Source organism: Nicotiana sylvestris, chromosome 11, assembly GCF_000393655.2.
Source record: "Nicotiana sylvestris chromosome 11, ASM39365v2, whole genome shotgun sequence".
In the NCBI taxonomy this organism is placed as follows: Eukaryota; Viridiplantae; Streptophyta; class Magnoliopsida; order Solanales; family Solanaceae; genus Nicotiana; species Nicotiana sylvestris.
In genome coordinates, this window is record NC_091067.1 from 71,961,646 (window position 1) to 72,033,734 (window position 72,089).

Genomic DNA, 72,089 nt, shown 5'->3' on the forward strand with positions numbered 1-72,089 from the left:
TCCGCCATTTGAGTTCGTCAAATTTCTTTAATTTGCGTTGCTGCTATTACAGAATAATTTTGCTTACTATCCTAGGAGGAATTAATTCAAATACTTTGCGCAACAGTAAGAGAATTAAATTCCTTAAGGACACACAAAAATATTATCGGCTTGGAATATTCTTGCATCATTGTTATAACCTTCTATTTTTTTTGTTTATGAAGATAGTTTTACTAACAGATAATAATTTAAAAGCATTTTGAAGATGTAAAAAGAAGCTACATATGCATATACATGTGCTTATACATAGGAAATTGTAGCAAATTGGACTTCAGCTTCCCGGGGGGACGCAAGGGAGAGGGACAACCATCAAGTTCCATCGAATCATATTATGCATATTAATAAACTAACTAACATATATAGTGGCTTTGGTGAACGATGGTAGGTTAAGGTCTTGTCCTCGGGGTGTCTGCGTGGGGGGTGGGGTGCGGAGGGTAAAAGGGCTAAGGGATCTACTAGGCCGAGAGTGGGGTTTTGGAACATAGGAACTTTGACTTGAAAATCTGTAGAGTTAGCGAAGATTCTCGAGAAAAGGAAGATTAATATAGCTTGTGTACATGAGACTAGGTGGGTAGAAGATAAAATGGGGATGTGGGCAGTTTCAAACTTTGGTATTCTAGGAGGGTGGGGGGCAGGAACGAGGTAGGTGTCTTAGTTGATAAGGACCTCCGTGAACTAGTTGTGGAGGTTAGGAGGGTAAATGACAGGCTGATGACTATTAAGCTAGTTGTTGAAGGTTTTACTTTGAACATAATCAGTGCGTACGCAACCCAAGCAGGCTTGGATGAGGAAGTCAAGAGGTGTTTCTGAGAGGATTTGGATGAGATGGTGCATGGTATCCCGCATACCGAGAAGCTTTTCATAGGAGAAGATTTCAAAGGCCTCATTGGAGCGACGTCTGGGGGGTATGATGATGTGCATGATGGCTTTGGTTTTGGAGATAGAAACGGAGAAGGAACATCTCTACTGGACTTTGCTAGAGCATTTGATTTGGTGATAGCAAACTCGAGTTTCCCGAAGCAGAGAGAGTACTTGGTCACCTTCCGGAGTTCGATGACCGAGACTCAAATTGATTATTTACTCTGCAGGAAGTCGGATAGAGGTCTTTGCACGAATTGCAAGGTCATCCCGAGTGAGAACCGCTCGACCCTTCATAGGCTCCTAGTCATAACCTTGAGATCATGAGGAAGAGGGCGATGTAAAGCCAACATAGGATAAAGTGGGGAGCCTTGATGGAAGCTAAAACGCAAGAGTTGGGGTCAAGCTGGTGACTATGAGGGCTTGGAGGAGTAATAGGGACTCAAGCGCTATGTGGATCATGACTGCACAGTGCATTAGGGAAGCCGCGAGAGAGGTATTAGGGGTCTCAAAGGGTTACTCTGGTAGTCACAAGGGAGACTGGTGGTGGAATGGAGAGGTACAAGGAAAAGTGGAAACCAAGAAAGCAGCGTATCTGAAGCTAGTGGAAAGTGTAGACGAGGAGGAGAAGAGGGTGAATAGGGAGCATTATAAGTTGGCTAAGAAAGAGGCAAAGCTAGCAGCTACGGCGGCCAAGACTGCAGCCTTTAGTCGTTTGTATGAGAAACTCGAGGGACGAGGTGGGGATAAGAAGTTGTTCAGGTTAGCTAAGGCGCGAGAAAAGAAGGCGCAGGACTTGGATCAAGTGAAGTGCATCAAGGACGAAGAAGGTAGAGTTTTGTTGGATGATGGGCTTATCCGTCGGAGATGGCAGACCTATTTCCACAGTCTCTTGAACGAGGAGGGGGATACGAGTATTGTACTGGGTGATTTGGAACTCTCCGAGAGTCATTGTGACATTGGTTATTATAGGTGGATTAGAGTTGATGAAGTTGAGGGGGCTATGCGTAAGATGAGCAGGGGCAAAGCGACCGAGCCGGATAAAATTTTGGAGGCGTTTTGGAAGAGTACGGGCAAGGTAGACTTGGAGTGGGTCTCTAGGTTATTTAATGTCATTTTTAGTATGAAGAAGATGCCCAAATAGTGGAGGTGGAGCATGATGGTTCGTGTATACGAGAACAAGGGTGATATCCAAAATTGCAATAACTATCGGGGTATCAAGTTGCTTAGCCATACTATGAAAGTCTGGGAGAGAGTGGTAGAGCTAAGGGTAAGAATGAGTGTGTATATTTCCGAGAACCAGTTTGGGTTTATGTCGGGACGTTCGACTACAGAAGCCATCCACTTTGTTAGGAGGTTGATGGAGCAGTATAGGGAGAGAAAAAGGGACTTGCATATGGTGTTCATCGACTTACAAAAGGCGTATGATAAAGTCCCGAGGGAGGTCTTGTGGAGACGTTTGGAGGATAGAGGTGTACCTGCTGTCTACGTTAGGATGATTAAGGACATGTATGATGGAGTAACGACCCGAGTAAGGACGGTGGGTGGGGACTCAGACCATTTTTCGGTTATAATGGGGTTGCATCAGGGGTCGGCACTCAGTCCTTTTTTGTTTGATCTGGTGATGGACGTACTGATGCTCCACATCCAAGGGGAGGTGCCATGGTGCATGATATTTCGTAGCACCCTGGAAAATTTCAAAATACTTAAGCGCCATTAAGAAAATTGATGTGTGCTAATTACATTATTTTATGTGCAGACGAGGACTATTAATATGGTGTATATTAATTTAATATGATAATAAGTGTACGAGGTGTATTTGAAGTGATATAGGGCATAATGAGAGCCCCTGGGATAAGTCAAGATGGAAATTTTATGATAGACTAAAGTTCCAAACGAGAATGGACAAGACATAACTTTGGACGAGTATATCTAGACATACATAAGGAGTTATATGGTGAACAACCTATCAAATTAAATATTTTCGAGTCTAGTTTCTAAAACTTCAAACCGTTTGTCATTTGGACATTTCTACAAGGAGTTATGGATGTTTTAGTAAAAGGTACGTGGTACAACCTGCATAGCGCAAGGTACAACTTGCTGAAGCACCAAATTGAGTTAGGGATTTTATTGAGTTAGGGATTGGTTCTTTCATGGTGGATCCGACCTTGGGGACAACTTAAGAATACAAGGTGAGTTTTTATGGATATTTTAAGTTAACAACATCCTATTAACACTAATATTAATATCATTCAATCTTTGAAATCCCTAGAAATCTTTCAAGTTGTTCAATAACACCAAATTTTCCAAACATTGGATTTTTGAGAAAAAGCTTCAAGAAGGTAAGCCTAATGCTTGGATAGTGTTATAATATTTGTTTCAAGGTAAGCCTAATGCTTCAAACTCATTTCTTATGAGTCGGTGACAGTAGTTATAATATTTGTTTCAAGTTGTTAAGGTTGGATAATTGAATTCACAAACCCTAGTTCATGGCATGGATAGTGTTTTTGAGAAAATGGGAAAGATGAAGAGTGTTCTTAGAAATTAAATTAAAGTATGCGATGAACTTATGGAATCATTTCCTAGCTAAATTGAAAGTGTTCAACTAAGTAATCACCAAAAATATTTTGGAAATGTTGGTTAATAAAGACGATGAGTAGTAATTTGGCGGTATTGAAGAATTAATGCAGTATCATTGATGACTTCAAATGGGTATTAATTGAGAAGAGTACAGTTGAATATGCTAGTAAGTGAACTTATTTGGCAATTTGAGTTGTTGGAGGCTTGTAGTCAATTTATGGGCAATAAATGGATATTGGTCAATATTTTAGATCATATTTTGATATAATTGAGATATCTTATTGTAGATATCGACTAGTCGGTGATGCTTGAGAATTTTAATCAAGGTTGGAACGATGAAAGAGGATTGAACGTGTCACGCCCCAAACCTGAAGAGGCGTGGCCAACACCTGGTGCCATACTCGGTCCGGGGGTACCACTCTGTAACTGTGAACTCTGGAGGGGTAACCCTCAACTTGGGCCGATAAGGCCATACTCTGAATCATCTGAAAATAACGTCTCTATCATATGTGGGGTAAACATACCCAAAATCTGATATATATAACTGTGCAGGCCGACGAAGCCGTCATGAACATCTAATGATATACAAAATAAACAGGACTCGTCTACAAGCCTCTAGAGATAACTGAACTGTACCATGGTCGGGATAGGGCCTCGACCTACCCATCGAACTTGTATATATAAAGTGGACTCCAAGGTCTAGACCTGGTAACTCCGAGGAAGTGGAGCTTACCAACCAAGCTGATGTTTGACTCTATTTGTTGGGAGGTCTATCCAACTGTCAATGAGGACCTGCAAGCATGAAATGCAGCGTCTCCGACAAAAGGGACGTCAATACGAAATAATGTACCGAGTATGTAAGGCAACAGAATAACTGAAAGCTGAAACTGAACTGATAATATAATAACTGAAGGTAACTGAGAGTCAAAGATAATCTGAAGATATGCTTACCTGCTAATACTGACTCAACTCTCTCAATATAGTAAGTAAAATAGATGTCCGGCCTTATAAGGCTCGGTATGTGTAACTGCTCTACCGTAGTAGGCTCGCTCATAGGCGCTTGGCCATACTAATCTCTGTATCTCGGCCATTCTGGGCTCGTTTATAGGTGCTCAGCTATAGTAGGCTCGGTATATAAGTGACCATCTGATTAGAGGTTGCACAATAGGGGCCTGCCCAACGATTATAGCTCGATGGTGGTGAAAATACTGTAATACTGTATATATATAGACTCTCTGCTCTCTTGGATAATAGAAGACAAAACTAAACTGAATATGAAGTCCCGTTAAGGGAGAATGCTGTAACTTATGAGACTAGAAAAATGTACATAAATTCAGGAATATGAACTTCTCTTTATGTCTCGTTATCAAACACATGTAGTTACTAGATCATGCCAAAATGAAAGAAAGGTTTAGCCTTAACATATCTTAGTATCGTTGAGTCCTTAATAGATTCCAAGCAACTCTTCAAACAACCCAACTTAGTCTACCATAGAATAAGGAGATTCAAAATCAGTGCTGAGTAAAGGCTAAGTCCGCAACTTAAACTAGTAGCTCGTTTATGTAAATTTGGGCAGCATCTCCCCTGTAACAAGGCTCTACTCCAATACCATATACCAACAACAACAAGAACACAATAATAACAACATGTATGCATTATTTTCCAACCTTATCTCCATCACAATATATCACAAAACAGCCCCCACACCATAATCACTTCATACATAAAACGACAACAAAAGTAGTGTCACACAACCAAAAAATGTAACGACGAATGACCAGCCCACCATTATGTCATTATGTGGTGTTTCTCCACACATTTTATACTCCAAAACTCCATAAAACATCAGCAAAATAGACATCCCAAAATCAACATGAAACAGCTCACAAAATAGTCCACTACAAATCGAATAACTCGAACTCACGGCTTTCGATCACCGTCTCGTGAGTTCTAACTATTAGGAAATGAATTTATCAAACTTAGTTGATTTTTAAAGCTTAAATACAGAAATTAGATGTTTTCTTAACTATGAAGTACCTTCCAAAACTCAAACTACAAAGAAAAAGAGAGGCAAATAGTGATACTTACATCGTAGGGATCGTTCTAGTGTTATCGCTTCTTGATTTCATACCCAAGATGTTAATCCTCTTTGAAACCCTTGAAGAGAGATTAAGTTAAGTTTAGGGGTGTTCTATTGTTGTGTTCCATGGATAAATGAAGATAAAAAACGACATAGGGATTATATATCAACTTTGGAAAAGTCAAAGAGGTGCTAGCTTGGCATCCTCTCATTGGCCCATCTTCAGATGCTTATATCTTGTTATCCAGATGTCGTATGAACTAACGGTTAAGAGCGTTGGAAACTACATTCCAAGACCTTCGATTTGGTATATAATATTTTGCAAAAAAAGCTCATATAGAATACGAAATGTATTGTTCAAAAAGCTTCAGTGACACACCTACTTGTCACCTATGCAGTCCGCAGAGTCTTGCGAAACAACAAAAATATCTTTACTACAATGTCGTATCGACGAATGATTTAGTGCGTTAGAAAATAGACTCATATATCTTTAATCTTGTAGGTATATAATCCCCTAATTCTAAGTATATTGGGAGAAAAGATCAGCTATATTTGACCTAATTTTAGCATATTTATGAATGTTACTTGTGATGATCTTTGCCAACTTTTGTTTCACAACTCGCTTGACTTTAAAACATAACACAAGACTATCATATGACAAAAATAACTCATAACATAACCTCCTTATCATTTTGAGCACCCTAGTCTTACCCTAAAAGTATGTTTAATAACATTCCCAACTTGTGGACTTTCGACGAAACTTATTTTCTTCAATTGGTTTAGCTTATAAGCCTTTCAACCCTCTTGGTATTTGCAGTCCATGATCTTAAATATTTGTAACCTCCAAGTTAACATGATTAAATTACTTTATGTAATTTCAAAGATGATCTCATTTCTAAGCTTACATCAATTGACTGACGACGTACTCTCACATATGAAACTACAGGGTGTAACATCATTCCCCCCTTTGGAACATTCATCCTCGAATGTTGACTGATGTGCTTATCAGTTCCATAACCTATATCTCTTACGAATAATTTAGTACTGTCCTTGACATCTAGGTAATTGTTCTGTGAATAATTCCGAAGGCCAGGGCATTCCCCCCTTTAGGCCTCTTTCTCACACCATGACTTATTGTCAGAATTCTTCCAATCTTGTAACTGTTGCGACCTTCTATCATGCAACATGTATGACTTTGTCCTTGTATGTGCTCCTATATGACTCTTCTGTCCTTTTTCCTCCAGCTTTTAGCCAATCTCTAGGCCTCACGTTGGTAACATATACAGAATTATGACAAGTTGTTCCTCCCAGTATATATAAGTGTACTGAAGTTCTGCGCTCAACATTTTGTCGAACATACGACTATTGCTATATCTTGTTTCGTATCCTTATATATCTATCCTTATGGCTTTACTACATCTAGGTAGATTATACTATACCATAACACTTACTTCGGTTTGTTGTTACCGTGGTTTTCTCCCCAACTCCAGGTTACACTCTCGCTGCTTATCCTATATGTATAAATCTAAGTCCTTTATTTATTCCTCATTACTGTTCATCTTAAGAATGACGGCCTAATCTCATCTCATACTTTGGAACTTTTTATCCGCCTATTGTTGATTCACCTTATGTTTATCTATAATCTACCACTAATAACTTGAAACCTCTTACGTAATACATTGTCATTAGGGCTCACTTCGCATCTGGGAACATCTGAAGTCATTTGCCTGATCCCCTTAGGGATGATACAATACTTCATTAACCATATTTCATAGCATCCCAACGTGATTCACCTTATGGGGGTATTTCAATCCTGTACAATTCATGAAATCCCTTTTCTTTGAATAATTACTCAATCGAAAGCCTAAATATCATCCTCTTAACCTTTATCACAATTACACTCTTATTCTACTACAAGGGCAGTATTCTTTCTTTTCTAAATGCTCCTAGTCTTAAACCTCTCCGAGTTCATTCAAGGTGTACTGAGTTTTTTTTACAACTTACAGAAACCTTCAGCTCTGTTGTTTTGATGTGTTTAATCCTGAGGGCTTACCTATTATCGCCACCTTCTCACTTACCTTTTCTTATCCTTACTCCCGTCTACTTAAAACCTTGTTGCTCTACCATACTTTAGCTTGCGACCTACACATATCTATTTATACTACTCGCAAACTTCTTTTAACTTGATAGCACCACCGATTTTCTTATGTTATTCTGGAACCTCAAGTGAGACATCACACTGTCTCTAACTCTTCTTTACTCTCTTAACTAGACCTCTCGATAACTAAAAACTATTGGGTGGAAGATATGATACTAACGACACCACTATAATTTCTGGATTCTGAATCACGGCGCTTCTAGCCCTCTATTTGAAGTCTTGACTATTCACAACCATATGCACTTGAGTGTCTCGTACCTCCTTTACTTTTACCTTTCTTACTTTTAAATCTCACATCGTATCTTCTGTGGCTTTCATAACCTCCCTTCCACATTGGTGGAATTCACATCCATACCTTAAAGTTCTACTATAATACTTGCACCTCTGAAGCATATACAATCCAGTGGGAGCTTCATACTTACTCCTTATGAGGCTGGCACTTTTCTAACTGGATATATCGTAGAGCCGTTATAGAATATTGCTGCTGCACTATCTCTTTTATATTGTTTCAGAACTTATAAACACACAAGAACGCCCTAATGATGGTGCATAGGCTATGTGCCTGTTGGCATCACCAGTGGAGAAATGGAAAATATGGTGGGACAAGTGTTGGAGACACACAAGATTACTTTCCACGAGATGAGTTGCCACCGTAAGGTTTGAGCCATAACAAAGCATTGTGCATCATCATGCAGTAGGAAAACAAATTCATTGCTCGAGTCTTGATTGATGGGGGTTCTAGCCTGAACATATGCCCTTTGACCACCCTGAAGAGATTGGGTATAGGCATACCTGAAATACAATTAGGAAAAGTGAACTTGAAGGCATTTGATAGGTCCCAAAGATCAACAATCGGAGAAATTGACATGAGTTTGAAGATAGGCCCGACCATGTTCTATGTCAAGTTCCAAGTACTAGATATCATTGCTACCTACAACCTACTATTGGGACGACCGTGGATACACATGGCTAGGGTAGTTGTTTCTACTTTACATCAGGCCGTGAAGTTCGTGTGTAACCATCAGGAGGTGGTAATTCACGGAGATGGAAACAATCTCATTTATACCAACCAAACCGTAGTAGTAGTTAAAAACAGAAGGAAGTTAGGAGGAGAGGCATTCTACAGTATCGAATAGATAAATACAATCGATAATGGAAGATAGTGGAGCAATAAAGTGTTAAGCATGTTGCTTTGGTTAGGGTTTGAGTCGGGCCAAGGTCTTTGGCCCCAAGCTTCAAGGGATAACAAAATCAATACGACCGCGTACTCATGACACCACTTTTGGTCTCAGGTAAAAATATACTGTGCAAGAATATGAGGATTGGTCACCACTATGGCATGATTTCTATTATCCGATACCTATAACCATACCACCGTTGTACGAGACATTCCGCAAGGCCGATGTGATTTGGGGTTCTGAGAAGTTGAGATCTTAGCTGGCATAAGCAACCTATTTCTGAATGAAGAAGATATGGATTGAGAAGTGATCTTGGGGGAGGAGGAGGAAGATCTTACCATCTAGATGGTAGGGGACAGAGTTGTTCTCAGGAATTGGACCACTACACCATCCCGGGCTCGTCGAGCACCTGTGTAGCTTTGGCAGACTAACATAATTTTACTTTAAATTATTTTCTAGCATTTAATACATTCAGTATTCTATTTTGAAATAAATACTCGAGATATCGAGTCGTGTTTGTTTGAGATTTTGAGTTTTAAATTAATGCATTATTTCTTTTCATTTATTTATATTTTTATCTCTTTGCATTCTTTTCAGCATAACTATTTCCTATCCTGTTGAATCTATGACTGTGACATGTAATGAGACAACACAACCCAATGATAGTGATTCAAAGGAATGGAAAAATGACGTAATACTTGAGGAAATTGTTAGGGAGATAGAGGATTTTGAAAACAAACTAAAGTCCAACCTGGAAGAAACTGAGGCAGTGAGTTTGGCAAATTCCGAAATAGTCAAAGAGACTCGCATTAGTATTCACCTATCACTATTAGACAAGAGTACATCAAATTTATGAAAAAATACGAGGATATTTTTGCATGGTCCTATGACGACATGAGAGGGTTGAGCACATCCATAGTGGCCCATAAGATACCTACCAACCTTATGTGTCTATCAGTGAAACAAAAGCTCAGGAAATTTAAGCTAGATATGAGTTTATAGATAAAGGAAGAAGTTACCAACCATATCAAAGCTATATTCCTCCGGGTGGTCGAGTATCCGACTTTGTTAGCTAATATCGACCCGTACTAAACAGATCAAAGCTAAATTCCTTCAGGTGGTTGACTACCAAAATTTGAACAGAGCAAGCCCTAAGGATGATTTTCCACTACCAAACATACACATCTTGATCGACAATTGTGCCAAGCATGAACTCCAATCCTTTGTCGATTACTTTGCAGGATACCACCAGATCTGGATTGATGAAGAAGTAGTAGAGAAAATGGCCTTCATCACACCGTGGGAGGTGTATTGCTATAAAATAATGTCGTTTGGTTTGAAGAATGCCGGGGAAACCTATATAAGGTCCATGACCACTTTCTTACACGATATGATACACAAGGAAATAAAGTTATACAAGGATGATGTCATCATCAAATCCAAGAAGAGCTTGGATCACATAGGGAATTTGAGAAAGTTTTGCGACCGCCTACGGAAGTACAACTTGAAGTTGAACCCTGCAAAGTGTGCTTTTGGGGTCCCTGCTAGGAAGTTATTGGTTTCATCTTCAGCCGCTGAGACATTAAGATAGACTCGTCAAAGATCAAAGCCATTCAAGATTTTCCACCGCTAAAAAACAAGAAGGACATAATGAGATTCTTGGGTCATCTCAAATACATCAGCCGTTTCATAGCATAGTCAACGGTAATATGTGAACCAATCTTCAAGATGTTGAGAAAGGATGCGACATCAAGTTGGACTGATAAGTGTGAAAAGTCCTTCAACAAAATCAAGGAGTATTTATCCAAACCTCTTATGATGGCAGCACCACAGCCCGAGAGACCTTTATTGTTGTATCTGTCCGTGTGGGACAGAGCCTTTGGATGCATCTTAGGACAACATGATGAGACTGGAAGGAAAGAGCAAGCAATATACTATCTAAGTAAGAAGTTCATACCTTACAAAGCTCGGATTCACTGTTGGAATATACCTATTGTGCTCTGACATGGCTAGCCCAGAAGTTGAGGCATTATTTTTATGCATACACCACATACCTTATATCAAGAATGGATCCCTTAAAGTATATTATCCAGAAACCTATGCCTACTAGCAAGTTGGCAAAGTCACAAATATTGCTAAGTGAGTTTGACATTGTCTATGTGACTTAGAAGGCAGTCAAAGGGAAAGCATTGACTGATCACCTGGAAGAGAACCCTATAGGCGGAGAATACGAACCATTAAAAATGTATTTTCCCGATGAGGAAGTGTTTTTCATAGGAGAAGATATCGTCGAAGCATATGATGGCTAGAGATTATTCTTCGACGGAGTCGCAAACTTCAAGGGAATAGGCATTGGAGTTGTCCTAGTATCAGAAAATGGACAACGTTATCCAGTATCCACCAAGATCAGGTTCCCATGCACCAACAATATGGCTGAATACGAGGCTTGCACTTTAGGACTTAGATTGGCCATCAACATGAACATTCAGGAATTACTGGTAATCGGAGATTTAGACTTACAAATACACCAGGTATTCGGAGAATGGGCCACCAAGAATAGCAAAATAATGTCGTCCTACACTGTGTGTACGATTTGATCAAAAGGTTCACAAAGATAGAATTCAAACATGTTCCCCGAATTCAGAATGAGTTCACAGATACATTGGGCACCTTATCTTTCATGATACAACATCCAAACAAGAATTATATCGACCCCATCCCAATAAAGATCTACAAGTAGCCTGCCTACTGTGCTTATGTTGAAAAAGAATCTGATAAGAATCCATAGTTTCATGATATCAGGGAATATCTGAAAAGGGGAGAGTACCTGGAAGGTGCTACACATACTCAAAAGCACACATTACAGAGGTTAGCTAACCATTTCTTTCAGAGTGGGGGAGTTCTATACATAAGAACTCCCAACTTAGGATTACTAAGATGTATCGATGCCAAGAAAGCATCCAGCCTACTCGAAGAGATACATGTCGAGACATGCAGACCTCACATGAATGGTTTTGTTCTAACCAAGAATATACTAAGGGCGGGATATTTTTGGATGACCATGGAAACCTATTGCATCAAGTAGGTACAAAAGTGTCACCATTGTCAGGTACACGCTGATATGATACGAGTACCACGCGATAAACTCAATGTGACGAATTCTCTCTAGCTTTTCGCTGCCTGGGGCATGTATATCATCGGCCCAATCGAGCCCACTACCTATAACGGACACGGATTCATCTTAGTGGCCATTGATTACTTCACAAAATGGGTCGAGGTTGCATCCTACAAAGCCGTGACAAAGAAGGTCGTATGGATTTTGCTCAAGACCGTATTGTTTGCCAATTCGGGGTACCCAAGTCAATCATTATTGATAATGCCTCCAACCTCAATAGTGACCTGATGAAATCCATATGTGAACCTTCAAGATCAAATACTGAAATTCTACCGCAGATAGGCCACAAATGAATGGAGGCGTAGAAGCCGCCAACAAAAACATTAAGAACATACTAAGAAAGATGGTGGAAAACTACAAATAGTGGCACAAAAAGTTACTATTCTCTCTGTTGGATACCAAACCATGTTCCGAACGTCAACAGGGGCAACTCCCTATCTATTGATCTATGGTACTGAAGTTGTTATACTCACCGAGGTGGAAATTCCTTTCCTGCAAATCATATTGAAGGCCGAGCTTAGTGATGCAGAACGAGTACAAAGTTGATATGATCAGGTAGCTGTCATTGATGATAAAAGGATAAAAATAGTGTGTCATGGTCAACTTTACCACAACAGAATGACAAGGGCTTTCAACAAGAAGGTCGGACCAAGGCAATTCATACCAGGACAACTGGTTCTGTAGTGGATTTTTCCACATCAGGATGAAGCCAAGGATAAATTCTCACCTAATTGGCCAGGTCCTTACATGGTTCAGTGAGTGCTGACAGGAGGAGCGCTCATACTAGCATAAATGAATGGAAAGATATGGCCAAGACCCATCAATTCGGACGTCGTCAAGAGATACTGTATTTGAGATTATATTTTGCTTTCTTCTTAATGTAATATGAACTACGCTTGACTAATTACCATTTAAAATGGGATATGTAGGTAGCCTTATGGGTTCGGTCTTATTATAATAAAATCCACATTCCCGTCTATCGTTAGAAACTGGGACAAGACTTTGAGCTTCGTCAAATTTAATGTCATCACATCAAGGATAGCCGTAAGGATATTGCCAAAAGTATTCGTCAGAACTGGGGCAGAATTTTGAGGGAGTCCTCAAAATTCCAAGATAAGGACATTGCAATAGCTAGAGAGTGTATCACCACCCATGATTCGACAAAACTATTTGTCTTATGCATTCTAACATATTTTGAAAAACTAATTGATCGCAAATGCATATTTTTTTTAAAACTCCATTTTGTAATAGCCAAATTCTATCCAAGCCAGCTCAAGCACAATAACATCAAGCCAAAAACAAGGAAGAAACGAGGGATCAAAAGCACGAGCCAACCTTTCCCCCAACTTACAACTGTCTTTTAGATGCAAGTATAATAGATATGACCTTATTAGAAGTGTCACACCTCCTTTTTCTAACTGAAGGGGTATAGGGGAGTTTTTCTAATTAAAGTGATAATAATCGAAACGGGATTATTTATTTAAGTTCAGAGTCGCCACTTGGGATAAGTTATGGTGTCCCAAGTCACCAGTTTAAAATCTCGAATTGATGAAGTTTGACTCTATTTTATAGTCCGTGAAACACAGAAATTCGGGTAAGGAATTATGTTAACTTGGGAGAAGGTGTTAGGCATTTTTGGGTTCCGTGATTTTAGCACGGTCGCTTAACTATTATTATTGGCCTAATTATTTGATTAATTATATATTTTATACCTATTGCATTTTTAACCTTTGACCGCTTTTAATTATTTATGGAATTATTCTGGAACAAGTTACGATTGTCGTACACTTGTTTGTTTGGTACACATTGTGAATTGTGTCACAGGAACCGTGCCCACGATATACAACATGTTTAATTTATTAACATTATTAGAATTTATGGCTGGGTCACATGAAATGTGCACCCGTATTTAGAAATTATGTATCACAACTACGTCACGGGAACCGTACCCGTAGCTATGATGATTTATCATTAATTGTGCCTTAAGAAAACTACGAAAATTCATGTTTAAACTAAGTTTAAATTCAATATAAAGAGATACTAACTGTAAGTATGCATTGGAAGATAAGCTCAGCCTTTAATTATTTGAGAAGGACTGGGCCAACAGTAGGCCCATTACATTATCTAAAAGAAGATTGTCAAGAAAAATATGGCTGGTGCGGACTGGGCTCGAAATTGAGCCCAAGAATGAAGACAAGGGAACAAGCGAGCCTGGTTTTGACTTGGCAACTTTGATTGGGCCAATACCAGGTGTCGCACCTCCTTTTTACATACCTGAGAGGGTGCAAGGGAGTTTTCTCCAATTAAAGGACAGTCGAAACGGGATTTGTTTGTTTGTTTCAGAGTTGCCACCTGGGAATTTTTAGGCGTCCCAAGTCACCGGTTTTAATCCCTGAATCGAGGAGAATATGACTCTGTCTATTTAACAGTATGCGCACCAGAAATCCGGATAAGGAATTCTGTTAACCCGGGAGAAGGTGTTAGGCATTCCCGAGTTCCGTGGTTCTAGCACGGTCGCTCAACTGTTATATTCGGCTTGATTATTTTGATTTGTAAAATACATTTTTATTGCATGATTTTATTGTTACCGCTTCTATTTATATTTAAAGACCCTTCTTTGAATCGAATCACGCGTACGTATATTCGTGTTATAAATTATATTTTTTTAAAAACATGCGGAGTTGTGTCACGCGCACGTGTACACGATAATATAGATAATATATTTATTAAAATAATTATTTTCGAAATTGTGCTTAAATAAAATAAAAAACATTCGCCCTTTTTGTATAATTAAGTAGTGAACCTCACATCTCGGGGTTTTATGAAATTAATAATGATATTCTCCGAGGAATCCCTTTTATTAAATATTCGATCGAAGTTGCGCGAACGCATAATCCGAATTGCTTTTAGAAATATAATCAGGTTACGCGAACGTATCCCTAATCACAAAAATATTCTTGATAAGGTTCTCTACAAATTGTTATTACGTGTTGACCGCGAGCCTTATTTTACACATATGAATCATATATCTCAAATTTTAAAGAATTAATGGCGTGAAGAAGAAAACAGACAATATGTATCTAAAACTAACATTTTTTGTGGATACAACATTTGGATGTCCATAAATCGAATGGTGTATAAAATTGGGAAAGAACTTAAAATGATAAACAAATTAATAGTTTCTGCAGAATCTTCATTGTTTCATTTAAGGCGAACTCTTCTTCTATATATCTTTTACATAAAATGCCACGATTTGTTTATAAATCCCATGTCCTTCTCATGTATTTGTTTTAGTCCAAAGTTATAATTATTTAGTTGATTTTTGATTACGAAGATTGAGTTTGAGATAAATAAACCAATTCTTATTCTCTGCCTATGCGAATATTTGCAAACACTAACTCTATATTTTGTAAAAAAAATCATCGACATTATTTCATACATTAAAAGAAATGAGTTGATTTAACTACGCCATTTGTTATTAATAAAGAGAATTAATCTACCAATTGATTTAATAAGACGACATCATCTAGCCTTAAACAAAATTGGATATTTGACAAAATAAGCTAGTAATGTAATTTCTGGGTATTTCCGTACTATTCTTTACTTAGCTAACAATATCACAAGATTTAATTAATGGCCAATTTTCTGCAATGTTCCCTATCAATTCAAACAGTAAATGTCATCACTAGTCCTCAAAACATATAAGATTATCGTGGAATTTACTACTCCAGAAGGTTAATTAGTTAACAGTTTATCATGTCAAGTATAATACTATACTAACCAATTAAAACAAAACTGAAACTTAAACTAATAAAATTTAAATGAGTAGAAGACATCCTTATAACCAAACTTCATTTACTTGCCATGTTGAAGCTTTTCATGACATGAATTTACAGATATGTACCTGATATTGGAAGCAAAAGAAAATGATGATGAGAATCAGCAGCAATAATAACAGTACAATAGCAACAACTGCCCAGCAACAGTAACAACCCAGTAACAGACCGGTGGAGTAGTAATCCCAAAAACAAAAGCTTTAAGCTTTAAATGAAACAACAACCATTAATACTAATTTCAAACAAAGAAAGAAAGCAGTAGATTTTTTTTTAGTTTTATTTTTATTTTGAAAGCTTAAATATTTTTCGGAATTTTTCTCTCTTCTATTCTCTGTCCGTTTTTTCTCTCTATCTGTGTGTGTATTTTTTTCGTATCTCTCTCTATTTCTGTTCTCCATGTCTTGTGTTCAAGACTTCTTCTTATAACCCATCCCATAAACCTTTCAATTAATTAAAATCCATACTTTTTCTCTACCCAACCCATTATCTTTCCACTCATCCCCATTACATTAAATAAACATATCACACCACCCCATTATATTTTGTCCCCCATGCTTCATTTAAAATAATGCAAGATTCCCCCTTTAAATTAAATCTTGTCCCCCCTTTATATTAAACAACTATATCACAACCCACCCCATTTCATTTTGTCCCCCATGCTTCAAATAAACAATTTCAAAATGTACAATTCCTAAACTACCCCTCACGACCTTACTGAAATTACCAAACTACCCCTGAACGTACTACAAATTTACCAAACTACCCATCAGCTATAACACATCAATTAATCAAACTTAACCAAAATATAGACAATATGATCAATTTCTAACAATGTTCAAACAACAATATGAACACGGATGAACATCATAACAACAATATCACATGAACACGATTTTAACAATATTTCAACAACAAATCACATGAACACAAATTGAACAACAAATAACAACTAAAATTTGATTGAACAAATTTTTAGCAACAAACAATCCTATTTTCGGATTCAACAACTACAACAAACAAGTATATTTAGATTTCTAACTTCAATCATATTGAACTTAAAATCAACTACTCTAACAACATTACAACAACAATTCCTATATTAAACTTTATGAGACAAATTCAAGAAATAATCACAAATGGTAAACAAGAAATCAAGCTATACAAATTTCGGATTCAAGAACAATCAAACAAAGTATGAACATGAATTAAATCTATTTTAAACAACAAACATGATGGATTTAAACGATTAAACCAACATATTTCTCTAAACACAACTAAATTCTTTTAGACAAATAACAAGATCGACGAATAAACAATTATGAACTTAAGCTTAAACTTAACAATATTAACAACTTCTAACAATACATAAACACATGAAACAAATTGAAGAAATAGTTAATTAAATTTCAATTTGAATCTAACAAAACATCAAACTAACAAATACTTACTTAAACAATAATACAAACATGAAATAAACATGAAAACAACTAATTAAACTTCTATTTTGAAATCTGAAAATTAATTTAACAAACAACATGAACACACTAGAAAATTATTTCAAAGATGAACAACGAACAAAACAAGGATTAAATCATTTAACGATTTTGGATCCGGAAAATATCAAACAAAATATGGACAAAAATAAAACTCAAAAACAACTAACCGGAGATGAATCAACGAAGAACTTCGATTGTAAACAAATCTGTCCAAGCCTCGACCAAAGCTCGAACGAACACGGACAACTTGAACAAAGCTTGAATAAACGGGGTTTGTTCGGTGATAATAGTAGCTGGACGCAGCAGCGGAAAGCAACGTCCATGGCGGGCAGCAGCAGCGATCGTACAGTAGACGCCGCGAAGTTGTTGGAGAAGAAAGCAGCAACAGCTGCGTGGGCAATAGCAACGAGAACGGAAGGGGATGCTCAACCTTGCATCAATGAAGCAGTAGCATCAGCTACTGCTGGACGTCGGAGCTTTTGACTGAGGCAGAAGCTCGTTGGTGATGATGCTGCCATGGAAAAATTAAAGCTTGAGCAGCTGGGGAGGTGGAGGAGGCGTCCATGAATGCTGGACGAAGAAGAAGAAATAACGAAGGTGTTCGGCGAAGGGGTCATCGCTTGGTTTGAAGGAGACGGAGGCAACGGGGTCGTAGCAGCCATGAACGGCTGCTACGTGCACTGTGTGTGTGCAGTGAGGGTGAGGAGTATGGAGGGGCAGCCATTGATGGGTGCTTGAGGAAGCTTGAGGAAGAAGAAGAAGATAGGAGGGGGGGGGGCGGATGGTTTAGCAAATTTTTAGGGTTTTCTTCATTTTTTTTGTTTTGTTTTGTAAAATGTAAGACAAAGGGGTTTGGGTCTTTTGGGTTATGGACTGGGTCGACCCAGTTCGAAATGGACTGGGTCGTAGGGAAGATTGGGCCATTTTTTGGGCCTGTGGCTTGAAATCGAAGAAGAGGCCCAATTCCGACTTTCTTTATATTTTTGCTCTCTTTTCTTCTTTTATTTTTTCTAAAACTAAATTATAAAAATACTTAAACTATTATTAAGAATTAAATTAAGTTATAAAAGCGCAAATTAACTCCCAATAACAATTAACGCACAATTAAGTAATAATTAAGCATAAAATTGTATATTTGGACATTAAATGCTAAAAATGCAAATGATGCCTATTTTTTGTAATTTTCGTTTTTTTGTAAACAAATTTAATTAGTAACAATTATAGAATTAAATCCTACATGCAAATGCGACATATTTTTGTATTTTTTTATTAATTTAACAAATAAACATGCACAGACAAATACAAATAATTATTCAAAATATCACAAAATATCACAAAATTGCACACCAAAGAAAAATCATTTTATTTTTGAAATTTTTGGGAGTAATTCTCATATAGGGCAAAAATCACGTGCTTACACCAGGCCCAACTATTTTTTTTTTTAAAAAAGAAAAGCATTTAACATTAAAACCCATTTTATTATCTGAAAGGAAAACTTAGTGAATAAAAATGCTGAAGTTAATTAGGCTCGAAATTGAGACCAAAAGTAAAAGAAGACAAGAGCATGATCACGTCGAGTCTGGTTTTGACCAAACTGTCTCAAATGGGCCAACACCAGGTCCAACTATTCTAACCAAAGAGCCTTTAATGTTAAGGCCCCAATGAGGCATGTTTCCTCTAATGCACATATGGCAAAAATATTATATAAATTCTGAAGATCAAAATACATAAACAACCATGTTATGAGCCTTACTTCACTGTCATGCTATTTGTAATAGAAATATTAATTTAAACATTAAATTGCTCAATAATCATCGTAATCTCAAATATATAACAATTTTAACAATGTTGGAATTCTAGACAGTGAGTTGAATACATTCAACAACCAAACAATGCGCTTTTGAACTTGTATAGCATACTGACCAGCATACTCTAACAACGAACTAATTTAAACATTCATACAGTAAATATTACAACTAAGTCATAGACTAAAACACCAGATCCAGAATGCTTAAACAAGGGCGAAAGGAAATGTAAAGCTAAACAACTAGAAGAGATCGTATGCAGAGAAAAGCACTGAAATTGAGCATCTTGAACATCAGTTTCAAACACATGTTTATAACTTCATTTTTTTTCAAAGGTTCTAGAAGTACCTGGATACAATAAAGAACAAAGTGAGAAATCTCTGAGAAGCAACAGAAATTAACAAGAAACTTCAATAGAAATCAACAACATACAACAACAACACCATACAACTCCAAATCTTAAACCATATTTTAATTTAGAGAACCAACAATCCCAGCAAATTTGCTCTAACTTTTCTTTAAAATCAGAAATTGGGTCCACTATAATGGAACAATAGAGATGAACTTTTAGGAGTATTTTAGGGTCTGAAAAAATCTCTGCTAATGAGTGAGGAAAGGGTTCTATATATACCCTAAGAGGGCTGTTGTGTGCTCTCCAAGTCAGGAGTTATCCCCTTTAAAAGCAGCCATCAAATAGCATCTTTTTTAATAGAATTGGACAACTGGTTGTTCCTAATTGGTTTAAGTATTTTGTACATGTTCTGGAACCCTCTAAATGGCCTTATCTCATTTTTCTATTTACCCCACCCTTCAAATGACCCCTTTAAATTACTGTTTTGATTCTTTTACCCCTCACAAGTTTCAATTAATGCTGAAGCAGTTAAAACAAAACTACTGAACGAGATAAAAAACTGACCCTAGGCTAATTAGGCATACACTGACTAAAACTAAACTAACGCTATAACTTATATCAAACGGCTAATTAATCAAATAAAATTCTAATAAAACAATGATTTGAACAGACACGGCAACTTTAAAAAACTAACTGAATTACTGACTTAACAAAAGAACTGATTTGATTTTCTTAAATACCTAAATTAATAATTAATGATTAAAAATTAAACTAACAATTAAACTAAAAATTGCTCCCAGACTACTGTCAAATTGAAAGAAAAAAACAAAAATAAACAATAAAATTGGAACAACAACAAATAGTGGAAAGCATTAAGGGGAGGGAAACCAAACCTAAAATGAAACAACGAAGACAAGAAATATACCTAATAAGGGAGGTCAAGGAAGAATGTGAGGCAGATCTATGGATGGATTTTGAGATAATTCGGATTGACCCCAAATGATTGTTCGTGTCAAGAATAATGCATTTGGGGTGAGTTTAGAACTACACGAATGAAGAAACGCGGAGGATCTTGAACATGCAAAAACAATTGCTTTTTTTTTTGATTTTCAGATTTGAGATTTGACGGATTCAAGGGGTTGTTTGGGGAAATCATTAAGGGATTTGGGTCTGGGGGGTGGAGGTTATAGGGTGTAAATTTGGGTGGGTTTGGAGACCGGACGCCTCTGCGAAGTGATTTCCGGCGGGCGACGACTAGGGTTTATGTTATTTTAGGTGGAGAGCAAATTAGGGCAGCTAGGTTTGGCTTGTAACAGAGATGGGGTGGGTAATAGGGATCTCTAAGGTTAGGGGGGTCGTTAGGACATATATATGGGTGTGAGATGGTCAGTTCCCAACCATCCGATCAAATAAAATTAACGGCTGGGATTATAGTGTGCCAAAACGCCATCGTTTTGTTTAATGGGGCGAGCTGGACCATATGTAAAGTTGGGCTTGGTGAACTCGGGGAAGAAAAATTTGGGCCTGGAATAAATTTGTCCCAAACAAGTTTAAGACAAAATCCCTTTTCTTTATTGGACTTAATTCCCTTTGATTAATTAAACCAAAATAATTACTAACAAACTTAATTAAACTAAAATTAAATCCTAAACTAAACCTAGTAATGAAATTGACTTAATTATCTAATTCTAATACTAAAACAAAAAATTAATTGATTTAGAACTAATGAAAGAAATGTACTAATTTAAAAACTAAAGCTGCAATGGAATAATTTATATATTTTTTATTTTTATTTTGTTGATGTAATTTAATAACAATTAAACTAAAATGTAACCCTCAAACTAAGAATGCAATGCATGAAGCTGGAATATATATTTTTGGCTATTTTCTATGCTTTTAATATATGTAAAATGCAACTAAAATGCAAACAATCAAGAAAATATTCTAAGAAATTCTATAAATATTAACTACAAAAATCTATTTTGATTGTGTAGGAGTATTTTGGTCGGGCAAAAATCACGTGCTCACATCTGCCCCTCTTTGCTTGAAAACACGATAAGTTTTCGGGCAGAGATAAAGTGAGCGAATGCGAGTGATTTTTGCCCGTTTGGATACTCCGTGGGAAGCATTTTTAAAAAGTCTGACCGAATCTTGCTTCCGAAGTTGCCTACATATCCTTGGCTATAAAGTAATCAGGTCAGTGTATTTCTGGAAATTTTTGGTAGCTTGGACTACCGGGAAGCTGTGATTTCACTGTTGCTGCTGTTGCTGTTGTTACTGCTTGCTGAACTCCTTATCACACCGAAACCAAAATGAGAAGAAGCTAGGCAAATCTATGATCTATGAGTTACAAGATTCCTATCTATATGTCTTCAAACTTGATCTTGAAACTTCTGCAGTTCCGCCGTGCATCTTGAACTTCAGGCGGGTTCCTACTGTTGTCTTGGGCTTAACTCTGATATGTATTCTCTCGTTCCCCAGGTGGGTGCCTGCTACTTGACTTGATACTTGAAGTGAATTCCCTTATTCTCCAGGTGGGTACCTGCTACTTGACCTAATACTTGAATGGATTCCCTTGTTCTTCAGGTGGGCGCCTGCAGCTGATGCTGACTTAAAATTTGAAATAAATTCCCTTGTTCTCCAGGTGGGTGCCTGATGCTGACTTAAAATTTGAAATAAATTCCATTATTTTCCAGGTGGGCACCTGCAACTTAAACTTGAAATGAATTCCCTTGTTCTCTAGGTGGGCGGCTGATGCTGACTTAAAATTTGAAATAAATTCCCTTGTTTTCCAGGTGGGCGCCTGCAACTTAAACTTGAAATGAATTCCCTTGTTCTCCAGGTGGGCACCTGATGCTGACTTAAAATTTGAAATAACTTCTCTTGTTTTCCAGGTGGGAGCCTGCAACTTAAACTTGAAATGAATTCCCTTGTTCTCCAGGTGGGCGCCTGATGCTGATTTAAAATTTGAAATAAATTCCCTTATTTTCCAGGTGGGCACCTGCAACTTAAACTTGAAATGAATTCCCTTGTTCTCCGGGTGGGCGCCTGATGCTGACTTAAAATTTAAAATAAATTCCCTTGTTTTCCAGGTGGGCGCCTGCAACTTAAACTTGAAATGAATTCCCTTATTCTCTTGGTGAGCGCCTACAACTAAAACTTGAAATGACGTCCCTTGTTCTCCAGGTGGGCGCCTGCAACTTAAATTTGAAATGAATTCCCTTGTTCTCCAGGTGGGTGGGTGCCTTCTACTTGACTTGAAATGAATTCTCTTGTTTTCTAGGTGGGCGCCTGACATTACAACAAAACAGACAAAACAAAAGAAACTTTTCTACCCTAGTTTGGCACCGAGAACATCTGTGAGTGTTAATCAAATCCTGTTATCCAAAAGAACTTCTAAGAATTTAAAAGCTAAATCCCATTATTCAGGAGGGCCCCGAAAACTAAAATTAAATCTCATCTTAAGAGTGAAAACTTGAAAGCTAAATTCTACTTCCTAAACGTAAAACTTGCGCTAAATCTCATTATCTATGAGAGTCCTAAACTTAAAACTAAATCCCATTATCCAGGAGGGTCCTAAAAACTTAAAACTAAATCCCAATAACTAGGATGATCTTGACAAACTTGAAATTAAATCCTATTATCCAGGAGGGTCCTGAGAATTTTAAATTAAACTCCATTATCCAGGAAGGTCCTGAGTACTTACGGTTGAACCTATCGGGTGCACGTTTTCCTCATGAAGATTCTCGTAGAGCAAACGAAATCCTGCCCCTGTTTTAATCAAAGAAAATCTTATTAGTTTTAAAATATGGCAGTTAGTTTGTGACATTCCTGTTGAAGGTGGTGGTCTTTCCACTGCCATGCTTTTGTTCCTATTGGCTGATTTTGGACTAGCAAAGAATTGTTTGAACTTCTGATTGAACCTCAATCATAGAACCCTGAATGATCCGAGTGTCTCACACTCATCCCGTTGTTTTACATTTTTGTCCTTCCAATTTGAACCTCTATATTTCCTCAAAATTCACGAAACCACTTGACCACTTAAACTCCCACTAACACCTTATTTCTCATTTTGAATCATGCTATTTTGGTAAGCTTTGAGACACTTAGTCTCTTTTGAGTAAGCTTAAGTTGGAAAAGTCAACCGGATGTTGACTTATGTGAAAAAGGACTCGGATGTGAATTTCGATGATTCGGATAGCTTTGGGAGATGATTTGGGACATATGAGTGTGATCAGAACGTGTTTTGGAGGTCCGTAGTAGATTTAGGCTTGAATTGGCGAAGTTGGAATTTTGGCGTTTTCCGGTTGATAGGTGAGATTTTGATATATGAATCAGAATGGAATTCCGGGAGTTGCGGTAGGTCCGTCGTGTCATTTGGGATATGTGTGCAAAATTTCAAGTCATTCGGATGTGGTTTGATAAACTTTTTGATCAAAAGCGGAATTCGAAAGATTTTTGGAACCTTAGGCTTGAATTCGATGTGATTTGGTTGATTCGATATTGTTTGAGGTATTTTGAAGATTGGTATAAGTTTGGATGGTGGTGTATGACTTGTTGATGCTTTTGGTTGAGGTCCCGGGGGGCATCGTAGTGATTTCAGATGGTTGACGAAAGATTTTGAGTTGGTTTGGCAGCTGAAGATTTTCTATTGCTGTCATAACCGCACCTGCGGCTAGGGGACCATGGGTGCAGACTCACAGAAGCTGAGATGGAGCCACATATGCTACCAAGAGGGAATCAGCTGGAACCGCAGTAGCAGCTAAGGGAGCGTACCTGCGGTAGCGCAAGTGCGGGAATGTGATCGCAGAAGCGAAAATGGACCTTTAAGTGAAAACTGCAGATGTGGTGGGTTAGACCGCAGAAGCGAAAATAGGACAGCAGGTGCGGAATCCCTGGGTCGAAAGTAGATATTTCATCCTTCACGATTTTCAGCCTTTCTTCACCATTTTAAATCGATTTTGGAGCTTGTTGGGGGATTTGAAGTGGGAATCAGAGGGAACTTCATTGAGGTAAGATTTTTGATCATAAAACTCGTTTCTATGGTGTTATTTCATTGATTAGACTTGAAATTTATGGAAATTTGTGGGTAAATATTGAAGAAATTAGGGCTTGAGATTGGAGACCTTTGAGTAAGGGTTTGAGGGGTCATTTTGGTCGGATTTTGGTACTTTTGATATGGATGAACTTGTGGGAGGATAAAGAGTTTATTGATGTAATTTTTACCGAATTCCGAGACGTGGGCCCAGGGGTCGGGTTTTGGTTAATTTCGGGATTGGTGTTGTAATTTGAGTTCCTTCGAGTGGGCTTTGTTCCCTTAGCATACTTTGATGGTTATGTTCTAATTTTGGTTAGATTTGGAGCATCTAGAGGCCGATTCGAGAGGCAAGGGCATCGCGGGCTAGAGTTTGGACCAGATAGAGGTAAGTAATGATTGTAAATGCTGTCCTGAGGGTATAAAACCACGAATTTCACATCGTTGTGCTATTTTGAGGTGTCACACACGCTAGATGACGAGCGTGGAGTCGTGCGCCGTTGAGGATTGTGACTTAGTCCATCCCGCATGATTATTTAACCGCGTATTTGATTGAAAACTATTTGCTATCATCATGTTTTGGGCTGAATGCCATATTTGGGCCTCGCGCCAACTATTTTTGGACCCTTAGGGGATTTTTACTACTATTCCTCACTGTTTTGACTTTATACTATACTCAGTCATGCTATATTCTACTGTTTTCATAACCCAACCATGTTTACTCTATTTTGACATCTTAAATGATATTTTGAGCTGGGCATCATATTTTACTGAGCCCGAGTGGCTTTTTGAGATTTTTGACTGAGTAAGGTCAAGGGCCTGTGTTGTGAGGATACTATGGGATCGGGCTGCACGCCACAACAGTATTATTCTGATTTATGATTATGAGGCTGAGGGCCTGATTTGTGATATCACGAGATGGCTTGATATTGCAATTGGGCTGTAAGGGGCCCCTCCCGGAGCCTGTACACCCCCAGTGAGCGCGGGTACCCATTGTGAGATGTGATATAGCCCGAGGGGCTGATGTTATACCATGTTATTGCCCAAGGGGTTGATACGAGTGATTGTGAGATAGCCCGAGGGACTAGTTCTGTTGGTATTTTGCCCGAGGGGCCGATTTATGTTTTCTACCTTTCTCTTTATTTCCATTCACTCGTTTAACTGCTAAAAGATGTTTTAAAAAGGTTTTTTTACTGAACTAAAGTGTTTCTATGAGTTTTTACTGTCTTATTGCATTACTCTGATTTTATACTGCCTCGTTGTAGCATTTTGTTGTGTCTTACATATTTTCTTATCGCTCAGCTGCCTTTACTTTTATTACTTATTTAGTTGGCATACTCACATTACTCTTTGCACCCTGTGTACAGATTCAGGAGCCTTGGGTCACGCTAGCGAGGGCTGATTGCTTTCAACATGCTATTCGGAGTTCACTAGGTAGCTGCTCGGCGTTCGCAGCCCAGTGTTTCTCCCTCCTATCTTTACTTTCCCTTGTACTAGATTTTGTAATAGACTGTGTAGTCCTTTTCCATACTCTTATATGGATGTTTAGATGCACATGACTGATCACACCCCAATGTCGGGCTGTGTTTGTTTCCGCATTTGTTCTATTTCACTTTATTTTGGTACTTATCACTTATCAATGGCTTAATTATGAATTAAATAACTGTTAATTGCTATTGGGGGTTTGTGTCGGCTGGCCTTGTTTCACGATAGGCGCCATCACGACCGGGTCCGGATTTAGGGTCGTGACAGTTGGTATAAGCTTTGAAATCCTTTCTTGCTTGCTTAACAAGGCTAACATTGAAACATACTTAGAGAAGTAGACCCAAAAGAAAACGAAGCCAAGTGACTTCGAGAAACAAAGACAAAGTGGAAATTTTTGACAGAGATAACTATTTGAGGAAGAGTGAAAAAGAGACTTATCTGAGTGAAGCAGCTGACTCCAATGATCACTGACATGCATTTCGGATTAATCAGCCCAGACCATTCACCTAATCATATTTCATTTTGTGCCCCGTATTCATACTTCAAAACCGGGATTTTTCCATAATCAAATCTCTCTGCAAAGTCACGAGCCTCATTCAACTTGTAGTGCCCTGATGGGTTTTCACCAACAAACCTCTCTCATTTGTTCATCTCTCGACTCACTTTCGCCTTACGGTGCCCGCGAGAGTTTTCACCAATAAGACTCTATCATTTTAGTTTTCTCTCAGCTTTCCATCTCCTTATGGTGCCCGTGAGGGTTTTCACCAATAAGACTCTTTCATTTATTCATTTTTACCATGATGTGAATCATACCTCTAGCTTGCTTGACTTAGCATATTTCAAAGATTGATTGGAAGGTCTTTCTTTGGACTGGGGTACGGGCTTTTGGACGGGGTTAGAAAGAAAAGGTGGCATGCCGACTTAAAAACAATTTAAAATAATAGGGTTCAAAATTACAATTTTTGGAATCAGATTGCAAAACCACAACTTCTGCCCCAGTTTCTTCGAGTTTGGGGAATTTTGGATTTTTGTTTTGATGGGACCGAACCGTGAGGCTGCCTACATATCCTTAAAAGGAATCAGGTCGAACGTAGTTCAAGACATAAAAGTTGCTTTGTTTTTGTTACTTTTCTTTTCTTTTCTTCTTTTTTTTCTCTTTTCTTTTTCTTTTTTTCATTTTTCTCTTTCTCTTTTTCTCTTCTCTTTTTTCTCTTTCCTCTTTTTTTTTAATTTATATTTCTAGACTCTACTTCCGATTCCAAGAGAGGGGTATGAAAGAAAATATATAAGGTTCAAAAAGGGGTAACAAAGGATAAAAATGTTTAGATAGCTGAATAAAATGCCTTCGTCATTCCAATCTTCGAAACATGCCAAATACAAACAACACAATTTTAAGACAAACCAAAGAAATCATACATAATATATCTTGACTGCATTAGAATTGATAGCCATATCTACACATTTGCCTTTTATATATGTTAAATACAAAGCACCATTGGGCAACACTCTCGTTACAATGAACGGCCCCTGCCAGTTTGGGGCAAACTTGCCTTTAGCTTCAGCCTGATGTGGAAGGATGCGTTTCAATACTTGTTGACCCACTTCAAATTTCCGAGGACGCACATTCTTGTTGTATGATCTTGCCATTCTCTTCTGATACAATTGACCATGGCATACTGCCACCAGTCTTTTCTCATCAATCAGACTTAACTGCTCCAATCGAGTTTTGACCCACTCATCATCATCAATTTTAGCTTCAACAACAATTCGATGGGATGGAATATCGACTTCCGCATGTATAACTACTTCAGTCCCATATACCAGCAAATAAGGAGTTGCACCTACTGAAGTGCGAACAGTAGTGCGATAACCCAGCAAAGCAAAAGGCAGCTTTTCATGCCATTGCCTAGAACCCTGCGCCATCTTTCGAAGTATCTTCTTTATGTTCTTGTTGGCTGCCTCAACAGCTCCATTTGCCTTGGGGCGATAGGGAGTGGAATTTCGATGCATAATCTTGAACTGTTGGCATACCTCTTTCATCAGATGACTGTTGAGATTAGCCGCATTGTCCGTGATGATTACCTTAGGGATCTCGAACCGGTAGATGAGATTTGAATGGAAAATATCCACTACTACCTTCTTAGTCATAGATTTGAAAGTCACAGCTTCGACCCACTTGGTGAAGTAATCGATGGCCACCAAAATAAACCTATGTCCGTTCGATGCTGCTGGCTTAATTGGTACAATGACATCCATGCCCCAAGCAACAAAGGGCCAAGGTACAGACATTGTATGCAACTCAGATGGCGGAGAATGAATCAGATCACCGTGTACCTGGCATTGATGACATTTGCGCACAAAACTGATGCAATCTCGTTCCATGGTGAGCCAATAATACCCTGCTTGAAGAATTTTCTTTACCAAAACATATCCACTCATATGAGGCCCGCAAACTCTGGAAAGAACTTCGGCCATGATGGTCGAAGCTTGCTTAGCATCTATGCACCTCAGCAATCCAAGATTTAGAGTTCTCTTGTACAAGACTCCCCCACTCAAGAAAAATCCACTAGCCAAGAGTCGAACCGTTCTCTTTTGATCACCCGTGTCCTGTATCGGATACACCCCCATCTTGATGTATTCTCGGATATCATGGAACCAAGGCTCACCATCAAGTTCCTCCTCAACCACATTACAATAGGCATGTTGATCAAGAACTTGAATATGCAGAGGGTCGACATAGGCCTTATTCGGATGGTGTGACATTGACGCTAGAGTAGCCAAGGCATCGTCAACCTCATTATGGATCCTAGGAATATTCCTGAACTCTACTTATCTGAATCGTTGATAAAGATCATGCAAACATTGTCGATACGGTATGAGCTTCAAATCCCAAGTCTCCCATTCTCTGTGAATCTTGTGCACCAACAAATTTGAATCTCCAAAAACTAATACTTTCTAAACCCCCATGTCTACAGCTAACCTCAAACCCAGAATACATGCCTCGTACTTAGCCATGTTATTGGTACAACAGAAACGAAGCTGGGCCGCATGGTAGTGATGCCCTATTTCATAAATGAGCATAACCCCTATTCCAACACCTTTTATGTTAGAGACTCCATCAAAGAAAAGTTTTCAACTTGGCTTTTCACCATGTTCCACCTTGTCAATATGCATCATCTCTTCATCAGGAAAATAAGTCCTCAATGGCTCATACTCTTCATCCACAGGGTTCTCGACCATATGACCGGCCGATGCTTGGGCTTTCATCGCAGTTTGAGTCACATAGATAATGTCAAACTCTGTGAGCTAAATCTACCACTTTGCAAGTCTTCCTGTGGGCTTAGGCTTCTGAACAATATACTTTAGAGGATCCATGCGAGAAATGAGGTAAGTAGTGTAGGATGGCAGATAATGTTTTAACTTTTGTGCCACCCAAGTCAGGGCGCAACATGTCCTTTCAATGAGAGTATACTTAACCTCATATGAAGTGAACTTCTTACTGAGATAGTAAATGGCTTGCTCTTTCTTGCCAGTGATGTCGTGTTGACCCAACACACAACCAAATGAATTATCCAAGACTATCAAGTAGAGAATTAAAGGTCTTCTAGGCTCCAGCAGGACCAACACAGGTGGGTTTGACAAGTACCCCTTGATCTTATCAAATGCCTCATGTCACTCTTCAGTCCATTTGACCGTGGCATCTTTCTTTAACAACTTAAAGATAGGCTCACAAATTGTCGTGAGTTGAACAATAAACCTGCTGATGTAGTTTAATCACCCAAGCAAACTCATCAACTCAGTCTTATTCTTTGGCAGTGGCAATTCTTGGATGGCTTTGATCTTTAACGGATCCAACTCAATACCTCGCCGACTGACTATGAACCCCAACAGTTTCCCAGACGGAACACCAAATACACATTTTGTAGGGTTGAGCTTAAGGTTGTACCTACGGAGCCTCTGGAAAAACTTTCTCAAGTCCCCGACATGGTCGGACTGCTTTCTTGACTTTATGATCACATCATCTACATAGACCTCAATCTCCTTGTGTATCATGTCATAAAATACGGTAGTCATTGCCCTCATGTAGGTTGCCCTAGCGTTTTTCAAACCAAATGGCATTACCCGGTAGCAATATGTTCCCCAAGGCGTGACGAATGCTGTCGTTTTTTGCATATTCCTCATCCATTAAGATCTGGTGATATCCAGCATAGCAATCCACAAAAGACCCGATCTCATGCTTGGCACAGTTATCAATCAAGATGTGGATATTTGGCAATGAGAAGTTATCCTTTGGACTTGCTTTGTTGAGATTGTGGTAATCAACACACACCCTAGTCTTACCATCCTTCTTTAGCACTGGCATAACATTAGCTAACCAAGTGGGGTATCGAGTAACCCGAATGACCTTCGCGTCCAACTGTTTTAAATTTCTTCCTTGATCTTCACACTCATATCAGTCTTGAACTTCCTTAACTTCTGCTTGATGGGAGGTAATGCCGGATCAATTGGCAATTTGTGAACTACCAAGTCAGTACTCAAATCTGGCATGTCGTCATATGACCATGCAAAGATATTTTTATATTCAAACAGTGCTTTGATTATTTCTTCCTTGATTTGTGGTTCCAGGTGTACACTTATCTTGGTTTCTCTAATATTATCTGGATCCCCTAAATTGATTGTTTTGGTTTCATTCAAATTAGGCTTGAATTTCTCTTCAAAATGATTTAGTTCTTTAATAATTTCCTCAAATGCCTCCTCTTCAACATATTATGTTTCATCATCGCACTCTACTTCTTGGATTATTATTTCAGAGTTAGATTGGCTTTTAAGACTTGGCCAAAAATTCATCATGCATGTCATGTAACTGAAACCAGCATAAAAAGAACTGTACAAAGAAAGACAAAAATAACACTATCAGGGTAATGGAAAAAGGGAAATTGCATTTCATTGAAAATAAAGGATAGAAGGGTTTGTACATCAAAACAAACGAAAAATAAAAATCTAGATTACAACCCTGGAATAATCCAGATAACAGAAAGGAAAACAAAGCAAACTACCAAAACTCCTTCTGAGTAGGGAGAGGAGTAGCCTTCCAAATGTTAAGCTTCACTTTTGGCCCAATAAACTACACGTCTGCTTTGCTGGAACCCTCCCTAATTTCTACCATGTTCACTTCATCAAATAGACTGTGGAACCTTTTGATCAGCTCTTCATCAAATTTGACCACAGGCTTTGGAACTGCTAACACCGGGCGCTTCACGACCCCTAACCTGACGAAGAACCTAGAGAGGCGTGGGATAGGCTTAGGGAGCGACCTTGCCTTCCTTTTCAACTTTTTAGCCTTCTTCACATCCTCCCCTGTGGGCTTGAATCCCAGACCAAACGTACGCAGATTTTCACGTAATGACACTAGTTGCATGATACCTTGCAAAGATGCACCCAGACCCTTGCCTGGCACAAAACCATTCTTCAACATTTCATTTGCTACCATGACGGTTGCAGAAGCTATCTTTGGATCTGAATACATTCCCCTTTCGGAACCTTCTCAAGTGAAACTATTTCGGAAACTTGGTAAACCCAAGGCCCCTCATTGTCTTTGGCCTCAATAAATGAAACGGATGTATCATTGTAAGCACATAAGTTCTCATCACCATGCACAACGATTTCCTGTCTGTCCCACTCGAACTTTACCATCTGGTGCAGAGAAGACGGGACTGCTTTGGCAATATGTATCCAGGGCCTACCCAATGGAAAATTGTAAGAGATGGCCACATCTAGTACCTGAAATTCCATTGTAAATTCAACTGGTCCTATTGTCAGTTCGAGCACGATATCACCAACAGAATCTTTTCCCCTCCGTAAAAACCTCGGACACATAGTATCAATTTTCAACTTGTGCAAAGTGGAGAGAGGGCAAATGTTTGGACTGGAACCGTTGTCACCTAGCACCCTCGTGACCACAGAATCTTCGCATTTCACTGTGAGATAAAGAGCCCGATTATGTTCCTACCCTCCAAAGGCAGCTCATCATCCGAGGAGGTGATCCTGTTTTCCTCGAATATCTTCTTGGAAATCTTCTCCAAATGGTTCACTGTGATCTTATCAGGGGTGCTCGTCTGAATGTATCTATGTACGGTAAAATTGGGGGGGTCCAATTTCTCCATCATTATGATGCCCCACGAACATGCTTCTCGAGGTTCGAGACCTAGGTCGAGGCTCACTATCGAGGTCCGTCGGGGCCCAACCTCGGGGCAGTGCAGATCAACGACTATATTAGAGAAGAGGGGAGTTCTCAAGGTGCTTGGCTAAGTCTGACAGAGCCTAACAGGCTATTCTAAACCCAATTCAGGGTGTCAGGACATCATATCTAGGTGTCCCATACCGTGTCCGAGTAATAAATGTATTTTGTACTATGTTAGGATTTTTCTCCTATATAAAGAGCATTCGTACCATTTTGTAAGTTCTGTTGCTCCAGCTGCTCCATAAGAAATATAGAATAACATTCTCTTTGCTCTCTCATATACTCTCTCTCTCGATATTATTGCTTTCATTTATTATCTTTACATTTATTCATCATTTATTGCTTATCATTGGCCATAAAGAGCCTTCGTTGATTATTTTATAACTATTAGCCCTACCCTGATACCCTTGATAGCTCGTAGCCGAGCCCCGGGTTCGACCTCGAGGCTCCGAATCGACAAGCTCGAGGCCTCGAATAACTGACATGTCAGTTTGATTATAGCTCTCTCCTTAGCTTTATTTCGTCTCTAAATCTCATATACTTAGAATCAATTACTTAACAAACTAGCATAAAAATAGATCACGTATTTTTAGAGCCCCATCAACAAATTTAATTATTATTACCATTTTCACGGTCCCAACGGGACGCTAGAAGGCTGTTTTTGCACGAATAGCCACCAATGGTTTCTTTGTTAATTTTTGGTCACCTAGCAAACACAGCTCTAAAATATTCCATTTTGAAGTGTTGAAGGGCCGTATTCGCAAAAGTAGCCTTGATTTATTTGAAATTTTGCAAAATAAACCCTTTTTATCAGTTTTCAAATAAGATTCACTTTGCCTTTAAACCAATCACCCTAATCTAAATGTGCAGAATGAGCACGAGTCAAAATTTACCGATGAAGGTTGTGACTAAAATTCCGTTGGCACTTCACATGTGGTGGGAAGATTTGGGTAAACAAGGACGAGACATGGTCAATAATTGCCTGGGGGCACTCACCGGGTTATTAAAGATTAGGCCTAGGGGTGATATAATAAAAGCATTGGTGACATTCTGGGACCCATCTCACAACGTTCTGAATTTCTCGAACTTCGAACTTACACCTACCTTGGAGGAGATAATGGGCTATGCTGGGAGTACAGAGGGTTTGGGGCACAAATACCTGGTCTCCCTAAGGGCCGTCACTCCCCACAAGTTTTTGGACTTACTAAAAATAAGCAGGCAGGTCCAGTATGCAGATTTGGCAAGTGTATTTTCCACTCTACACTTCATATAATAGCGGTATGGGCATGTAAGAGGATTTGAAGACCCGAAAAGTGGAATCTATAGTAAAGGGAACCGATCGAAGTGGGAAGAGCATAGATGCTTCGCTTTCATGGTGGCATTCTTAGGTCTTCTAGTGTTTGATGGGAATATTGATTTGCGGGTAGCCGGAGTCGTCAATGTTTTGACTACCAATGTCAAGAGCACCCTTGCCCCAATGATCCTATCGGATATATTCCGAGCTCTCACAGCTTGCAAAGCCGGAGTAGATTTTTTCGAGGGGTGCAATCTATTACTACAAATAAGGATGATTGAACACCTTTGTCATCGTCCTTGATACACGAACTATGGGTCTAAAGGGAAAAACTGCATTGAGGAGTTTGGTACAAGGGTCACTAGGTTCGAGATGCCAGAAGGGGTCGGAGATTGGATATCCTGCCTTCGTTCCATAACTGCAGATCAGATAGAGTAGACGTTGGGCTAGCTTCCCGTCAATGAGATTATGTACATGCCCGCCACCGGCCCTTACTTCCTCCTAATGGGTCTTCGAAGCATCCAACCATATGCCCCATACCGGGTTTTGAGATAATTAGGAAGGTGCCAGGTAGTCCAAAGGATGAAGATCTTAGTGTTCATGCAGTTGAGGTCCGCTCTGATGGCCAATTTCATGAAGCAGTGGTTCGCCAGATCTGGAGTGAGTGCAAATATTTGATGGCGAACACCCGGGTACGTGATTTGTCCAGGGCTGAAGTCTCGTTTGGTTATCTTGATTGGTATAAAAAGAGAGTCGCAACAAGTGTTGAATTTGAAAGACCAGCCAAAAGACCCCACCTCCAAGAATTCGTTGAAGCATCACAAGAGAAATGGGCTTGGTTGACCAAAGAAAATGAATATAGGGCCACCATAAGCAAGTTAGAAGGGAAAATTAGAGACCTTAAATTTGATAGTGGATTGCAAGCCGCTGCGGATGAAGGTGAAAAGAAGAGGTTGGCCCAGGAAAATGAAGTCCTTCGAGCCCGGATCCAAAAGATAAAAATAGCAGCTGAGAACCCGGTCAGAAGCGGAAAAGATGAAAAGCTCATCCACAGCCTTAGACGGAAAGTGTGTGATTATGGGGCTGATTTGGAAAAGACTGAAGGAGAATTAGCAAAAGCCCAGGCAAAGTTGGCCAAGAATGTAGAAGAACAGGCGAGTTTCGTTCAGCAATTGAAGGAAAAGTACGACAAAGGAATCACGGGTCTGAAGAAAAAAATCAATACCCTTGAGAGTGAAATGACCAAGCAAGCAAAGAATTTCAAAGCAGAAAGCGAGCACTGCTATGCATTGATGTCGCAACTAGAAGAGGACCTGCAACAATTGCAAGAGCAAAATCATACGGCCACATAAGTTTATGAGGCCAGATCTCAATAAATTGGACGTCTTCTCCAAGAGAAGGGCGTCATCAGGGAGAGGATTAGAACAATTGCTGACTATATTGTGATGAAGTGCAATGAATGTGAGGATATGACCCAGTCCATGTTCTTCGCTGCAATGATGATTTTTGTCCGTCAGATAATAGACGACCTATATCACCTCCAAGAAAATATGGCACGTAAGCCCGCGACGAGATCGACTGATGTCCCGCGGGCCCTGGAGTAGTATTGGAGGCACTTATATATTCCTGATTTTATTTTCGAGCCTGTATTTCAGTTTCTTTTAGAGTCTGTTAGCCTACTTTGAGTCTATTTTGGTTTTTCAGTTCTTAAGTGTGTATGATGGAGTCGTTGTAATAGAGGAAAATCAGAATGTTTTTATTTACTTTGAAAACCCAAAAATGTTTCTTTCTTTTATTTCGCATTTATCTCATGAACTACGTAATGATCTGATTCATGCGACATCATGATACGTAGGCAATCCCCATAGGATTCGATCATAACCATAAAATGAAAAGAGAAGAAAAAAACTGAGTGGAAAAAAGGAATGGCAAACCGAGAGAACAAAAGCAAGTGCAAAAAATAAAAGGGGAGCGACAAGAACCAAGTGGGAAAATCAATAGTGACTAAAAAAGGACAGGAGCGAAAAAGAAAAGAAAAAGAGAGAAGAGAAAGTGCAAAGTGAAAAGAGTTAGTTAAGGCCGGGATTAAGCATGCAACCATCCAAATACACGATAGAAGCATTTAACTGTTCATGTGCATTGCATCCCAAACGTGTGATTGCCTATACGTTAAACTCTTAAACACTAACAAGTTCGTTGTTGTTATTGACCACAGAAAGGTGGTTAGTTTGTTTGGCATTCTGGCAATCCACCCATATAATACCAGGTCTAAACACAAGGTGATTATGTCTAGCAAAGAATTGGACGCGAGTGTTATTGACCCGCCGAGAGAGATGGAGGAATCTAAGTCTAGTTTGAACGAAGAAGTACATAAGCTGAAGCACCAAATGGCCAAAATGTACCAGGCATGGATTAAAGGACATCCTCCACCATCATACCCTTCCAACCCTACTTTCATCCCACCACTATCTCAATCTCAAGATCCCACCATTGTCGATCTATCCCCGTAACATGCACCAAGCTTCAACCCTTACCACCACTGTCATGGCACCACTTCCCAAACCTTCCAAGCTCCACTAGCCAAAGCAACCACATACCCTGCTCTGCCAGTTACCCCTATCTTTGTAGCACCTCCGTGAGCTACCCTCCATCGATCTTCTAGTGAGCCAACATTCCAAGCCCAAGATAACTAGTACTATGCCCCAGAGCCCACCTTTAAAGTTCCGGATCACTACTCCTACACTCCTCACTTTGAACTTCTTGTCAAAACTGAGAAGCCACCTAAAAACACGGAGAAAAAGGAGATATTTAGGAAGGTAAAGAGCTTGGAGCAGTCGCTGAGAAATATGCAAGGGTTAGGTGGCCAAGTGAGTGTGGAATATAAGGATCTGTGCTTGTTTCCCAATGTCCAGCTGCCTGCCTGATTCAAAATGCCCAAATTTGACTTATACGACGTGTATGGAGACCCCGTGGCCCAATTAAGAGGATTTTGCAGCAAAATGAGAGGTGTTGGTGGGAAAGATGAATTGTTAATGGCATATTTTAGTCAAAGTCTGAGTGCTGCAACATTGGAATGGTACACCCGCCAAGACAACAGTAGGTGGTACACTTGGGATGACTTAGCCGAGGCTTTCTCTCGGCATTTCCAGTACAACGTAGAGATTATCCCAAATCGCCTGTCCTTAACTAAGATAGAGAAAAAGCCCAGTGAGAGTTTTAGGGAGTATGGTTTCCGATGGAGAGAACAGGCAGCACGAGTCAACCCTCCAATGGAGGAAGATGAAATGGTGGAGTACTTTCTTCAGGCCTTGGAGCCTACTTACTTTGGTCATCTAATCTCGGCCATAGGTAAGTCTTTCAATGAAGTGATGAAGATGGGAGGAATGGTAGAGGAGGGACTCAAATCGAGCAAGATCATGAGTTACTCTGCCATCAAAGCAACTACACAAGTAATCCAGAATGGCACCGGGGGCGTGTTAGGGAAAAAGAAGAAAGAAGATGTTGCTATGGACGTCTCAGGATCGGGGCATGGCCCAAGGGGCTCACCTCATCATTACACCCAGCCTCAAACCTACACCCAAACTCCATATAATCCACCCCAACACTACTTCCCACCACCAGACCCTCAGTATTCAGTTAGGCCATACCAATACCATGTCCACCACGCATAGTCATATGCTCAACCCCCTCCTTACTCGCAATGGCATGCCCTAGCTCCACAAAACCCTTACCCACCTCCATAAACATATCGAAACCCTACTGGTCCCAGCTTTCGACCCAGGCCGGAGTATAAAAGGGAAAGGCAATAGCGGAAACAAATTTTCACCCCACTTGGAGAGTCTTACGCCAGTATGTTTTAGAGGTTGAGGCAATTGGACGTTTTAAGGCCGATTGAGTCAAAATTACCACATCCCCTCCGAAAAACCTGGATTATTTAGTCAGATGTGCATATTATTCTAATGCTCCGGGGCACGACACATAAAAGTGTTGGCATTTGAAGAGCACCATCCAGGAGCTTATTAATACAAACCAAATTGTGGTCCAGAGCCCGTAAGCGCCAAATATCAATCAAAATCCATTGCTAGCCCATGCTGAAACACATATGATTGAGATAGTGCATAAGGATGGGGAGCCCAAAAAGCCTTCAAAGTCTGTTATGATGATCCGTGCCAGTAAAAGTAATCTAGTGAAAACTTCAGTTGTTACAAAGGCAACATCTTCGATAGCTGAAGGGCTGACAGACAAGCTAAGCACGCCCAATGATAAGTCGCCTTTGGTAGTCGTAAAGGGGTTCCCAAATGATGTTAAAACAAAGCAAAGAAAGGCAAAAGTTGTCGTGCCAGGGGTAGTAAGTAAGCCTGTCATAATCGTGGAAGGGGCTCGCATTGCCCCTGTTATTATTAAACCTGTGACCCAGCTACTGATAGATAACACCAAGGCTGTTCCATAGAATTACAAGCGAGTGATAGTAACTTATAAAGGGAAAGAAGTGGAGGAGGAAGTTAATGAAACCCGAGGGTTGACTCGTTCGGGGAGATGCTTCTCCTCAGAGGAATTAAGGAAAGCTAAGCCACTTAAAGATAATCCAATCCTGGTGAATAAGCCAGTTGAGGAAGACACCCACAAAGATTTCTCTCTATCATTGTTGATACTGTTTACCGTGAAAATGGTAATAACAATTAAATTTGTTGATGGGGCTCAAAAATACGTGATCTATTTTTTATGCTAGTTTGTTAACCTTTTGATGCTAAGTATATGAGATTTAGAGACGAAATAAAGCTAAGGAGAGAGCTATAATCAAACCGACATGTCAGTTATTCGGGGCCTTGAGCTTGTCGATTCGGAGCCTCGAGGTCGATTCCAGGGCTCGGCTACGAGCTATCAAGGGTAATCAAGGTAGGTCTAATAGTTATAAAATAATCAACGAAGGCTCTTTATGGCCAATGATAAGAAATAAATAATGAACAAATGTGAAGATAATAAATGAAAGCAATAATATCGAGAGAGTATATGAGAGCTAAAAGAGAATGTTCTTCTATATTTCTTGTGGAGCAACTAGAGCAACAGAACTTAAAAAATGGTAGGAATGCTCTTTATATAGGAGGGTAATCCTAACATAGTAGAAAATACATTTATTACTCGGACACGGGGATGGGACAGATAGATATGATGTCCTGACGCCCTGAATTGGGTTTAGAATAGCCTGCTAGGCTCTGTCAGACTTAGCCAAGCGCCTTGGGAACTCCCCTCTTCTCTATATATTTGTTGATCTGCACTACCTCGAGGTTGGGCCACAACGGTCCTCAATAGTGAGACTCGACCTCGGTCTCGAACCTCAGGAAACATGTTTGCAGGGCATCATGATGACGGGGAAATTGGACCCCCCGATTTTACGGTACATAGATAGTCTCTGAGTTTCTTAGAGTGAAAGTGATAAGAAACGACCTTGAATTTCTTCCCCCCTCCGATTCTCTTGTAACGACATCAGTCACAAGGTGCCAAGATACGATGCATACGCAGCCCCTGAAGATTTTCGCATTGATTATGGCAGTTGGCTGACTCTTGGCCTTCCCCAATGCGCACACGGGGTTTCTATAAGTACTATCCTTCTTGTTTTCTATAACTCATTGCATTCCCAAACCCCAGAAAAGGTTCATTCTTCTTTTACTTTCGTTTTTCTTAAGGACGCAACTCTCCTTCTTTTTCCGGGAATTTCTAGAAATGGCGAAAACTTCTGCCTCCACTTCTCAGGAGGCTATGGCCTCATCCTCTTCGCCTTTATCTCAAGATGAAGTGACATTGCCTTCTCATGCGGAAGAATGTGTTCCAGGGTCTTTTGCAATGGCTTCTGATTTCTAGGTCGAGAGACCTTCTTTGAAGCCGGGGCACAGTGAGCCCGTGACTTAATATATTAGCTCAATAACAGATATCGGAAGAGTGAAAGCCGATTGTCGCTGGGGGGCGGGGCGTAGTGCTTGTGGAGATCCCTTCTTCGGAGGAGGATATTACGACACACAAAATAGGTTTCCTCAATGTGTACACTTATCCGTTTACTCTAGGGCCAGTGGGGCCATCTTCGACCTCGATCGACCCTGTGATTCTTGACTTCTACCAACGATGCCAAGTGACCCTTGGCTAGATTCATCCTTCATTCTGGCGTGTTATTTACATGATTAGGCACTACGTGAACATGATCGGGGAGGTTCCCTTCACCCTTGATCATCTAATCAGGATGTACAACCCCTGTCTCTTCCGTAAGGGTCTAATCAAACTCTGCTACCGAGCCCCGAGGTCCCTATTTGCCTGTGCCGAAGAGCTTGGAAAGGGGGGATGGATAAGTCGGTTTGTCCGAGTGAGGACTTCTGACCTGATCCCAGTGGAAAAGACAATGTTCCCTGAAAGTTAGAGTGTGGAGCGTAAGTAGACACGTTACCTTGCCTTCCCTTGATTCTCTTTGACTATGTTCTTTCAAGCACTTAATATTTTATTGTTACTGTAGCCATAGCAATTTACCCTGGCGCAGTTTCGGACCTCCAGAATTGGGTCGGTTGTCTGTACTCAATTTGCCCGTATGTTGAGCGAGTGTGGCGTGATTTATCTCAGGCCCGGTGGGAAGCTAAGGATCATGGTGAGCCTCCACCCTTGTTGTAGTCATCCTTTTCGACTTAAATCGCTACTGTCAGTGCTCCCGTTCCCGTACTTACCTCTTTCCTTTGTGTAGGTCTGGGGGAAGTCCCCTTGATGAAAGGAGCATTACCTGGCTGGGAAGGCGCTTTGATACCTGATGAAGGGAAGAAAAGACAAAGGGATCCGTTGGACGGGCCTTCTGAATCTAAGAAGATTAAGGTGGAAGAGACTAAGGCCGACCCGGCAGCTCTAACCCCGAAACGGTGGGAAACCCTTGAGTTGAGGGTGAGGAGGAAAACAGCTTCTCGACGGCACCCAAAGAAGGGACAAACCTGGCCAATCCTAGGGCCGTAGAGATGGCGGCTTTCAAGCCAGAGATTGATGCCATTGCATCCCAACTTTGCAGCGGAGAGACAATTGAATGAGTATCGGGTTCTACCCCCGAGCTGGTCGGTGGTCAGAGTTCTCCTCGATCTGAGGTGCCTTCGTTAGGTGGTTTGGAGGGGCCTAGTTCAGGGGCCCCGAATGGACAAGGGATGGTCCTGACTGACCTTGCCAGTGTCGTGGTCATGATTGATTCTCCTCAGGGAATGACCCTACATTTTAAAGGAGTGCAAGATGCCCCGTGCGAAGAATCTCCCAAAGCGGGGATGCCTGTCAAAGGCAGAGATGTACTCGAAAGGCTCCCAACCATTTTTGAGGGAGTTCCTGAGATCAATGCTTCCCTTGTCTTTGGTGAAATGAGCAGGCTTTGCGAGCGGGTAATCTTTGCTAACCTTGTTTGTCGCTCGGGCCTCGGCTGCCTTGACCACTGTCTTTCTAACTTGTCTTTTTTTGTGGCTTCAGGCCAAGGTGCTTTATAACCAGTTTTTCACCCGATATCATGTCGAAGTGACCCGTCTCGAGCATGAGAAGGCTCTCCTTAGTGAACAGGTTATCTAGTCCCCGTTTGCCTTTATCTGAATGTTTTGCCAGATTCCAGCATTTTAACATCTTGGATTTGATTTGTGTAGTTTGAGAAGGAAAGTGCCCTGCTGAGGGAGGAGCTTCGGGCTAGAGACTCTGAAGTCTCTAAACTCAAACAACTTGAGAGAGAGATAACTTCCGAGATGGATGCCCTCCAGGAGAAACTGATCTTGGTTGGGCGTCAGCTTAGTGAGGCGAGAGAGGATAATAGCAAGTACCGAGGTCTCTATTGCGAGCTGGTGGCTGCATTATCCAAGATCAAGACTGAAGTCGAGACGCTTATATCTTTGTATGGAGAAGATGCTACTGCAACAAACGCTCAAGCCGAAGGGGTATCCGAGGGGATCGAGCTGAGGTTGACTCGGGTAGTGGAACATGATCGATTAGGATCTCGGGGGCAGACATTTGGGGACATACATATGAGAGACATCATTTTGCCTGTCGAGTTCGAGAGAGTGGGGTCCCTGGAGAAGAAAGATGTTCCCTTGCTTGCTTTCGGAAGTGCGGCGAGCAGTGGCCCAGGAGGTGATAAAAAGGAAGGCGGAGCCCCCAGAGGGGAAGAGGCCATCAAAGAGGAGCCGCTGAAGGACCCGCAGTTGTCGGGGTGCAAACTTTGATGGAGACACTGAAGATATAGATTCAGTGATAGATTAAGACTCTGTTTGTTTCCCTCTTTGTATATAGTACTTTTATAGTGTGCTGTAAACAGAGATTGCGCTTTTTTCATATGTATATAAAAGAAGTTTCGCTCCTTCCTTATTCTTTTTTATCTCAAATTCGGCCAGGCGAACTGGTTTCTAAGTTAGTAGGATTCCTTAGATTTTCGATATGGCCCGTGGGCTCTTACGCACTTGGTCGATGCGACCTTTAGTATAAGCTGGCATTTGAGCTCTTATGCCTTTGTTCAACTGTTTCAGATTTTAGTCTTCGAGCCGGGTTTCGACTCGAGCTCATCTGACCCTCAGGCTTTTATGTTTGCATGGGCTGGCGACAACGGCTATTACGCCTTTGATCGAAGCAATCTTTTATATGTTTGGCCTTGAGGCTCATTAGGCTGGCGACAATGGCTCTTACGCTTTGCCCTTTGTCATATGTAGTTAACTATTTTGGGTTCAGTCTCCGGTTCGGGTTTCGACTCGAGCTTAATCAACCCTCAAGTTTTCCAATTTTTTTGGGCTGGCGACAGTGGCTCTTACGCCTTGGGCCGGAGCGACCTTTTATGTGTGTGGTCTTGAGGCTCATTAGGCTAGCGACAATGGATCTTACGATTTGCCATTAGGCATATGTAGTTAACTATTTTCGGTTCAGTCTCCGAGTCGGGTTTCGACTCGAGCTTAATCGACCCTCAAGTTTTCCAATTTGTGTGGGTTGGCGAAAATGGCTTTTACGGCTTAGGCCGGAGCGACCTTTTATGTGTGTGTCCCTAAGGCTTATTAGGTTGGCGACAATGGCTCTTACGCTTTTCCCTTAAGCATATGTAGTTAACTATTTTTGGTTCAATCTCCGAGTCGGGTTTCGACTCGAGCTCAATCGACCCTCAAGTTTTCCAATTTTCGATGCGGCTTTTTATGGGGGCTGGAGATAATGGCTCTTACGCCTTGGATCGAAGCGAACTTTATTGGCTTTATTTTCCCTTCGTTAAGGACTTTTGAAGTAATTTTTGCCTGACCCATCGTCGGTTTGGAAGGAACCTCGATTTCGAGTAACTTGCAGCGATGTTCGAGCACCTCGGGAGGTTTGGCTCAGAGGCTGAGTAGCTCGAAGCCTGTGATTTGGAGCCGACATGGTCGAATCTCTTTTGCCTATGCCGAGGGTAGCCTGTTTAACCGGTTCTTTTCAAAGTAGATTCGATGTAATGGCCTATGATTTTACAGCGACGGTCGGGCATCCTCGAGTCGCGTTAGTTTGCTGGTACAGCCGTGTGACCGGAGTCACTTATGCTTGGCCGGAGCCTTTGAGCCCCGAGTGATATAGTTTCGGCATCTATATCAAGGGTATGCCTTTTTACGGGTCTTACAAGTTCGATATATAGCCAAAACTTTGAGATTGGGTTTATGCCTTTAGTAAGGTCTTACAAGTTTTTCATGCCTTTAAGGTCTTACAGTTTTTCATGCCTTTGAGGTCTTACAGTTTTGGATACTTGGTACAAGTATTGTTCATGCCTTTCTTGAGGTCTTACAGATATCATTTCTGCCTTATGTAGGTCTTACGAGATCGAGTCTGCCCACTCAGGGTATTACAACCTCGAGTTTTTTAATAGATGGCGATTGGAGACAGTCCCCGATTTATCGAGGTTGTTCTGGCTCGGGAGCCGTTACTCATGAGCTCAGTATTGCCTCATTATAGGCTTATGTTTTTGGAGATTCCAACCCTGAGGTCATGTGATTTTGGAGATATTGGCGCCAGTCCCCGAGTGTTCGGGACACTTTTGGCCTTGGAGATGTTTCGTGATTTTGGAGATATCGGCGCCAGTCCCCAAGTGTTCGGGGCACTTTTGGCCTTGGAGATATTTCGTGGTTTTCATGTTGCCTCATTGAGGGCTTATGAGTTTGGAGTTCCGACCCTGAGGTCATGCGGGTGTCGAATTGTTGACGCTAGTCTCCGAGTATTCGGGACGTCTTTGATGGAGGAATCATTTTAGTGAAAATGCTGAGGTTCCTTTGGAGTATGAGATGCTTTGACAAAAGGTATTCTTTGATTGCTTGGCACAAGTATACACTATTTTGCTATCGGGAAAACGACTATATAGGCACGGTTTGTTTGACCGTTTGGCCTGATAGATCGTTTTATTAATGGGACCTTGGGGGGATGCCCTCCTGTATTCGGGGTTAATTGCAAAAGAAGCCTAGAATACTTGTCGAGCCTTCCTTAGGTAGCATATGGATGTTGCCTCGTTAAAAACCTTGCCGGTTAAACCCTTATTAGGATAAAATCCGGTCGAAGGAAAAGAGAGTAACGCCTGATCGAGGGTGTTTACGGAATTTATAATCGGATGCCCTAAAAATAATACCGTTTAAGCATTGATATGTTCTAGTTGCTCAGAAGCTGCTCGCCCTCCATGGTGCTGAGCTTATAAGACCCTTTGCCGACTACTCCGAGGACACAGTACGGTCCCTCCCAATTTTGTCCTAGTTTTCCTTCATTAGGGTTTCGAGTGTTAAGAGTGACTTTCCTTAGGACTAAGTCCCCAACCCCGAAGTACCGGAGGTTTGTTATCTTATTATAATACCTTTCGATTCTTTGCTTCTGGGCGGCCATTTGGACCAACGAGGTTTCTCGTTTTTAATCTAGTAGTTCGAGGGCTTTTGTCATGGCCTCGTTGTTCGAGCTCTCGGTGGTGTGTTGAAATATGGCGCTCGGCTCCTCGACCTCCACCGATATCAGAGCCTTGGCGCCGTATACTAGAGAGAAAGGTGTTTCCCTGTGCTTGATTTTGAAGTTGTTCGGTACGCCCATAGTACTTCGGGCTATGTTTCTCTCCACATTCCCTTGGCGCTTTCCAGCTTCTTTTTTAAGTTCTGGATGATGGTTTTATTTGTGGACTCGGCCTGGCTATTTGCACATGGGTGGTAAGGCGTTGACAGGATTCTCTTGATTTTTTGGTCTTCAAGGAACTGTGTTACCTTGCTTCCGATGAACTGCCTCTCATTGTCGTATGTTATCTCGGAGGGAATCCCGAATCGACACAAACTATGATCCCATATGTAGTTAATGACTTCTTTTTCTCTGATTTTCTCGAAGGGCTGTGCTTCTACCCATTTTGACAAATAGTAAGTTATAAATAAAATGAATTTAGCTTTACCTGGTGCCGTTGGCAAGGGGCCGACGATGTCCATTCCCCATTTCATGAATGACCATGGCGATAATACCGAATGTAGTTGCTCGTCGGGCTAGTGAATCATGGGGGCAAATCTCTGGCATTTGTCGCACTTTCGGACGAATTCCTTGGTGTCTTTTTCCATGTTGTCCCAGTAGTAGTCTGCCCTGATCACCTTTCGGACTAAGGAGTCGGCGCCAGAATGATTTCCGCAAGTACCCTCATGAATTTCTCAGAGTACATAGTCCGTATTACCTGGTCCTAGGCATAATTCTAGAGGTCCGTCGAAAGTCCTTCTGTACAGAGTCTCATTTTCATCGAGCGAGAACTGGGCTGCTTTGGTTTGCAAGACCCTCGATTCTTTTGGATCCGCGGGCAATTTTTCATCTCTTAAATAATCAATATATTTATTTCTCCAATCCCATGTTAGGCTGGTGGAATTAATTTCGGCATGACCTTTCTTGACCACTGATTTAGATAGCTGAACAACAGCCCCAGGGAGTAGGTCATCTTTTTCAACAGATGATCCCAGGTTTACGAGGGCATCGACCTCGCTGTTCTGCTCTCGAGGTACATGGACTAAGGTCCACTCTTTGAAACGACGTAGTGCAATTTGGATTTTATCCGAATATCTCTGCATCCTGTCCTTCCGAGCTTCATAGCTCCCATTCACTTGGCTTACTACTAGGAGTGAATCGCATTTTGCCTCGATGGTCTCAACTCCAAAGCTTTTGGCCAGTTCTAAACCTACAATCATAGCCTCATACTCAGCTTCATTGTTAGTCAACTTTGCAGTTTTTATAGATTGTTTGATCATGCCGCCGACATGTGGCTTCAGGACTATACAAAGTCTGGATCCTCTTACGTTTGTGGCGCCGTCAATGAACAGGGTCCATACCCCAGAAGACGTGCCTGATTTTAGCAAAAGTTGCTTCTCTACCTCGGGTACGAGGGAGGGCAAGAAATCGGCCACGAAGTCTGCCAGAATCTAGGACTTGATGGTTGTTCGAGGTTGATACTCAATGTCATACCCCCCGTGTTTGATGGCCCATTTGGCCAATCGGCCTGATAGCTCAGATTTATGCAATATGCTTCGGAGAGTGTATGTCGTCAAAATGCAAATACAGTGGCATTGAAAATAAGGTTTTAATTTTTGCGAGGCACTTATTAGTGCGAGAGCTAGTTTTTCTAGATGTGGATACCTAGTTTTGGCATCTCCTAGGGTCCGACTTACATAATAAACAGGAAATTGCGTACGTTGTTCCTCTCGGACCAGTACACCACTTACCGCTATTTCGGACACGGCCATGTATAGGTACAATGTTTCGTCCTCCTTCGGCATATGGAGCAGAGGTGGGCTAGTCAGATATCATTTCAATTCTTCTAAGGCGTGTTGGCATTCCGGAGTCCATTCAAAGTTGTTTTTCCTTTTGAGCAAAGAGAATAAATGATGTCTCCTGTCGGATGACCTTGATATGAATCTGCCTAGGGCCGTTATTCGCCCTGGCAGCCGTTGCACGGCCTTGACGCTATTTACCACCGTGATATCTTTGATGGCCTTGATTTTATTGGGGTTGATCTCGATCCCCCTGTTTGATACCATGAAGCCCAGGAATTTGCCCGAACCTACTCCGAAGGCACATTTCTCGGGGTTGAGCTTCATGTTGTAATTTCTGAGGATGTCGAACGTTTCCTGCAAATGAGTCAAATGGTCCTCAACGCGTAGGGACTTAACTAGCATGTCATCAATACAAACTTCCATGGATTTTCCTACTTGATGCTCGAACATTTTATTAACTAGGCGCTGGTACGTAGCCCCCGCATTTTTCAATCCGAAGAGCATTACATTATAATAGTATATACCATATTTCATGATGAACAAAGTCTTCTCCCTATACTTGGGGTTCATTTGAATTTGGTTATACCACGAGTAGGCATCGAGAAAGGTGAGGCTCTTATGGTTGGCTGTAGCATCGATCAGACGATCGATGTTGGGCAATGAGAACGAATCCTTGGGACACGCCTTATTCAAGTCTTTATAATCTACGCACATTCTTAGCTTATTCCCCTTCTTGGGTACCACTACTACGTTGGCCAGCCATTCGGGGTATTTTACCTCTCTAATGGACCCTATTTTAAGGAGTTTCGTTACCTCATCCTTGATGAATGCGTGTTTTATCTCGGGCTGGGGTCTTCTTTTTTGCTTCATCGGTTTAAACCTGGGGTCGACACTCAGTCGGTGGGAGGTTATTTCCGTCGGGATACCTTACGGTTGGGGAGGTGCCCAATCAAATTGCTTGCTCCAAGTCTTCGATCATCGATTTCGTTGCATCCGACTCTCTAGGGGCGACGAAAGTTAGTGGAGCGACGAAATCTTCTTCGTCATCCTCGGGGTCTGTATGTTCCTAGACACGTCCGAGGTCGGGAGTTCAGGGTCGACTTTTCCTGGTAAATCGCGAACATTTCTTTCGCTGCGTGTTGTTCTCCATATATGGTCGTTATGCCATCCTTTGTCGGAAATTTAATCATCTGCTGCAGGGTTGAAGGTACTGCCCTCATGCTATGTATCCACGGCCTGCCGAGCAATGTATTATACCTTATGTCGCCATTGATGACTTGAAACTTCGTGTTCTGAACCATGTCGGACGTGTCGACTGGGAGGGTGATTTCTCCTTTTGTTACTTCACCGGCCATGTTGAAGTCGTGGAGGACCTGGGAGGCGAGTATGATCTGGTTGAGTTACCCAAGATGTTCTACTACCCCTGACCTGATTACGTTGGCCGAGCTGCCTGGATCCACGAGCACACGTTTAACTTGGACGTTGTTTAAAAGTAATGAGATTACCAGCGCATCGTTGTGTGGTTCTGTCAAGGTCTCGAGATCTTCTTCGCTGAACGCGAGGGCGTATTTGGCCACGCGGTCTCAGATCGGCCCTTCTATTGCGCTGGATATTTTTGTCCGCTTGATTATGGGCCCTTGGGGATTGTCGATCCCTCCAATAATCATATGAATGACATGCCGAGGGATCTTTTTTGTGCCGAGGCTGGAACAACGACACCATTTTCTCCCCGGTAGTTGTCCTCGCCTCTATCTGATTAGTTAGGCATTTCAACCTGAAATTTGAAGATCTTGGACAAGAACAAGTGTGAAAGATAACTTGTGTTACGTGACGAATCCAACAAGAAAATAATCACTATTACTTTTAGCCCCGCGGTGGTTGCAAACTGTTTACATTTGGCTATTTAGACAAAAATGGCATCACCCACTTTATTTACGACAGAAAAAATGACAACATTTCATATTTTTGGTTATTTTCGCAAAAACTGGGCTGCACCCGATGGGGGTTGCCTACGTATCCCACATCCGGTGAGAATCGAACCCGCGTAGTTCGGTCAATTTTGACATGACAAGAAAATATAAACCATTTTGGACTGACCTTCTCCCCTTTTCTTTTCTCTTTTTTTTCTTTTTTTCCCTAAATTTCGGCAGAGTTTTGGGATATTTGAACACCATTTTTGGGAAACAGATGAATTTCTCTCTCACACCTCAATCTTGGTTTTCTTTAATTTTTTCTTCCCTAATCTAGAAGCCGGTCAACATGCAAGCCGAAACAAATAAATGCACAGATAGCACGTAAAAATACATCAGGTTGGTCTTTTTATTTTGGGTACACCTGTCCTAGACGGACCCAACCCCTGTGTTGAGTCCCCAAGGTGAAATACACGTGATGCAAACAAGCGCTCATACTAGGATTCGGCATGAGGTTATGTTATTCTAGGTTTAAATCCTGGGTGTATTATTATAGACCTGGCTTACCCGAGCGGACAAGTCGAGTCGGGGGGCAACGTACCGAAAACCAAAAAGCCATCCGGCTTTGTAACTTATATGATCATCATTCTAAATTAGGGTATGACACTAACAGAAAAGAAGTCATGTCAGCGTATACTTCCCAGAAGATTAGAAGAGAAGAGTTTTGTAGCAGTTTATATACAGTTCAAATAATATCAAAGTGATAAAAACGACATTTAGCACATTAGGCCCAAACATGTAATAAAAACCAGATAATAAATAAAATCCAAATATAAAAAATTTATAAGCTCAAATTCTTAAACCCTGAACCTGAAGTTCTGGGTTCTTTTTCCCCAGCGGAGTCGCCAGAGCTGTCACACCTCATTTTTCTACCCGAAAGGGGTATAGGGGAGTGTTTCCAATTAAAGTGCTAATAATCAAAACAGGATTATATAGCCACTTGAAATAATTTATGGTGTCCCAAGTCACCAGTTTAAAATCCCAAATTGAGAAAGTTTGACTCTGTTTTATAGTCCGTGAAATACAGAAATTCGGGTAAGGAATTTTGTTAACCTGGGAGAAGGTGTTATTCCCGGGTTCCGTGGTTTTAGCACAGTCGCTCAACTATTATTATTGGCCTAATTATCTGATTAATTACATAGTTTATACCTATTGCATTTTTAACCTTTAACCACTTTTAATTATTTATGGAATTATTCTAGAACAAGTTACGATTGTTGTACACTTATTTGTTTGGTATACATTGTGAATCGTGTCACGGGAATCGTACCCACGATCTACAACATGTTTAATTTATTAACATTATTAGAAGTTATGGTCGGGTCACATGAAATGTGCACCCAGATTTGGAAATTATGTATCATAACTACGTCACGGGAATCGTACCCGTAGCTATGATGATTTATCATTAATCGTGCCTAAAGCAAACTACGAAGGTTCATGTTTAAACTAAGTTGAAATTCAATATAAAGAGCTACTAACTGTAAGTATGCATTGGACGATAAGCTAAGCCTTTAATTATTTGAGAAGGAGTGGGCTAGCAGTAGGTCCATTACATTATCTAAAAGAAGATTGTCAAGAAAAATATGGATTGTGCGGACTGGGCTCGAAATTGAGCCCAAGAATGAAGACAAGGGAACACGCGAGCCTGGTTTTGAATTGGCAACTTCGATTGAGCCAATACCAGGCCTAGCTATTTTTTTTTCAACAAAAAGAAAAGCCTTCAACGTTAAAACTCATTTTATGATCTGAAAGGAAAACTTAGTGAATAAAAATGCTGAAGTTAATTGGGCTCGAAATTGAGCCCAAAAGTGAAAGAAGACAAGAGCATGATCACGTTGAGTCTGGTTTTGACCAGGCTGTCTCAAATGGGCCAACACCAAGCCCAATTATTCTAACAAAAAAGCCTTTAATGTTAAGGCCCCAACGAGGCTTGTTCCCTCTAATGCACATATGGTAAAAACACTATATAAACTCTGAAGATCAAAATACATAAACAATAATGTTATGAACCTTACTTCACTGTCATGCTATTTGTAATAGCAATATGAACTTAAACATTAAATTGCTCAATGGTCATCATAATCTCAAATATGTAATAATTTTAACAATGTTGGAATTCTAGACAGTGAGTTGAATACATTCAGCAACCAAACAATGCACTTTTGAACATGTATAGTATACTGACCAGCATACTCTAACAATGAACTAATTTAAACATTCATACACTAAATATTACAACTAAGTCATAGACTAAAATACCAGATCCAGAATGCTTAAACAAGAGTGAAAAGAAACTGTAAAGCTAAACAACTAGAAGAGATCGTATGCAGAGAAAAACACTGAAATTGAGCATCTTGAGCATCAGTTTCAAACACATGTTTATAACTTCATTTTTTTCCAAAGGTTCCAGAAGTACCTGGATACAGCAAAGAACAAAGTTAGAAATCTCTGAGAAGCAACAAAAACTAGCAAGAAACTTCAATAGAAATCAGCAGCATACAACAACAACACCATACAACTCCAAAGCTTAAACCATATGTTAACTTAGAGAACCAAAAATCCCAGGAAATTTGCTCTAACTTTTCTTTAAAAATCAGAAATTGGGTCCACTATAATGGAACAATAGAGATGAACTTTTAGGAGTGTTTTAGGGTCTTAAAAAATCTCTGCTAATGAGTGAGGAAAGGTTTCTATATATACCCTAAGAGGGCTGTTGTGTGCTCTCCAAGTCAGGAATTATCCCCTTTAAAAGCAGCCCTCAAAGAGCATCTTTTTTAACAGAATTGGACAGCTGGCTGTTCCTAATTGGTTTCAGTATTTTGTACATGTTCTAAAACCCTCTAAATGGCCTTATCTCATTTTTCTATTTACCCACCCTTCAAATGACCCCTTTAAATTACTACTTTTATTCTTTTACCCCTCACAAGTTTCAATTAATGCTGAAGCAGTTAAAACAAAACTACTGAACAAGATAAAAACTGACCCTAGGCTAATTAGGCATACACTGACTAAAACTAAATTAATGCTATGACTTATATCAAATGGCTAATTAATCAAATAAAATTCTAATAAAATAATGATTTGAACAGACACGACAACTTAAAAAACTAACTGAATTACTGACTTAACAAAAGAACTGATTTGATTTTCTTAAACACCTAAATTAATTAATAATTAAACTAAAAATTGCTCCCAGACTACTATCAAATTGAAAGAGAAAAACAAAAATAAACAATAAAACTGGAACAACAACAAATAGTGGAAAGCACTGAGGGGAGGGAAATCAAACCTAAAATGAAACAACGAAGACAAGAAATATACCTAACAAGGGAGGTCAAGGAAGAATGTGAGGTGGATCTATGGGTGGATTTCGAGATCATTTGGAATTGACCCCAAATGATTGTTCTTGTCAAGAAGAATCCATTTGGGGTGAGTTTCGAAATACACGAATGAAGAAACACGGAGGGTGTGGAACATGCAAAAATATTTGCTTTTTTCTTTTTGATTTTTAGATTTGAGATTTGATGGATTCAAGGGGTTGTTTGGGGAAATCATTAAGAGATTTGGGTCTAGGGGGTGGAGGTTACAGGGTGTGAATTTGGGTGGGTTTGGAGATCGGCCGCCATCACGAAGCGATTTTCGACGGGCGGCGGCTAGGGTTTATGTTGTTTTTGGGTGGAGAGTAAATTAGGGCGGCTAGGGTTGGTTTGTAAAAGAGACGGGATGGGGAATGGGAATCTCTAGGGTTGGGGGGTCGTTAGGACATATATATAGGTGGGGGATGGTCAGTTCCCAACTGTCCGATCAAATAAAATCAACGGTTGGGATTGGAGTGTTCCAAAACGCCATCGTTTTGGTTAATAGGGTGAGCTGGACCAGATGTGAAGTTGGGCTTGGTGAACTCGGGGGAAGAAAAATTTGGGCCTGGAACAAATTTGGCCCAAACGAGTTTAAGACAAAAACCCTTTTCTTTATTGGACTTAATTCTCTTTAATTAATTAAACCAAACGATTACTAATAAACTTAATTAAACTAAAATTAAATTCTAAATAAAACCTAGTGATGAAATTGACTTAATTATCTAATTCTAATATTAAAACAAAAAATTAATTGATTTAGAACTAGTGAAAGAAATGTACTAATTTAAAAACTAAAGCTACAATGGAATAATTTATATATTTTTTATTTTTGTTTCGTTGATGCAATTAATTAACAATTAAAATAAAATGCAACCATCAAACAAAGAATGCAATGCATGAAGCTGGAATATATATATTTTGGGTATTTTCTATGCTTTTAATATATGTAAAATGCAAACAATCAAGAAAATATTCCTATAAATTATATAAAAATTAACTACAAAAATCTATTTTGATTTTGTAGGAGTATTTTGGTCGGGCAAAAATCACGTGTTCACAAGAAGTACCCACAAAAGATGCACAACAAAGACCACTATCTTTACATGGATAGATGTTACCAAGCTCATATATGTCAAGCTAAGGATCACTTTCCTTTCTCGCATTTACTCAAGGCTAATCATCGCCTTTTCATCATTTACATAGGTCTAAGTACTTCCCTCATTACATTGCATAAGGCTAAGCACTGCCTTTCTCTCCATAGGGCTAAGCACTGGCCTCATTACATTGCATGAGGTAAGCACTACATCTATCACTGCATAAGGCTAAGTGTTGCCTTTCTCTGCATAGGGTTGAGCACTGCCTTCGTTACATTACACGAGGCTAATCACTTCCTCCATCATTGCATAAGGCTAAATGTTGCCTTTCTCTGCATAGGGCTAAGCACCATCGACATTACATGGGGCTAAGCACTGCCTTCATCATTTCATAAGGCTAAGCGTTGCCTTTTCTCTGCATAGGGCTAAGCACTGCCCTCATTACATTGCATGAGTCTAAGCACTGGCTTCATCATTCCATAAGGCAAAGCATTGCCTTTCTTTGCATAGGGCTCAGCACTGCCCTCATTACATTGCATGAGGCTAAGCACTGCCCTCATTACATTGCATAGGGCTAAGAACTGTCCTCATTATATCGTATGAAGCTAAGCACTGCCTCCATTACTGCATAAGGCTAAGCACTGCCCTCATCTCATACAAGGCTAAGTGTTTCCTTCCTTCAATCTCACACAAGGCTAATCATTTCCTTCCCCTGCATAAGACTAAACACTGCCTTCGTTACTTGTATATAACTAAGCATTGCCTAATTCCTCTATCTAACAATCAATAACGCCACATCTTTGCATTTCATGGGCTAAAATATCGCCAAATTAACAAAGGGCGTGATATTCCGAAGGCACCATCTTCATGGACCAACGACACCATTCCATGGCCTAAGGATCTCGAAACGACATATCATTATTCAAAGGCGTCATAGTCCAGAGGCACCTTTCTCATATCCCGAGGACACCATTTTATGGCCTGTGAATCCCTTATCATATGCTTCATGTCCAAAGATGTCATGGTCTAAGGACATCATCCTTATTGTCCGAAGACAACTTTTATGGTCCGAAGGGAATTTGCATCATGTTTAAATTCTCGCACTTAAGGTAATGACATTACACTTGCTATATATGTATGTATGTATGTATATATATATATATATATATATATATATATATATATATATATGTGTGTGTGTGTGTGTATGTGTGTGTGTGTGTGTGTGTGTGTATGTGTGTATGTGTGTGTTTTGCATGCGTTGTGTTTTAAGCTTTGTAGGTAACTCGGAAGGTGGTTCTACAATCGATTGCTTTCTTTTCATAACCGTTCTCAAATGCATTGTCCCATGCATCTATAACGATCAATTTCGCATTATTGACATTCATACTCTTCGCCCGAAATATCAATTATTCATAACACTTCTATCTAGAGAAAATCATTCTTTGAAGAATACAATCTTTTCATAACAACTCCATCGGTCTTGCTCATCGTTGGATCCAGAACTTCATGTGGCCTGATTCCCGTAAAACCAGAAATATGTAGGCAACTCAAGAACCAGGTTTTAGCCTCCATATTTTTAAATACCTCATACCCCCTTCCTCATGCATTCGGAAAAAATAATTATCATCATGATTTCCCGATAATTCTTTCATCATTCCCGGGTAAAGAGGGGCAGTTATTGATACTCAATTTTGTGCTCATATTTTATAAGTTATTTCTTATATTTTTCAAATATTATTCTTCATACTGTTATTACAAGAGTACCATACAAATAATTTTATTTCTTTTTAGCTTTTAGATTGATCTTAGCATTCTAATTGGTAAATTTGTATTAATTACTCCTTTAATATTATTTCTGGGTGACTATTGCCAAAAAATTAATTGCTTATATACACATGTATATTTTACAATATTTTACTTAATTTTATAACTAAATTTGCATCTTTATATCATTTGCACATTATTTTGCAGTAATAGCCACTATATTCAATTATTGCCTTTATTGCTATTTAGGTCAAAATAACTCGTTTCTAAATTTTTGCAACTAAATTCTATTATTTTGAAAGTATTCATTTTAAAATAGCTTTTTTATATCATTTTATAGTCATTTTTTAATTTATTTTTATTAATTTTTGTATTTTAAAATTACCCCAAAACTAGGCTGAAAAATCGAATATAAATCGGCCCAAACCCCAGGCCCAATGACCCCTTAGTGAAATCCAGTCAGAACCGGTCTAATTGATATAACCTGTCTTCCTTTTAATCTTGATCATTGATATCAAATGATCAACAACCCACAACAAATCCCTCACTCTCCTTATATCCCTATACCCAAATCCTAGATACCATTTCCCTGTCTCCGCCACCTCTACACGCTCCGCCTCTCTCCTAAAACCTATATGCCTCACCCTAGCCCAAACCTAGTCCAACATGGAGGTCGTCCATATTTTCCTTCCTTTCCTTTTTCGAATCCAAAATGTTACTTCTCCATTTCTTGGCTTGGTTCGTTTCGTACCGATTTATTTATGGACTTTATTCACCAGTTTTGATTCTGAATATCTGTTGTATTCTTGGTTCGATACATTCAAGGCAAGGTCACACAGGTTCTACTTAACCAAATCTTTGGTTATTTTTTATTCTTCTTCTGAACTAGGGTTGCTTGATTGAGCCCCAATCTAGTTCGAAATTGGTATGCATGAGTTTCTTTGCTTGTGTTTGAGTGATTGTTTTCCATATTGGTTTGTTTGATTGAACACTATATAAACCCCCTTCCCCCAATTCCCTTAGGAAGAGACCTTAATCAACACTCTCTCTCCCTCGCACTTGCTATATTTTGTTCTGAAACTATTGTGTTCAATTAGCCACTAGCCGGTTGAAAGCCAAGGCCACTATGGTGTTGTTAACGACCTGCTCGGTGCAATCACTACTCGGAGCCTTTATCGAGGCTCTTGTGAAATCTGAAGCACTAGGATTTGGGGTTCTCATTATTCTCTTTCAATCATTGTTGTTTGAGCCATTTCTAAAGTCCTAACTTTTCTCATTCTTTGCTCATTTATCTTGAAACTGGTTAGTGCTCATGGCACTTTAGTTTAAATGTTATTCCTCTATTTGTTCATATTATGTGTATTTTGTAGTGAAGCATGACTAGACTTTCCTTTGCAATTTATGAATCATGTTTGATGCTCTGTTAGCTATCTTAATTGCAATACCATTTGTCAAATGGTGTTTTAAGAATCCATGTTTGCCGATGTTTAGTTTACCTAAGTCTAATACCTTTAATTAACCTTGGACACATTGTTGTTTTTACTATATATGATCAATTTCCATAATCTCGACCTTCTTAGGATTACGTACCTGCCTGCTAATTAGTTTGTAGTGCTAAGTTTGTGATCCTATTGGCCCTAAATTTTCATAATAAGTCTCTCTTATTAGTACTTCTGCTTGCCATGAACTTAACCTAAAGTTCTTAGTTATGTCTTGCCTTGGATTTTTACGCCAAGGTCTTCTTGTGAAGACTGCTTCTGGTATCTGCTCAGGGTTGCTTCTTGAACATGTCATGCAAGTCTTTCATGTGTAAATTGCTACTTGCTAGTTTCTTAGAATTAGTTCATGACCCTGCCTACCTTGGACCTCCATGTTTAGTTCTTTTCCGATAAAGAGTTCTTGTTTGTTAAGCTCATTGTGATTAATTCCTGACTACCCTAGGAAGTCCACCTTTATGATGTTGTTACTTTAAACCCATGTGATAAATCTAAAAAGGCAGCATATGTGTGTTTTCTGTATATGCATGCAAGAATCCTTATGTGGCTCTCTACCTAGAATTTGAAGTCATCTGATTAGCTTGGTTTACATATGTTGTCGCTTCTGTTTTTGTGTTCTCTTGGGTTGTTAATGATAACGGGTGAACAAGATAATTGTCCTTGTCATTTTGGGCCTGGTCTACTAGGCCAGGTTTGATGTTTGGATTCAAGGTACATTACTAGCACCTGGAGTTTTGGGCATGTCGTCCGTGTAAAGTCTTAAGCCTAATTGAAGGCCTAGATTTGGCACTGGTTATTTTATATTTTTGTAATTGGGCTTGTAATTATTCTTCTGGTCTGTAATAACTTGTAAACAATGAATGATGGGGAAATTAGTAAAAAGGGGGTTGGGGGTACTCTAATTCTCGGATGAATAAGTAGAAAACATGAATATAGGGTCTAAATACTTTATTTGCCATTTGTTTTCCATGCTCTACTCCTATGAACTACTTGCATATAGATAGCATGCCTATAGGCTATTAACTTCACATATTCACCTAGAGAACATGATCTAGGACTCTAATCAACTCTCATATTAATCTTGTCAACAAGACTCGTAACATGTTCAGAAATCATGCCTATAGGATTCAAATTGACTTCATTTGCTACTTGTTTGACCTGTTATACTTCTGCATATAGACAGCATGCCTATAGAACTCCGTTTTAAGTAGTTGATACTGTATACACTAATACTTCCCTCAACAATGTGACTCGCTTAGAAATCATGGCTATATGGCTAAATAAAAATGAGAAATTGCATTGCTCTACTATTTCATACATGAAACTGTCTAAACACAATCGTTAGAAATCATGCTTATAGGACTCCAACAATGTAGCATGTTCGTTTACCATCCATGTATGAGCCCCAACTTGATTACGTTTAAATTAATCGTCCACCCGCTCACCTAGTAAGCATGCCTTAGGCTTAATTGACTCGACAAGTATCTGTTCGTTTAATTCAGATTAGGGTGCATTTTTACTTGACCATTATACTGTCCTCTATTACTTGACAAAATATGTGCCTATGTGTGGAGGTAAACATGAAAACCCAGTTGTGCTTCTTGCATCTTACATGAAGTCCTACTTATTTCAATTATTTGACGCCTAGATTTTTCCTTTTGAGCGGCCTAGATTGGGTCTAGAACCACCCATATAGAGGTCCAAAGCCTCTTTGACCATAGGCATGGGATGGGTAGGCATGCATAATATGCGACTTATAATTGAACTAATGCGCTTTAGGTAAACAACTTAAAGATATCAATGGAGTAGCAGGAGATAATAGTCTGTGCTCGCTGGATAGTATGAGTAACCCTTGTACTTTAAAGGGTTGCTAAGTGTCACGCCCCGACCTCGGGGAGCGCGACCGGTGCTCAACCGAGATAACGCAGTCAAGCAAGCCTATACAATGCCTTCTACCCAAACTCACTCGTGAACAAAGAGAAGATATGTTTCATTAATTAGACAATGAGAAGTCATGTGAACAACGCCAGTTCTTTACCTTTAGTTATGTCATTTATATGTCTCAAAATACATACACTTCCATAGTTTGAAGTGGAACGTGTGATACAAATACATCACCTTTAGTTTAAATTTCCTAAAGAAAAGATACAACCTACATTATGTCTACGGAGCCTCTAACATGGACAAAAGAGTACTACGATAGTGCCGGCAATAAGGCTCCGGCTATACCTCAAAACACTATACATAGAGGACAAGATACAAGACCTCAAAATGAAGTGGGGCTCACCAAGTTAGCTGAGGAGAGGGTGTACTGCTATCACTGATCAATGACGCTTGTTGTGGAACCACTTGCATCCATTAAAGATGCAGCGCCCTCGGCAAAGGGGACGTTAGTACATATGGAATAATACAAGTATGTAAAACAAAATACCATCTCAATAGAACAAGTAACAGTAAAATGAGAAGGAAACATGGAATCAATGAGAACCTCAAATGATATTAAAGTGTCAAGTTAGGAGAAAGGTAAGTTTCAAGTAAATTTCAATATCTTTAAATTGGGAGATCCTTAGTACTGATACACTATCGTGCTTTTAGCACGGATTCCGATCTTAGCCCAATCGGTTAAGCCATCTTACCCCGAGACATCCTATCACAACACTACTATGTGCAAGGCATGGCGTACGATCTCAGCCTGATTGGCTAAGTCATCTCACTACAATGCCGTGTGGGTCGAAATCACATCATATCTTGCTAGTAATCATCTCGTTCCATTAAAGGGGAAATATCTTAACACATCGATGATATCCCATATAAAGGAAACAATCTCATCACATTAACATGAGGATTTACCCCTCAATCAATCCTATACCGGCACGTGTAGTTTCAGGGTTAGGTTATTTCGACCTACCTTTCCTTGCTGACTAAATGATACTCCCAAAACATTTATTGTTTAAAGGATTTTCAGCTCATTTCATAATACTTCACACATCTTTCCATTTTATTGGCACAAGCGGCCACAATTGTAATATCATCCTCGGCACGTCGGTCGTATTTCATATTTGATACTCACCCCTATATTTCAAGTGTTACCAGGGATTACCAACAATAAGAGAATTTCAAATCAAGTCTTTAGGTATACATATGAGCAAATAAGAGTCTTAGGTACATTGTGTTTTCTTCCATAATTTGGCATAATAACTAGCAATTGAAACATGATTTTTAAATCACAACACCTTTAATACATTGGTCATATTAGATTACATTCTCATAGGGAATCATAATATGATGGGAACATCCAGAAAATATTTTGAGTACATACGTCTTTCAACACAACACTTATTAGAGAATAATCAAAATTATTAGGAAGGACTCAGAACATGAGAAATAAGAAATTGAGCCAATCATAATCACAACTTACGAAGACATTATAGAATTCGGTTTTTACAAGAGGAGTTTAGCCAACATACCTCGCTTGAGCTTTCCTTAAACTACTACAATGTACTGAAATTCCTAGCGACTTTAATCTATTAGAGACATGACAAATTCAAACCACAATTAGGAAGATACTCGGGTTTCAGCTCATTTGAGCATTCTAACAAGAATTAGGTGTGAAACATGATTTCAAGGTTCTTCTACTGTGGATTCATTCATCCTACAACCTAATTTTTACCCGTTTGAGCTCAACAACCTTCCCACCAACCTTGATGGTACATGTGTGCATAAATAACTTCCTCATACCCAAGAATCACACTCCTCATTACCCAACCCCTGCCCAAACTCAAAATTGGAGACTATAGATAGAATCTTACCTCTTTAGTAAACAATTTTGCAAGCTTTCCTTATGAATTCGCCAAGGCTTGAGCAAGGAATTGAAGTGTAAGGTGATGGAGCTCCTTTTCCTCTCTCTAGTTCCTCTCCACTCTCTCTCTTAAAATATCAGAATTCCCCTTCAAAAACGTCCCTCAAGCCTATTTATTAAAACATGGTTGGATTATAAAAATAGAAAAATCGACCCTCCGAACTCAACTCTGCGATCGCGGAATAGACGACATGACAGTTATGTGGTCCGCATAAGGGACTGCGAAATCGCCCTCCAAAACGGGGCTGCTTAGGTTAGGTCTGTGGCGGGTCTACGGTCTGCAGATCAGTTATGCAGTCGAATAATGCACCATAAAAGTCCCCCTCCGAAATTCTTCATGATGAATCTACGACGAATTGTGCGGCCTGTAAAATGGTTATGCGGTCGCATAGTGGACCGCATAATGGTCCTCAAAATTGGCACAAGTCTTGTTGCACTTTGCGGCCGATCTGCAGCACAAGAAATGATTCTGCGGCCGCATAGTGGACTACAGAAATGCCATGGTCTGCAAAATTATTCCTTCAACTCCCCGACGTACTGTACAACCCAAAAAGTATGTGTCGTGGCGAGCTTGCGAGCAGCAAAGAATTTCTACAATCATCAAACACATAAACCTACCCCAGCATCATGAAACCCTAGGTTCTAAGTGAAGTTTATGGGGCCTTACATCCTCCCCCACTTAGGATCAATCGTCCTTGAATGAGGGTGAAAAATCCTCCGTTAGCATCCAATGTGACTTAACTATTACTTCACACACCAGGAGTTCCAAATTTTAACTAACTACCTAAATTTCCAAAACTTTCACCAGAGTTTCCCATGTAATCGGGCCTATCCACCTATCAGAGAATCTCATAAAACAATCCTAACAGCATAATCATGACATAGTGATGTAACACAACATGGAAACAACAACGACCACAACGCCATAAACATTACATTACCAAATAAAGAAGTGTCCTTAACATAAGCTGTACAGGGGAAACATAATGCACAGAAAGTGAGTTCTTAACATTTTCATAGAACACCACTACATGATTATTCAAACAAATGAGCATATTTCTTCTCCATCTCCCCCTCGACCTCCCAGGTGGCCTCTTCAACCTGTTAGTTTCGCCATAATACTTTCACGAAGGCAATCTCCTTATTTCTCAACTTTTGAACCTGCTTATCAAGAATGGCAATCGGAATCTCCTCATAAGTCAATTATTAATAAACCTCAATAGTCTCAGTTGAACAATAAATGACAGGTCTCCAACCACCTTCTTCAACATGGATACATGAAACACTAGGTGTACTAAAGACATCTCTGGAGGTAGCTCAAGCCTGTAAGCCACCTGACCAATCCTCTGAATGATTTCTGTATGGTCTGACATATCTCGGACTCAATTTTCCTTTCCTCCCAAATCGCATTATACCCTTCATGGGGGAAACCTTCAAGAATACCCAATCATCCTCTTTGAACTCCAAATCCTTGCTATGCACATCCAAATAGGACTTCTAATGACGCTGGGTAGTTTTCAATCGTTTCTTAATGATCTTAACCTTCTCCATAGCGAGATGCACGAGGTCCGGGCCTATTAACTCTACTTCCCCAATCTCGAACCACCCAATGGGAGATCTATATCTCCCACCATATAGAGCCTCGGATGGTGCCATCTAAATGCTAGTATGGTAACTGTTATTGTAGGCAAATTCTATGAGTGGCAAATGATCATCCCAGCTACCCTTCAAGTCAAGAACACAAGCGTGCAACATATCCTCAAGAGTCTGAATGGTCCACTCTGCTTGCACGTCGGTCTATGGATGGAAAGTTGTACTAAGATTTACCTGAGTACCCAAAACATGCTGAAATTTCTTCCAAAAATTAGTTGTGAACTGTGCCCCTCGATCTGATATAATAGAAACCGGAGTGCCATGCAACCTGACTATTTCCTTGATATACAACTAAGCATATTGTTCCTTTGCGTTGGTAGCCTTAACAGGTAAGAAGTGTGCTAATTTTGTGAGTCCATCCACAATCACCCAAATCAAGTAGAACTTGCGAGGAGTGTGAGATAGTCCTACCACAAAGCCGATATTAACATCTACCACTTCCACATTGGAATTTCTATGTTCTATGCCAATCCACCGGGCCTTTGGTGTTCAGCTTTCACTTGCTAACAATTTGCGCATCTTGCCACAAAGTTCGCTACATTTTTCTTCATATCATTTCACCAGTAAATTTTCTTAAGATCATGATACATCTTTGTAGAGCCTGGGTGCACAGAATACCTAGAAGTGTGAGCCTCGATCATGTTTCTTTCTCGAAGACCATCTACATTTGGAACACATAATCGCCATTAGTACCTTACAGTACCATCATCCATACCAAGAGAAAAAGGCATGATTTTATGTTTATGAATCCCCTTCTTCAACTGTACTAACAACAAATCATTGTACTGCTTTTCCTTAACTTCTACAACAAGCGATGATTCAGCCCTATTTTGCATAATCACCCCTGCTTCACTAGAGTACGCAAGTCTAACTCCCAAACTAGCTAGCCTATGAACTTCCTTGGCCAAGAACTTTTGATATGCTTCCAAGTGAGCAAACTACTCATAGATTTTCGGCTAAGAGCATCCACCACAACATTAGCCTTCCCTGGATGACAGGGAATATCGATGTCGTAGTCCTTGAGTAACTCAAGCCACCTTCTCAGCCTCATATTCAATTCCTTCTGCTTATAAATATATTGAAGTCTCTTATGGTCCGTGAACATAGCCACATGGACCCCATACAAATAATGACGCCAAATCTTCAACGCAAACACTACAGCCGCAAGTTCTAAGTCATATGTTGGATAGTTGTTCTCAATATTCTTGAGTTGCCTAGAAACATAAGCAATCACCTTGCCATGTTGCATCAATACACCCCCAAGTCCGATCCTTGAAACATCACAATGTACCACAAACCTATCTGTACCCTCTGGTAAGGTCAACACCGGTGTCGTATTCAATCTTAATTTCAACTCTTGGAAGCTCTTTTCACAAGTATCTTACCACTGGAACTTAACTCCTTCTATCTCAATTTAGTCAAAGGAGAGGTAAGAGTGGAGAACCCCTCTACGAACTTCTTGTAATACCCAGCTAAACCCAAGAAACTACGAATCTCTATTAGAGTTATAGGTCTAGGTCAATTCTTCATAGCTATGATATTCTGAGGATCAACCTCAATTCCTTCTCTAGAGAAGACATGACCCAAGAATGTGACATATTCAAGCCAAAACTTCACACATAACTTGTGTTGATATAGAGTCTGCAGGACTGCCCTGAGATGATTGGCATGGTCCTCTCGACTTTGTAAATATACAATAATATCGTCAATGAATACTATCAGAAAGGAGTCGATAAAAGTCTTGAAGACTCGATTCATAAGATCCAAAAAGCTGTCGGGGCATTTGTTAGCCCAAAGGACATCACCAGAAATTCAAAGTACCCATACCGGGTTCTAAAAGCTATTTTCGGAGTATCCTGCCCCCTGATCTTCAATTGGTGATACCCTGACCTTAAGTCAATCTTGGAGAAATACTTACCACCCTACAATTGATCAAACAAGTTATCTATCCTTGGCAGTGGGTACTTATTCTTGATTGTGACCTTGTTGAGTTGCCGATAGTCAAGACAAATTCTTACTGACCCATCCTTCTTCCTTACAAAGAGAACCGGTGCGCCCCAAGGTGAAACACTTGGCTGGATGAAACCCTTCTCTAACAAGTCCTTCAACCACTCCTTTAGTTCCTTCAATTCTGTCGGTGCCATTCTGTAGGGTGGAATAGATATAGGTTGCGTTCCTTACATCACATCAATTCCAAAATCAATCTCCCTATCTGGTGGGATCCTAGGGATCTCATCAAGAAAGACCTCCGAAAGTTCATTCACCACTAGCACAGACTCAAGTGTAGGTGCCTTAGTATCGGATGGACCAAATGGTAAATACACCCCTTATTGATCATCTTCGAGGCCTTAAGGTAAGAAATAAACCTACCTTTCAACGTCATATCGTCCCCCTTCCATTCAATAACCAAATCATTTGTAAATTCAAACCTAACAATTCTGGTTCGGCAATCAAGCTTGGCAAAATATGAATAAAGCCAGTCCATCCTCATTATTACATCAAAATCAACCATCCCCAATTTAATGAGATCGGCCATGGTATCTCGACCATGCATCGTGACAACACGACCCCTATAAACTTGTGCGGCCATAATGACTCACCAACTGGAGTAGAACGGCTCATGAAGTTGTTCCGGTTCTATCCCGAATTCCATAGAAACATAAGGAGTGACATACGATAAAGTGGAACTAGGATCTATGAGAGCATAAACATCATGGGATTGAGCAGTCAATATACCTGAGACAACATCTAGAGAAGCCTCTGAACTCTGGAGATCCCTCATAGCATAGAACTAGCTGGGTCCTCCTGAACTCTGTGCACCACCCCTAGCTTCACCATGCCCTGCGAGTGCTAGAGTGCCTCGAGCTGGAGGAGATACTGCGGATGAAGTGGTTGCAGAACTGGCTGGTTGTGTCGTACCCCTGCCCACATTCTGGTAGAACGAACGGCAATCCCTCTGAATATGACCCTTGATACCGCATCCATAGCATATGGGCTGGTCCATGAAGCAGGCCCCAAAATGAATCTTCCCATACCTAGGGCATGGGGGCCTCCGCTGCTGCTAGAATCTCCCTCCAGGCTGACCTGCTGGTAGGATCCCATGTTGCCCTAACTCGGACTGAAACGGCTCCACTATTGCTGATTGGGCTTTGATGGTTGTGCACTAACTGAAGACTGAGGAAAGGACTGGGATGGCCTTGATGACCCTCCCCTGAATGCTGACCAGCCACCACCACCACCAGAAGAAGAACCACCAAAGTTGCCCGCGAACCGGGCTTATTGCTACCCTTTCGCTCCATTCTATTCTTCAATTTGCGGGTGTCTATGGCTTGAGAAAATGCCACCATCTTCCCAGAGTTCATATCGGAACTTAAGGCAGTTGTAGCAGCCTTATTAATAACCAAGGGGCTGAGGCCCTGCACAAACCGGTGCACTCTTGCCTCCATAGTGGGTAACATGTAAATAGCATACTTGGACATGCGCATGAATCTCATATGGTACTACCACACACTCATGTTACCTTGATTTAAGCTCTCAAACTCAGCGGCACAAGCTGCCTTAGTTTCGACATGCAAGAAATGATCAATGAAGGCATTGGAAAACTCACTCCACCTCGCCGGAGGGATCCCCTCCTCACAGGACTCCTCCCACATCTCAAACAAAGAATAGGCCACCTCTTTCAGGCGGTAAGAGACTAACTCCACTACCTCCATCTTAGTAGCACGCATAACTTAGAGAGTCTTGTGCATCTCATCAATAAAGTCCTGGGGTCCTCCTCAAGATTAGTACCCGAGAACACTGAAGGATCTAACTAAAGAAACCTGTTCACTCTAGAACTAGCAGAATCCCCTTGATGGTTGGAGGAAGTAGGTGCAACATTCGATCTCTGGGCCTAGGAAGCCACTATATGAGCCAACATCTGTATGGATCCCCTAAGGTCCCTATCAGAAACACCAGGATCAGAAGTTGGGGCTGGAGGTAGAACTGGAATATCAGTCGGGGGTGGAATAGTTGCACCCTCAGTAGGAGTAGGAATTGGTGCAGTCGGAGCAGGAGTAGTAGAATCAAGTGACGTAGTAGCTGGGGGAATATCTTCACCCCTCGGGTGTTCACCCGCATCATTAGGTACAGAATCAACTGCCACTCCTAGGGTGGCATTAGCTCATTGTCCAGTTATTGCTTTCTTCCTAGGCGCGATGTTCTTGAAATTAGAGTAATGCACGAGTTAAAGGAGGAACAATCTTATCATCAACACTATCGCATGATCTAGAACATCAAAGAAGGGTGACATTTCAAAATTCCCAAGTAGCCTCCTAATTATAGATATGGTCGACAACAAACTGATAAGAAGGACTCTACTAGACACGGCTCTGAGACATCCTAGGACACTTTAAAACCTTAGGCTCTGATACCAAGCTTTTCACACCCCGACCTCGGGGAGCGCGATCGGTGCTCAACCGAGATACCCCAATCAAGCAAGCCTATACAATGCCTTCTACCCAAACTCACCTGTGAACAAAGAGAAGATATGTTTCATTAGTTAGGCAATGAGAAGTCATGTGAACAACATCGGTTCTTTACCATTAGTTAAGTCATTTATAAGTCTCAAAATACATACACTTCTATAGTTTGAAGTGGAACATATGGTACAAATACATCAGCTTTAGTTAAACTTTTCCAAAGCAAAGATACAATCCACACTATGTCTACGGAGCCTCTAACATGACAAAAAAGAGTACTACGATAGTGCCGGCAACAAGACTCCGACTATACCTCAAAACACTATACATAGAGGACAAGAGATGCAAAACCCTGAATAAAGTGAGGCTCAACAAAAAATTTATTATTTAAAGGATGTTCAGCTCATTTCACAATATTTCACACATCTTTTCATTTCATTGGCACTAGCGGCCATAATTGTTATATCATTCTCGGCACGTCAGCCGTATTTCATATTTCATACTCACTCGTATATTTTTCAAGTGTTACCATGGATTACCAACAAATAAGAGTCTTAGGCACATTGTATTTTCTTCCACAATTTGGCATAATAACTAGCAATTGAAACATGATCTTTAAATCACAACACCTTTAATACATTGATCATATTAGATTACATTCTCGGAGGGAATCATAATATGATGGGAACATCTAGAACATATTTTGAGTACATAAATCTTTCAACACGACACTTATTATAGAATAATCAAATTTATTAGGAAGGACTCGAAACATGAAAATAAGAAATTGAGCCAATCATAATCACAACTAACGAAGATATCATGGAATTCGATTTTTACAAGAGTAGTTTAGCCAACATACCTCGATTGAGCTTTTATTAAATTGCTACAACATTCCGAAAATCCTAGCGACTTCAATCTATTAGAGACATGACAAATTTGAACCACAAATAGGAAGATACTCGGAGTTTCAGCTCATTTGAGCATTTTATCAAGCACTAGGTGTGCAACATGATTTCAAAGTTCTTCTATGGTGGATTCCTTCATCCTACAACCTAATGTTTACCCATTTGAGCTCAACAACCTTCCCACCAACCTTGATGGTACATGCATGCATAAATAACTTCCTCACACCCAAGAATCACACTCTTCACTACCCAACCCCTGCCCAAACTCGAAATTGGAGACTAGGGAGAGAATCTTACCTCTCTAGTAAAGGATTTTGCAAGGTTTCCTTGTGAATTCTCCAAGGCTTGAGTAAGGAATTGAAGTGGAAGGTGTTGGAGCTCCTCTTCCTCTCTCTAGTTCCTCCCCTATCTCTTAAAATATTTGAATTCCCCTTTAAAAATGTCCCTCAAGTCTATTTATTAAAATATGGTCGGGTTATAAAAATAAAAAAATGGACCCTCCAAACTCAATTTTGTGATCACCGAATGAACCGCAGAATAAGTATGTGATCTGCATAAAGGACCGCGGAATCACCCTCCAAAACTAGGTTGTTCAGGTCAGGTCAGCGGTCTGCAGACCAGTTATGCGATCGCATAACGCACCGCAAAAGCCCCCCCCCCCCGAAATTCTTCATGTTGAATCTGTAACGAATTATGCGGTTCGTGAAATGATTATGCGGCCGTATAGGGGACCGCATAATGGTCCTCAAAATTGGCTCAAGTCCTGTTGCACTTTGCGGCTGATTTGCGGCCCGCGAAGTGATTCTACGGCCGCATAGTGGACCACAGAAATGCTATGGTCTGCAAACTTATTCTTTCAATTCCCCGACATCCTATATAACCCCAAAAGTATGTACCGTAGCAAGCTTGCGAGCCGCGAAGAATTTCTACAATCATCAAACATATAAACCTACCTCGGCATCATGAAACCTTGGGTTCTAGGTGAAATTTTACGCGGCCTTACATGAAGTATTACTTATGTTGCACCGGATGATCCTTTAGACTAAAAATTTTAGGACTTCCCCCCCCCCCAATGTCTAATTACTCCTTGTATACTTGCTTGTTAAGAAACCTAGATCTTGACTAAGCTATCTTGTAACCTCAGAAGAGTTGTACCAATTACCTTATTAATGGATGAAATATATTTATTTCAAATCATTTCATTTAAATTAATTATATATGATTCTGAATAGCTAATCCATAATTTAGACTCCTTACTCTCATAATTTTCATGCTCACTTAGCATAATTATAGAATTCAATAATCTCCACATAGTTTTAAATTCGGCTAGGAACCACATTTGTGGTCCTCGAATAGTGCCTAACACCTTCTCTTTGAGGTAATTTGAACCCTTACCTGATCTTTGGTGATACGGACTAGTTATACAGAGTTATTTGCAAATAGGTGTCCTAACGCACGCCAAAATCATTAGGTGACTAATCTTCTCTTTTAGTACCCATTTAAAAGTGTTGTCACGTGTCGAAATCCGCCTTCGCAAGAAAATGGGGCGCGACAATAATAGTCCTTGGAAGGTTAGTAAATGCATCTGGCAATAGATTTGTAATATTTTGCAAATAAATGATCTTTCAAACCTCTTGTTCATATAGATTTTTATGAGGATCTAAATGAGATAGAGATAATGCATTCAAATTTTCTAACTATTTATTTTCTCTCCTTAATATTAGAAAAATTGATTCATCAAAATGACAATCATTAAATCCGGTCGTACATAAATTTTTCGTCTTAGGCTCCAGATATTTAATTATAAAAGGAGTTTCATAACCAAACATACATTCTTAATCTTCTTTAAGGATCTATCTTTGTATGTTGTGGTGGAGCAATTAAAATACATTTCGCACATCCAAAAAATATTGGATAAGAAATATTTGACCAAAACCCAATTGTAATGGGGAGAGTACATGATAACTAGCAGGCTTTATGCGCACAAGTGTTGTTGCAAGAAAAATAGCTACACACACTGAAAGGGAAAGTTTTATCCTCATTAGTAATGATCTAGCTATTAATTGGAGCCGTTTAATCAATGATTGTGTTAGACCATTTTGAGTATGAATATGAGCAACCGGATGCACAACATTTATTTAAGTGGACATATAATAATAATAATCATTAAAGACCTGATAAATAAATTTACCAGTATTATCAAGATGAATTATCTTAAATGCATAATCTGAAAATTATGCTCTTAACATTATTATTTGGGCTAACAATCTCGCAAATGTCATATTGCAAGTTGATAAAAAGCACACATGTGACCATCTTGTAGACCCACCTATCAAAATTATATAATATTTAAATAGTCCATATGCAGGGTGTATAGGTCCACATATATCACCCTATATACATTCCAAAAATATAGTGAATTCAATCCCAACCTTAGATGTTGATGGTTTAATAGCCAATTTTCCTTGAGAATAAGCAGCACAATATAATTCCTTAAATTGAAGAATCTTATTGTTCTTCAATATGTGCCTATTTGAATTCTCTTTTATTCTACACATCATATTATAATCGGGATGGCCCAAACGATCAATACCAAATGATAAAATTATTAAAACCAGTAAACCTTTTGTTTACAATGACATGTAATTTGACCACATCAATACTCGTGTAGTACAACACCGACGAAAATGCAGGTAATTTTTCATGCGCATACTTTTCTTCCACATTTATTGTAGTAATATAATAGTACCCAGTCTTTTCTTAATTAACAGTCTCAATATGGTAGCCATTTTGGCGAATAGCTTTGAAACTTAACAGGTTTCTTTGAGACTTACTACAATATAATGCATTATTAATGGATAATATCGTTCCTCCGTGTAATAATAACATCGTACTTCTGGAACCCTCAATTAATTTCGTACTATCAGATATTGTATTAACATAGGACTTTTTCATAATCAAATAAGAGAAAAAAATTCTCTTAATATTGTGTTAGTTTTAGCACTATCCAAAAGGTATATATCTTCATTACTCAAATTAGATTCAATTGAATATCAGAGATTTATTTTGTTCATAAAAATAAAAGTTATCATAAAAAATGCAAAAAAACTAACAATACCATAAGATAACTTAAGTACTACTTGGAAATAAAAATAGATTTAGGAAGAACGAGACACAAAAAAACAATACAAAAATAAAAAATAACAACATAATTGCATTCCCCAATAAAATGATCAAACTTCAGTTTTGATTCCCAAAGAATTCTTCAACTTCCAAATGAGTAATATCATCGAGTGTAATGACCTGACCGGTTGTTTCGAGTTCTAGCAAGTCATTCAGCAGTTTAAGATATTGTGTAGCTTCACTATATATATTAATTCTTGCACGTGTAGTTGGTTTTGATTTCGAGAAGTTTCATAGTTGATTTGGAAGAATAATTCTTAATTTAGAAGCTTTAAGTTGGAAGAGTTGACCAAGGTTTGACTTTTGAGTAAACGATATTTGAATTAGTATTTGAAGGTTCCTATAGGTTTGTAAGGTGATTTCGGACTTGGTCGTATATTCGGATTGAGAATTAGATATTCCGGGAGCATTTCGGCATTTATTATCTAAAGTTTACATTTTGGTTGTTTTGAAAATTGCTACGTTTGACTTGGAGTGTGCTTTGGTTCCAGACTCCAGGCGGTGTTTCGAGACCTTGGATAGTTACATTTTATTAATTGGAACTTATGCATGAAGTTTGGCCATGATCCGGTATGTCTAAGTGTGATTCAGACGATTTCGGGAAAAATTGAAGGTTTAAAAGTTAAAAGAATAATTTTGATCGTTGATTTGTGGTTTTGATGTTTCGTGGAATTTCAAGCCTTTGGATAAGTTTGAATAAGTTATGGGGACTTGTTGGTATGATTGGACGGGGCCTAGGGTGTGTTTTGGCAATGGTTTCAGACCAATTCCATTTATTTTATCATTGTTGGTTGCTGGTTTTGGTGTTATTCTTCGCGAACGCGTTGGGAAGCAAATATTCACAATGAAGGATTTTGGCAGCTGGACGTTTGTACTTCACAAACGCGACGTATGCATCACGAATACGGAGAAGGAGCTAGGTCCAGAGGACTTTTATCCTATGCAGACACGACAAGGGAGTCGCGAACGCGAAGAATAATGGGCTGGCAGATTTGCCCTTCGGGAATGCGGAAGGTCAATCACGAATGCAATGGAGGGGATTTATGCTGGGGGAATTTGGTCATCACGAACGCGATGGATTTCTCGGGAATGCGAAGCTTTGGGAAGGTAGACCTTTGCGAGTGTGATTAAGGGCCTGGCAGAGGCTTATAATAGTGAGCTCAAGGGTGAGCTTATTGTATTCAATTTCTCTCTTGTTAAGACGAAGTGGGGCGATTTTGAAGAGCCATTTTCATCATCTATCATAAGGTAAGTGATTTCCACTTATTGTGAGCTAAATACATTAATTTTATATGGATTTAAACATGAAAATTAATAGAAATTGTGAAACTTGGAAGAAAACCTAGAAATAGTATTTTTTTTTTAATTTTAACCACTAAATTGGAGATGAAATTTGAAATAAATTATATATTTTAACTCTTGGTGCTATGGGTAATATTTATCTTCGAGAATTTTCGAAATTCGGGCACGTGGGCCCGGGGATGACTTTGTTGACTTTTCATGTGGAGTTGGAAATTATTTCTAATTGTTAAATTACAAGTCTTTGGACATATTTTTATTAGTTTACACATTTTTTGACTAGCTTCGAATTGTTTGGCATTGCTTTGATGTGTTAGAGAGGCATTGGAGCCGGTTATCAGATTTCGGTGCGAGATAAGTCTCTTGTCTAACTTTATGAGGGAGAATTTACTTCGTAGGTGCTACTTTGTGAGAGCTACGCACATATGAGGTGATAAGCATCCATACGTATGCTAGAATTTCTGATTATGTCCAAGTAGACTTAGACTCACGTCATAATTTAATTGTATTATTTAAGTTATCCTTGCCTGTTTAAATGCCTTAATTTACATTTTAGCCTTGAGTGGACTTGCATAGTTATCGAACCTTGTTTTTTTTTGGGAATTGACGAGCTATTCGGTTAGTCATAGAACTTATACTTTCTTTTACAGATTATCCGGCATTGTACGTATTTGTCT

At 39.8% G+C, this 72,089-nt stretch overlaps 3 protein-coding genes across 3 annotated transcripts; all 3 read left to right on the plus strand.

The window, feature by feature from the left end:
• Positions 1-1,312: 1,312 nt before the first annotated feature.
• On the plus strand, positions 1,313-2,041 carry LOC138881156 (uncharacterized). Its single transcript, XM_070161361.1, has one exon. It carries the CDS (start codon positions 1,313-1,315, stop codon positions 2,039-2,041), a length of 729 nt encoding a protein of 242 aa, XP_070017462.1.
• A 32,248-nt stretch (positions 2,042-34,289) lies between these two features.
• On the plus strand, positions 34,290-34,964 carry LOC138881157 (uncharacterized). Its single transcript, XM_070161362.1, has one exon. The coding sequence runs from the start codon at positions 34,290-34,292 to the stop codon at positions 34,962-34,964; it is 675 nt and encodes a 224-aa protein (XP_070017463.1).
• Positions 34,965-36,542: 1,578 nt separating this feature from the next.
• Positions 36,543-37,283, plus strand: LOC138881158 (uncharacterized). The gene has a single exon (XM_070161363.1). It carries the CDS (start codon positions 36,543-36,545, stop codon positions 37,281-37,283), a length of 741 nt encoding a protein of 246 aa, XP_070017464.1.
• The last annotated feature ends 34,806 nt before the right edge of the window (positions 37,284-72,089 follow it).

Bases quoted from the DNA above. Each gene is read 5' to 3' on its own strand.
- LOC138881157 (XM_070161362.1), top strand. From the start codon at position 34,290: ATGGCGAACACCCGGGTACGTGATTTGTCCAGGGCTGAAGTCTCGTTT.
- LOC138881158 (XM_070161363.1), top strand. From the start codon at position 36,543: ATGCCCAAATTTGACTTATACGACGTGTATGGAGACCCCGTGGCCCAA.
- LOC138881156 (XM_070161361.1), top strand. From the start codon at position 1,313: ATGAGGGCTTGGAGGAGTAATAGGGACTCAAGCGCTATGTGGATCATG.